The sequence below is a fragment of the Balaenoptera musculus genome, chromosome 9, assembly GCF_009873245.2.
Source record: "Balaenoptera musculus isolate JJ_BM4_2016_0621 chromosome 9, mBalMus1.pri.v3, whole genome shotgun sequence".
Classification (NCBI taxonomy): Eukaryota; Metazoa; Chordata; class Mammalia; order Artiodactyla; family Balaenopteridae; genus Balaenoptera; species Balaenoptera musculus.
In genome coordinates this window covers 6383428-6453411 of record NC_045793.1, presented here as the reverse complement: position 1 = coordinate 6453411, position 69984 = coordinate 6383428, and the positions used below count along the sequence as shown (strand labels likewise).

Here is a 69984-nt window from a genome sequence, read left to right as displayed (position 1 = left end):
GGGTTACACACCGTCCGTGACCAGACTGGGTGTAAACCCGTGTGTCCGGGTGCCAGGGGCCTTTCCACCAAATCTCTGGAATGTCTAAACCTCCAAGACTCGTTTTTGCAATTTGAACTCTACTTGGGACATGGTTGGCCCCTGAGGCTTGTACCAGCGGTCAGCAGAAGGAAGCAGTCATCGGCTTGCCCGCTCCAGCCCGCTTTGCCTGCGGCTACGATGGCTACAAATCCATTTGTTCACTGCGGCTGGCAGGTTAGGCTCCCTCGGTGTTCATTTCCTGCTCCGAGAGGCAGTGAGTCATCTCCCTCCCGCTTCTCCTCCTTTAACTATTGCTCTGAGACCAGAGTCTGCAGGAGGAGAGGTCACATGGAATCCTTTATTTAGTACAGAAGTTCTCTGCTTCGGGGCGGGGAGCACCCAGCAGGGGTAGGTAGAAACAGCCTCCTTAGTTCTGAGAACACACCCCGGCCAAAAAACTCGGTGCAGCTGGGAATTCCTGGAGTTCTCAGAGGTCCACTGACGTTCAGGACCCTGGAGCACTCATTTTGTTGCTGGCTAAAAGACGACTTGGGGTTGAGGTCAATTTAGCAAGCTGGGGTGCAGACCGTTGGGAAAAGCCAGACAGCCAAGGAAAGCATCCCGGCTTAAGCAGCTTAATGCTGTGCTTCTTTGAAAGGCGTGCTGTCTGCCATGTGTCCACCAGGTGGCGCAGCACACCTTAGCTGTCAGCTCCCACAGGCAGCCCGGTGTTCACTGCTAACCTAACCGAGACTGGAAATGCCCACAGGTACACCGCTAGAGCTTGACCAATAATGTGTTCATTTGGACTACCTAAGTTCAGCCAAATTTAACAGAAAAATAAAACGGTGGCTTTGGCAAGAAAGAAGCTATATTTGTTTCTATGTGAAAAGTGCCCTGGGCTGGTGTAGGAGCTCCACAAAGGTGTGTGTCCAGGAGGCAGCCTCCTTCCTCTTCAACACAGACCCCTAGGATATGGCCCTCAGCCTCCTACTCCAAAGTGGCTGCTAGAGCTCCAGCCATCACATCTGAGTACTATGCTGTAGGATAGCGGACGGGAGAGAAATGCATGGCCCCATGCTCTAAGGAGCTTTCCCAGAATTCAGAGACATCGTGTAGTTCTACTTACAATTCATTGGCCAGATAGGGAGGCTGGAGACTGGAATCTTTTACCTGAGCATCACTACCCCCAAATAATTTCAGGGTTCAGTTTGGAAAAAAGAATGTGAGAATGGAGAGCTGAAAGCAACTAGAAACCTCGGCCACGTATTAACATAGGACGCTGAAAATTCCTTTATGCCAACACAGCATACTTTCCAACCCCTGGAAACTGGGACACTGAGGCCTCCCTCACTGCCTGCCCTTTATTGATATGATTCACAAATGTGTGTCCCATGTCCAAATTCTTCTCCTAAACTCCAGGATCTGCATGTTTACCTAAATGTCCTACAGGAACCCACGCCAGCTCACCACCTTCCTATCCCGGTCCTGCTCTTCCTCCCGTGCTCCCAGCTCCAGGACCCCATGCTCAAGTCCCCCACCTAAGCCAAGAACTGGGAAGCCATCCTGGACACCCTGCCGTCCCTACACAAACACCGTCTCCATCGCTTTACCCTTAGACCTCATCTTCTTAACGATCCTGGACCACGCTACAGAGACGGGGTGCAGAGGCCGCCAGTCCGGATGCACCCGAGCGTAGTAGGAAACACCAATCCCTGAGGAAATAACTGGAAGTCGTGGTGGGACTGCAGAGAACCCCCTCCCGGGGGGCTGGGGTGCGGCAGGGGTGGAGAGGGTCTGGCAGAGACCGGGGTCTAACTGAGGCGCAGAGTGGCCCAGGCAGGGAGGGAAGGGCTCAGGCAGGGTGGCAGCTTGAGCCGAGGCCCAGAGAAGGGAATCGTCGTGCTCTGCGCTGGGAACTGCAAATTCCTCTGTGGCTGGAGCAGGAGAAGAAGGCGGGAGTTGCCACCTAAGGTTCCGAGGGCCCTTGGGATTTCCTTGGGGCTGATGGGCCCTCGGCAGTGCTCTCCGCAGGGCGGGGACGATGGATCTGTCGATCGTACAAGATGACAGCCAGGAGGGTGCATTCGAGAGGAGCAAACGTAGAGGCAGAGCAGACGATTTGCCACTCAAAGTATTCATGCCAGAGACAGAAGACACCAAATCAGGCGGGGGCGGGAGGGTTAGAAGGAGAGGCAGATTCCAGAACAATCCAGGAAGTTAAGCACGGGGCATGGTGATGGGAGGTAGAGAAGGAAGGAAAGGGAGCAGCGCGCGGGGCTTCCAGCCTGGCTGTGAAAATGTGCCAGCACCCCACAACCCCGCCAAGCGGGACCCCAGGGTCGGGGGAGGGCAGGGAGGAGGGGGGCCTGTCGTGGACGAATGGGGAAGAGGACGTCGGGCCAAGAGCACATGCAGAGCTGGACCCCTGGGTGGAGGAAGCCCAGCTGGGGAGGGCGGTGGGGAGGCGGACAGGCACGGGTGCAGGGGAGCTGAGAAGCAGCGGGAGCCTGGGGGAGAACTCATTCCAGAAGGTGGGGGCCGGGTGGCAGAGGAGGCTTGGAAAGGGGAGCCAAAGTTAGACACTGAGGCTGAGAAAATGAGAGACAGAAACAGAGAGAGACAGAGAGAGAGAGAGAAACCACAGAGAGACAGACAGACGCACGGAGAGACAGAGCCTCTCACTTCAGCTCGTCACGCCCACTCGTATCTGTCGTTCTGAACTACTCAGGACTTTTTTGGTTGCAAGTGATAAAAACCCAGCCTGAATAAGGTGGAGGAAAAAGAGACAGGCTTTGAAAAGCCATCCGGGTGGCGCTCCCAGCGAAGGCGGGTTAAAGGACCAGACCTTGGAGAAGGACAGATCCCCTCAGACCCGGGACCGGCCACCGCCAGAGGTCAACGTCCTCGCCTTGTGCCTGAGCCTCTGCAGGGACTCCGTCCTCCCAGGGGGAGCTCTCCACGTGCAGGGCTCTCGGCCCCCAGACTGACAGGGGGCGATGCTGTCCCCAGGGCCAGTTTACAAACTGCCCAGAAGGACATCTATTGGCCGGGATCCACGGACCATGAGGCGGTGGGCAGGATCTGTAAGGAATCTGCACCCACACTCAACTTTACAGTTGGGGTACAAAAGGGCAGTGCCCGGAAGAATGTGCCAGACACCAGGGACAAGAAAGGCAATGGCGGCCCTAAGTCAGATGGTCCCGAGCAGAAGCCCCCTCCTCAACCGATGCTCCTCTCTCCCCGTCTCTGCCTTCCTCCCCCATCCCTCTCCCTCTCCCTCTCTCTCTCTCTCACTGTCTTCCTCTCTTCTCCCCTCTCCTCCTCCCCCTCCCCTCCCTCCCTGCGCTGGGCTGGGAGCCCCTCTGCTTCTCCCAATCTGCCTTCACTCCCTGTCTGCTTTTCCAGCCCTGTTTTCCTCTAGACTTTGAGGCCCTCACACACTTACATTTTTGTTCCACCATGACATTTAAGATCCCCATGGTTACCTATGCCCAGAGCTAAACAAAACTCTAATCTAGACGGGGTCTGGCCAGTGCCAAGCATGGCAGGGCCATTACCTCCGGCTCCGGGCGCTGGATTTCTCCTGAGACAGCCAAAGACAGCACTAGCTTTCTTGGCCGACTTGCCACAGCTGAGTCACACTGAGTTGTTTGTTTCCATAAAACATGTTTTAAAGGTTATAAGAGTATTCGTGTGCTCATTGGAGAAAAATTTGAAAACACAGAAAAAAAAAAATCACCTATAATGCTTCATTTTGATACATTTCTCTTCAGTCTTCTACTTATGCAGATTTTAAAACAGTTTTAAACAAATGTTGACTTAGTTTGTGAAAGCTACAGCTTTCGCTTAACGTTTTATCAAGAGCCTTTTGCATATCATTCAAAATCCTGTGAAAAAACTTTAATATGTTACTGATAATTCCTTTCATGGTTGCTAATCCAATAGCTGACAGTTACTACTCTCTGTCAAATGCTTTTGCAGATTATTTTATTTAACAACCTACCAAGTAGCTTCCCCGGGAAGTAGGTACCCTTATTTTCCCTATTTTACAAATGAAGAAACTGAGGCTTAGAGAGGTTAAATAATTTGCCATGGTCACATAGCTAGCAAGTGGCCGGTTGCAATTTCAAACACAAGACAGCCTGATTCACAGTGTTCCCTCCACGCCACCTCCCATCTAGACACTGTGCCCCACAGGTGTGCCCAGATGATGTCTGTATGTAGTAGGAAGGTGTCATCATCTCCACCTGGGCCGAGCTGCGATGGAGGACAGGACAGCAATGGAGGATGCTTCCCATGAGTAGGGACATCCTATATGTGTTTGACATGTGACTTGGAAATCTTTAAATCATGAAGTTGCCATGTGGATCCAATGGCTGAAGTGTGGCTACACCACGTGGGCTGGGGGCACAGGGATGGACAGCCCTTCCCGGCACAGAGTCACAGAGTAATTCGGAAAACCAGAATTTGAATGAAACCACCTCAACTTTTAAAGGTTGTATATGAAAACTCCACAACAAACATCATACCTAACGGAGAAACTTTAGAAACATTCCCGTTAACATTGGCAACAAGATAAGGATGCCTGTTAGCACTGCTATTATGTAACAAAGAACCAGAGGTCCTGGCCAATGTTATAAAACAAGAAAAAGAAATAAAGGTGTAGGAGCTGGAAGGAAAGAGCTACAAGTGTTGTTATTTGTGATCAATATGATAATCTACGTAGAAATCTGAGCAAAGTATTAGAACTGAAAAGAGGGTTATTGGATGAAGGTAAGGTCAACTTACAAAGATCAATAACACTTTCTCTATACCACAATCACCACCTAGAATACATTACAAGATAGGGTACCATTCATAATAGCAACAAAAGCTATAAAATATCTTTAAATATGACAAAAAATACATCATTCTCAACAGAGGAAAATTTTACCTTCTATTAAATGAAATAAAAGATCTAAGTAAATGGGACAGGGACTTCCCTGGTGGCGCAGTGGTTAAGAATCCACCTGCCAACGCAGGAGACACAGGTTCGAGCCCTGGTCCGGGAAGATCCCACATGCCGCGGAGCAACTAAGCCCATGCGCCACAACTACTGAGCCTGTGCTCTAGAGCCCGTGAGCCACAACTACTGAGCCTGTGTGCCACAACTACTGAAGCCCACGTGCCTAGAGCCCATGCTCTGCAACAAGAGAAGCCACTGCAACGAGAAGCCCGCACACCTCAGAGAAGAGTTGCCCCCACTCACTGCAACTAGAGAAAGCCCACGCGCAGCAACGAAGACCCAATGCAACCAAAAATAAATATAATAAATAAATAAATAAATGGGACAATCCATGCTGTTGTATGGGACAACTTAATATAAAATTATCAATTCCAGCCAGGTATTATCACAGTCGTAATCCTAATCAGATTCCAACTGTACTTTTTTAGGAACTCAAAGTTATTCTAAAATTTATAAGAAAGAATAAAAGTTCCCAAATTACTAAGGTAATTTTAGAACAGAAGAGCAAAGAAGGCTTGATCTTATAAGATATGAAGATATACTCCAAGGCCATAGTAATAAAGGATAGTCTCTACTGTGCAATGAATATTACTCATCCTTAAGAAGGAAGGAAATTCTGTCACATGCTACAACACAGGTAAACCTTGAGGACATTATGCTAAGTGAAATAAGCCAGTCACAAAAAGACAAATACTAGAGGATTCCACTTACATGAGGTACGTACAGGAATCAAAATCATAAACACAGAAAGTATAAAGGTGGTTGCCAGGAACTGGGGGGAGAGGATAATGGGAAGTTATTGTTTAATAGGCAGAGTTACAGTTTTATAAGGTGCGAAGAGCTATGGGCCTGGATGGTGGTGATGGTTGCACAACGATGCGAATGTATTTAATTTGACTGAACAGTACACTTAAAATTGGTTAAGATGGTAAATTTCATGTTGTGTAGTCTACCACAATTTTTAAAAAGAAAAATATGCAAAAGAAAAATCTCCCTCTCCTCGTATCCAGGAGGAAATCAAGAAAGACTTGTTCTGCCAGGGACATCTGGGCGATTCTGTAGAAGTGGTGGGTTGGGGGATGACCTTTGTCCATTTGCCAATTACAATGTTTCCGTCACCTGTGAATGTATGGATTTTGAAAACCATCACTAAGAGAGACTGGTACCAAGGCCTAGGATATCCTGGTCCCACAAGACACTTCATGGAGTTATAACAAGTGAACAGAAGAGGGCATGAATCTTCTCTTTTTCGGCAGAAAATTTCAACTTTATTTGGCCAATGTGTCCAACTCCAATATTGTGGTAGAAAAGCCTGAAGACCTGTCAACATGTGATTTGGCTCAAGCATCCTTGGCCGTCTTCCAGCGTGGAAACGGAGGGTCCTGGTTCTGCCTGGTGCAGGTCTCAGGCCACCCTGGACATCACAGAGCAATGAGGACCCTGGCTTGGGGAAGGAGGGGCTGCCAAGCCTGCCCTGGGCCCAGCCGCACCCTCCAGTTTTGGGGGGACCCTGTGACAGAGGCCTGAAGTCTCCGTTTAACCAAAAGATGCAGGAGCCACGCTTGGCCACGGCAACAACGCACGAGGTGAGGGACCCGTCCAGCCCGGCGTGGTTCCGCCCCACACGGGGGACAGGAGTCTCCAGGGAGGCCAGGCCGAGGTGGAGCAGACACCCTGACATCCAAAAATGTCTAAAAATCCCCCAGATGGAATTTTTTTTAAGTGATGTTATACACCTAACAGGAATGAGACATTGCCAGCGTGAGATATGGAATCTTCCTTTGGTCTTTATGTCTTACACTGTTTCACTAGAAAACTTTGCATGCTAGCTACTTTACAATATCTCTGCGAGAGACCAGAGGAAGCCCACTTCTCAGTTCCCCTGCGAGGACAGGAATATTGAAATCCATTGTCATCACTGTCTATCAACTTGGGCAGAAAGAAGGGGTGCAGCTAGCCTCCCTGGAGAAAAGCAGTGATGTGTTTATACCCACTGAGTGTCCTGCAGCCTCACCTCTTTTTGCCTGCCTCTCCTAAGTGGGGAGAGTGGAGACAGGTGGGGTCCTGGGTGCTGTGCAGAGAGACCACTTCCACAGAGAGGCTGAATGCCACTGAGGGTGGGATCCAATTATTACTCAATGTGTGCTTTATTGGAAAATAAAGAGATTTGGTTACGAAAATCCATTCTGACTATTGTCTCTCTTAGAAAGTGGAACCTTTTACGGTTTTATAAACAGAACCCCAGTTGAGCCTAATTTGGGTCTACGAAGAAGGAAACCTTCCCTGAGAGTGGTTCCAGCAAGGTGAGATTTGGACTCTGGTAGTTTCCTAGGACTGCCTTAACAAAGGACCACACACTGGCTAGTTATACAACAGAATTTTCTTTTCTTACATTCTGGAGGCTAGAAGTCCGAGATCAAGTTGTTGTCAGAGTTGACTTCTGAGGCTTCTCCACTTGGCATATGGCCGGCCGTCTTCTCCCCATGTCCTCACATGACCTTCCCTCTGCGTGTGTCTGGGTCCTAATCTCCTCTTCTTATAAGGACACCCAGTTATATGGGATTAGGGCCCACCCATATGACCTCACTTTATCTTAATAACCTCTTTAAAGGCTCTATCTCCAAATACAGTCACATTCTGAGGTTCTAGGGGTTAGGCCTTCAGCGTACTCATTTGTGGGCGAGAGGTGGCATAATTCAGCCCATAATAAGAGCTTAAGAAATGCGGCAGAATCTTGAACAGCTCTTATGGAGCATTTGTTAGAGAAAAGGCAGTGATTAAACCACTCTGAGCAATGTCAGGCCCCACTGAAACTAGAGAGCTTAAGCATGTAGAAGGACAAATCAGCAGAATGACCTTGGAATGCAGGGATCACACAGCAGGAAGCAGTGTGGTCTGGAGGGCATGAGTGAGACCTAGGCACACTTGCAAAACCCTCAGAGCCAGCAATCCGCTTCCAGGGATTTCTTAGGAGACAATCAGAAAAGTTCCCAAAGATATTTACCCAAGACCTTTTACTACAGCCCTCTACAGAATATCAAAAGTTAGATACCAACTGAGGATTTGTTGGCTAAATTATAGTAGACCTAATTAAATAACAATATTTGAATATTAAAATAGCTAAAATTAATAATAGAGATCTATATTTAATCTGACAATAGTCAGAATGGATTTTCTAACCAAAATCACAGGAATGATGTCCACAACTGTCAAGTGAATACCAAGTTACAAAATGCAATCCCTTTTATGTAAAACTGTATTATCAACATGTGTATTACATAAATGGATATCTATGAGGGTATTCACTACTGTGCAAGCAATGGTTATCTCTGGGTGGTGGACTTTAGAGTGATTTTTTTCTTTATTCTTTATGATTTATGTTTCATCTGAATTTTCACAAAATATATGAGTTATATTTATGATCAGAAGGAAACCAAGAGGCATCCCCAGGGCGTGACCACCAAGGAGCATTGTAGATGCATCACCTTGTAAATTAACCATATTCTAGAGTCTTGTTGTCTGCTTTGCCAGCTTAGAAACTCCACTTAGAACCTGCACCAATGAAGACTATATTCTGCTGTAAATAGTAGAACGCCCAACCAACTGTGGCTTAAACAGATAGCAGCTTATTTTTCTAACAGTCTCTGGAGGAAAGCAATTCAGGGCCCATGCAGCTGCTCGTGGATGTCATCAAGGAACCAGAGGCCCCTCTATCTTCTTTCTCTGACATCCTTGGGTGTGACTTTTGTCCTTGTTGTCATAAAATGGCTGCTGTACTTCCAGACATCACAGCCATGTTCTAGTAGGTAAAAGTGGAAAGGGCAAAAACACTTTCTCCTAGTAAGGTTTTCCTTTCATTATCCAGAAAACGAACACACTCCGAGGGACTTCCATCTACGTTGCATTGGCCAGAACTGAGGCACATGGTTACCTTTAGCTGCAAGGGAATCAGGGGAAGTAAGAATTTTTAGGTGGACACATGGGATTCTATTAATAAGGAAGAATGGAAAATAGATAGGAAGGCAACTGTCCGTGGCGCACAGTACCCATGGGTGATGTGAGCAGGGAACATTTGATATTTCCCAACTTACAGTAGACTAAGATATTAACCAGACACCGATGTATTCATTCTCAGAGCAGGGGATCCCATTCCAGTGACCAGAATTCTCATGTTTGCCACCAGCACATTCTCCTTCCCAGTATCAGGGAACCAGGAAGTGAAACTATTAATCTAAACACTGCTTGATGAACATGGAATCGGATCAAAGGCAGGTGGCTATTACTGGAGGATGTTTCACCCAAGCAGACCGGCTCTCCCATGACCTGATTGCTTACAGCACTCAGATTCAACGTCCAGTCCCCCAACTGTACTGGACAGATGCTGTCAGCTTTCATCTCTCTGATTCCCCATTTTGCAAGAAAATCCCCTTTTCTCCTGTCATATTATTTCTATAGCTCTGTTAATGCCATCTCTTCGGTTTGTGTTTGACCCAGAAGCACTCTTACCATTGGTCTCTTACCATTTGTGTTGATTTTATTGATCAAGCCCTCAGAGTCTTGAGGGGCCCCCCTACTTCCTCCCCCCAGGGGTAACCCAAGGTTGAAGCTCTGTGGGCTAATGAGGTCAGTGACTTCGGGCCACTGGTGACGGCTGTGGTGCCATTTGCTGTCAGCATCTCAAAATTACACCCTATAAGGAGTTACGGAAGTATTGGGCGTTGTTTTGCCTGGAGAAGAAGAGGTTGAGGGGACTAAGGCATCTGCCTAATATATCTGAGTCATTGTCAGGGGGTTGGTGAAAGAACAACTAGAACCAATGAAACAAACAAACAAAAAACAAAAACAAAAAATTTTTTTTAATTTTTAATAAAATCTAGCCATCTTGCTATTTGTTAGCCGATGTGGTTAAAAATATTTGTTAGCGGGGCTTCCCTGTTGGCGCAGTGGTTGAGAATCTGCCTGCCAATGCAGGGGACATGGGTTCGAGCCCTGGTCTGGGAAGATCCCACATGCCACGGAGCGGCTGGGCCCGTGAGCCACAACTACTGAGCCTGCATGTCTGGAACCTGTGTTCCGCAACAAGAGAGGCCGCGATAGTGAGAGGGCCGCGCACCGCGATGAAGAGTGGCCCCCGCTTGCCGCAACTAGAGAAAGCCCTCGCACAGAAACGAAGACCCAACACAGCCATAAATAAATAAATAAATTTATTTTTAAAAATATATATATTTGTTAGCCACATCTCTATGTCTGAGAGTCCATTTCTGTTTTGCAGATAGGTTCATTTGTGCCATATTTTAGATTCCACATATAAGTGATATCATATGGTATTTGTCTTTCCCTTTCTGACTTATTTCACTTAGTATGATAGTCTCTAGTTGTATCCATGTGACTGCAAGTGGCATTATTTAGTTCTTTTTTATGGCTGAGTAGTATCCCATTGTATATATGCAGGGAACTATATTCAATATCCTGTGATAAACCATAATGGAAAAGAATATAAAAAAAGAATGTCTGCATGTGTATAACTGAGTCACTTTGCTGTACAGCAGAGACTGGCACAACATTGTAAATCGACTATACTTCAATAAAAAAAAAATAAAAATATTTGTTAGGAGTTAAAACAACACTTAATCAAAATAAAATTATATATCATACAAAGAAAAGAAAAGAAATAGAACCGATGGATGGAATTTGCAAGAAGACACGTTTAGCCTAATAATAGACATTGTCCAATGAAGGAGAACATGCTCCATTCTTGGTCAGAGGCCCATCCATCTGGGATACAGTGGAGGGGATTTTCATTTTGTATGGACATAATGGAATATTCCAAGAGTAAGGAATTTATATTTAGCACTAGCCCCGATTCTTTCCCACAGTTTTTCATTTCTATAACCTTTTTCTTATTTCCTTCATTTCTCTGATATATTTAGTTACCTCTTTTAGAAATGTCTTTCCTGCTGCAGCCTCAACACTACGTCCTCTAGGTGATCCCAGGTCCTCCCCCCAATCCTGGCCTGAGTCTGAAAGTGTGAGAACCCCCTTTCCTGATATTACAGCTGAGGCAATGTTGGGATGCACTACAGGGATTGTTATGAGATAATAATTCAAAGGAAAATGCAAAGGCAGAAAGTAGAGAACTGAGTTTACGGAGTAGAGAACTGAGATATTTGCTCAGATGTTGGTGCTCACCAAATATTCCTGTGCCGGTTCTTCAGTGTTTCTCTGGAGCTGGGCATGGACACTCAGCCTAGAGCCTGAGCTTCCTGTCTAGGCAACAATTTTATAAACAGCTGTTCTCTGTATTGAATCTCTTTCAGACTGAAATAGCTGGAGCTGCTCCTTTTGTCTGCAACTTAAGTCTGCCCAATACCCCTGTTAGAGAAAGGAATAGAGGGAAAGCAGACTAGATAGATCTAGTTCCCAGAGGAAGAGGAGAAATCAAAGGGAGGAAGACCAGAAGGGGAAGAAGAATGTGTTAAGATACACAGAAATGGAAATATACATGCAGTGACAGATACAAGTGCCCAAATGATCCAAAAGCACCATCCATTAGAGTCCCAAGAAGATGTTCCATATAAGAGTAAAAGGAAGTCCATACGGCATCTGGCCTTGGATTGCTAGGGACAATGACATGAGGTTGAGAGATGACTGGCTGATGACGTGGAATTGAGAGGCCGACTTGCTGTGAGGTTGATTCGAAGTTGGTAGGAGTTAGTAGAAAATGAATAGAAGACTGATGAGAATGGTGGGGGATAGTGAGGGACAGACTGGGTAATTATGAGATCTGGAGAATAAACAGCTAACTCTACCCGACCAGGCGACCTCAGGTCGCAAACATTCAATGTGTGATGTCCAGTAGAGTTAAAGCTCCTGGAAAAGCTCCTCAAATCCTTTCAAAATGATGCATAAAGGCAAAGGGCACATTAATCAGGCATAAGACCATGTCAACAAGCTAGGAGACTTCCTCCCATATTCATCGTGAAGCAGCTGCCAATGTTCTAAAGACATAGAACGCTGTCCAGAAATGATAGATGGGAATGGAGTTGTTGTTATTGTTATTAATGTTGTTAAAATAGACTGATGAGAGCTAGGCCTTGGGGTGAACAAAGGAGAGATGGTTATAACAATTCTATTTATAAGTCAGAAAAGTTCTTTGGGATATTTCTAGACTGCTGAGAATTTGGCAGACACCCCCATGCAAGAGCCAGGACACTTGTCTATGTACATCCAATTAATTAAATAACCAATGCATCCACCTGGATTGGTGGATGTGACTGATTTACTCTGAGCTGCCAAGTGAGTGCCTGTAGGCAGTGGAATAATGGCCCCAGACAGACAGAGAAAATTTATAGCTCTTGGCTCCTATTCTGACTCCTTGCTTCCTTCTCTGCATGTGTGAGGGTTTCAGGCTTTTAAAAAGAAGCTCAATTATAGGAATTCAATGGTCAGAATAGGGAGCACAGAACAGTTCTTTTTGGCTTCCCACCTACTGGATCCAGAGATAGAAGGCTTCTCGTTGACAGCTTTTCAGGTTACAGGCTTCCTAAAGGATGGCAGGGAATTAGGCCCCAGCCTTGTGCAAGGGCCACGTGATGATTAGCCCAGAGGAGACCTCCAAGGGCACAGTGGAAACTCAGGAGGAGCCCGGAGCTGACTGGAGGGCACTTGTCTCTGAGGCCCTGGCTGAGTCATAAGGCACATGCCTCTTGCTTGATGCGGAGATGGGAAGAGCTTACATCTTCAGACTCCCTTCTTTGGGAGACATATTTCTTTCTCTTTATCCAGGAAATCCTCCTATTATACGTTTATTTAGCCTAAGACCCTTGTACTGAGTTGAATAGTGTCTCCCAAAAGTACATGTCCACCCTGTACCTGGGAATGTGGCTTTATTAGAAATAGGGTCTTTGCAGAAGTAATCAAGGTAAAATGAGGTCATATTGGATGAGGTGGGCCCTAATCCAATGACTGGTGACTTCAGGAGAAGAGACACAGACACAGACAGAGAGAACATCGTGTGACGACAGAGGCAGAGATAGGAACTATGCAGCCACAAGCCAAAGACTGCTGGTAACCATCACAACTAGGAGAGGCAAGAATTCTTCCTTAGAACCTTCAGAGGACGTGTGGCCTGGAGAGGATATTTCTGACACACAGGATACAGTGATTGGTTAGCATTTCACTAACACCACCAGGTACATAGCTACATTTAAAATTTCCTAATAATTTCAATTAACAAAAAGGATAGGAGACGAATATTAACGGCCCGGATTTTTTTTAACATCCCCAAATCTCCACAGAAAAAGAGAACAGAACTGGAATAACAAAACCAAAACTTCACGGACAACATCTACAGTAAAAAAGGTGACAATTGTATTCCCACGAGCCCAAAAACTGAATGTTTAAAGGCAAACGGCTAATAGCTGCCGGAGCAGCGTGATATAAACAAGTGTTCAGGAGGATGACAAGGAAATATATTTATTTATATATATATATATATATATATATATATATATATATATATATAAAATATATATTTATTAATATATTTATATATTTTTTTATATCACGGTCCTGAGAATCATAAAAACACAACTTATCTGGTACTTTTCTAGGTACTTACTTCTGGTCAATCTGAGAAAAGCAGCCAAAATTAGGAGGGGGTTTCGAAAGCTGCAAGTCGTAGGTGAGAACAAGGGACCACCACCCCGTGCCAGAGAGACCTGGGCCCGTGAACTCGCAAAACTAACACCAGAGCTCCCTTCAAACCCAAACCCAGCACTGAGGGGGAAACTGCTAAGAAAAGAATCTGAATTGATCAGGTCAGGGCCCACAGGGGCAGAGGGAAGAGAAGGTCCAGTTAATAGTGTGGAACGGGTGAGAAGACAGATCTCAGAGCACAGGAGGCCATATTTTATGAACCTTGGTGAGAAGAACAGAAACAAGAGCTCTGGAGTCATGAAGTTCAAAACAGCTCTGTTGGTCCAACCTTCTCCTCCAGAAGTACAGAAAATTCACTTTACTTAAACATGAGCAGTGGAAGAGAATTTCTTTCAAGTATCACAGTAAGTTAATTTAAGAGAAAAGATGTGAGGGGTAATGAAATATCCTCACAGCCCACGAAGGCACAGCAGAATGACGTGGCCAGACGCAGAGGAAAACTGGTCACTTCAAAGGGACTTCCCTGGTGGTCCAGCGGTTAAGACTCTGCACTCCCAATGCAGGAGGCCCAGGTTCCATCCCTGGTCAGGGGACTAGATCCCGCGCACCACAACTAAAGATCCCGCATGCTGCAACTAAGACCCGGCACAGCCAAATAAATAAATAAATATTAAAAAAATAATAATAACTTGTCACTTCATATTGCAAAATGAGCTAAAATAAATAAAAGGAAAGGGGCTTCCCTGGTGGTGCAGTGGTTGAGAATCTGCCCGCCAATGCGGGGGACACGGGTTCGAGCCCTGGTCTGGGAAGATCCCACGTGCCGCGGAGCGGCTGGGCCCGTGAGCCATAATTGCTGAGCCTGCGCGTCTGGAGCCTGTGCTCCGCAACGAGAGAGGCCGCAATGGTGAGAGGCCCGCGCACCGCAATGAAGAGTGGCCCCCGCTTGCCGCAGCTAGAGAAAGCCCTCGCACAGAAACGAAGACCCAACACAGCCATAAATAAATAAATAAAAATTAAAAAAATAAAAAATGTATCTTAAATAAAAGGAAAGGAGTATGAAAGAACATCATGAATCAGAATTAGAAAAGCTCAGAAAGGAAGTGATTGAAGAAAAAGATAGTGTGAAAAAAAAGGGGGAGAGGGAGAATGAGATACGAAGTAAAATGACTTTACTAATGAAGACTAAGCCAGACTCACAAATGCACATAAACACAATGGATAATGTCTTAAGTGAAATAGATGAAAAAGGGAAGCGTTTCAGTCAAAAGGAATGAGTAAGAAGATGAAAAGATTTCAAGAGAAAGTGGCAGGAGATAGGCAAAAAATCAAATATTCATATAATAGGAAACCTCAAGAAGAAAACCAAAGCTATAAAACAGGATAGTACTCAAAATTAAAGTTTAGAGCATTTTTCCTGAAGTAAAAATACTTGAAACTGCACTTAATGTCCACCCAGGACAGTACACAGTTCGCTGAGACATATGCTAGTAGAATGATAGGACTTTCAGGAAGAAAAATATCTTTGGATGTTGGTTAAATAGCCCAAGTCACTTATAAAGAAAAAAGTATTGGAGTGCAGTTGACGTCTCAGCAGCCATCCCATATGCCAGAAAGCAGTGGAGTGAAATATTTGCTACTCAAGGAAAGAAAACGGGAGCCAAGCCAACCTTTAAGTGTCAAGACCATAGACAGACTGCTGTAAACAGTCAAGAATTCGGGGGCTGTTACTCTCATGAGCTCTTACTAAGGAATCCACAAGAGAGCAAACTTCAAACAACACTGACTGGAAAGACATCAGGGTGAAGCCGGGCAGCAAGCTTGGCACCAAGACTAAATGACAAGAATAAGGGGCAACATAGGGAAGGAAACGGCTGTGCTCTGACACGGTGGATATAATACAACTCTCACAAACAGGGGAGGGAGAGCGTGGGAAGGTACATAAGAAGGAGAATCAGGGACATCCCTGGTGGCGCAGTGGTTAAGAATCCGCCTGCCAATGTGGGGGACACGGGTTCGATCCCCGGGCCGGGAAGATCCCACATACCGCAGAACCACTAAGCCCATGCGCAACAACTACTGATCCTGCGCTCTAGGGCCCGCGAGCCACAACTACTAAAGCCCGCGTGCCTAGAGCCCGTGCTCCGCAACAAGAGAAGCCACCGCAATGAGAAGCCCGTGCACTGCAACGAAGAGTAGCCCCCGCTTGCCGCAACTAGAGAAAGCCCGCGCGCAGCAACGAAGACCCAATACAGCCAAAATAATAATAAATTTTTAAAAAATAACAAAATAACTCGGGAACCAGCCTGAATAAGTTCTCACTGGTCGAAGATGGAAACGTGAGCATCAATAAGAATAATAACTACAAAAGATTGAAACATTTTTTGCTATCCATGAGTTTATAATGCTCCTAAAGGCAACTCATTCTTTACTTTGGGGGCATACCAAGGAAACATATTTTGAAAAGCTGGTAACAAAGGGAAAGAATCAAGCATTGATGGTGCCTTTAATCTATGAACTGTAGCTCTGGGTAACCAAAGAGTTGCTAAGAGTGTTTCTCTAACGAAGAAAGTCCGGCTAATAAATAGAAAGGGAAGGTAGAAAGAGAACATCACCATTCTTCAACCCGTGCTGAATGAATGAATATAAGCAGTGGTCGTTAAAGGCTGTAATATCACAAAGAGAGAGGTAACAAGCTATTTATGTGCCTCCTGTTGGAATTAAAGCACCACCACTAAGGAAGAATCCTGCCAGAAAACTAAACCTGAGTCTGATAAAGGCTCTAGCTTTAACTACCAACTTATGAGAAATATAGATGACAGAAAAAAAAAAGTTGGGTGACCAACCTGATTTGCTAAGGACTTCCGGATTCAAGCACAGGGCAAACGGGGTTGATTGGTCACCCTAACGTTAAGCTACATCGCATGGACAAAATCAGCAAAACCCAGTTGTAGAAAACTCTAAAAGACAACCTAGAGCCTTCGATCAAAACCAAGAAAGCAAGGGAAAAATATGGAGGGAGACGCTGTATATTAAATGGTACTTAAGATTCCCATCAATTGCAATGTATGGACCTTATTTGGTTTCTGATTGAAATAATTTTTTTTCAAAAGTGTATAAAAATTGAAGAAGTTTGACCACTAACTTGGTGTTTTATTATATCAAGAAATTTTTATATTTTCAGTATGGTAACACCATTGTAGTTGTTTCTTGTTAAGAGTCCTCATCTTTTAGAAATACTGAAATGTTTTCAGATGAAATTATATTATACAGTCTCTGGGATTTGCATCAAAATAATCTGATGGCAGGAAAGCAAATGGTATGAAACAAGACTGGACATGAATTGATAATTGTTGAAGTTACATGATAGATACATAAAGGATTCCTATGCTATTCTTGGTGCTTTTGTATACGTTTAAATTTTTCAATAATAAAAATGAAATTTAATTCAAAAAAGAAAAATATCTCGGGGTGAGGCATCTGGAAAGTTGAGCTCTGTGAACGTCACTTTCCTTCACATGCCAATTATTTGTCCACTGGCCCTCAGACCCTCCCTCCCCTTCCCATGCTTGCCTCCAGGTCGCGAGGACTGAAAGTCTGAAAACTACGTATGTCAGCCATACCTCACCCACTGGCTTCCATTTACGGTTCATCTGTGGGAATCAGTGACAGGAGATTAGAGGAAGAAGAGGGAAGCCAGTCTGCTTCTGCTACAGCAGCAAGAGACAACTGTGACCCTTAGCAGAGCCGGTGTTCTCATGGTGGCCCCAGGAATGGTCCGTGTCCAGCAGCACCTCCAGCAGTGGCGGTCAGCCTGGGCTGGTGGGTTCTATCCCAGGGGCACTGGCAGCTTCCTAACCTAGTGGTACCACCCTTTCCTCCCTTCTGCTCTTCCAGCCCTTCCTCCACATTTGTAACCAATGTTGTCAATATCCCCTGCACTAAACCCCCCTTGGCTTGAAATACCCAGAGTAACGTCTGTTCTTGTGACGGGACACCGGCTGATACACCATGACACCACACGATGGGGCAGCAGTAGCAGGGGTGGGGCTGGTAAGGTTGGTATGGGATTGACAGGAGCAGAGCGAAGAGGGCGCTAGGGAAGGATGGCCACAGATGGGCTCTGGAATCCACCCCAAGTGCCCTGTGAATGCCAGTGGCCTGTAGAGGACCCACCTTTTCTCCACTCAGGGTGGAGGGAGGGCGTTGAAGAGGTCCATGGCTGGTCTTACACACCCCCTCTCCCCACCTCTCCTTGTCCACCTCTAGCTGTGGGACAGCAGACATGTGTTCTCTCCTGTGATTAATAAATCCAGAGATGGGCAGCCAGGGCTGGCGTGGACGCTCTTCCATTATTAGAGACCTAGGATCTTTTATCCTGTGGCCCTTCCATCTTTGGCTGAAGACCTCACACTTCAGTCAGCAGGAAGTAGGAGAGGTGAGAGGGGAATTCTCCTCTCCAAGTGCACCCCTCAAAAGTTACATATGACACTTTCACTCCTAACCCTAACCCTGACCCAAGCCACACAGGGGGCTGCTACATGGTCCTTATTCTGGAAAACCATGGGCTTAACTCAAAATCAGCGGTTCCATTGTTAAAGAGGAAAAGAATCATGAACACTGGGGCAGGCACCCAGCAGCCCCAGCCACAAAGGGCCATTATTATACATGTAAGGGGTGTGTCTGCTGCCTGGAAAGCCTCAGTCATACAACAGTGAGGTTGATCTGTCATTCCCCACTCCTCCCTGCAAACCCCTTTAAAAAGTCACCTTCACTAGTATATTTGGGGGCTGGGGGATTGACCCAACTGCTCTTGGTGGGAACATGCTGCAGCCACGGTCTTGTAGGGTCACCTGGGTCCTAACCACCTCTCTGCTCTGCCTCATCCCCTTTACAGCTGTGTCTTCCTGGAAACACCTGCCTCCTTCACTTCCCAAAGCACGTCCATCACACAGTGATGTGTGCGGCAGACTTTTACCAAAGGCTTGTGGAGCAACCGAGTAATTTTACCACAGGTAGGAAATAACCCAAGACTGAAGGTCAAACCTCCATCTTCCTAAAAATTCACTTCCTACCAAAAAAAATGACTTCTTACTGCCAGTGTGTCTTTATGGGCCCTGGATGTCTTCTAGATCCTTCCCCTCTCACCTCTGGGCCCCTCACCCTCTCTCCCGGAATGCGCATAGAAACTCAAAAGTTTTTTTTGTTATTCCATCTCTGCCTCGCTCTCACTGAGCCAGGCCATTCTCTCAGGAGCTCATCTTTAATAACCAAACAAGCCTCTCAAGGTATTTCCTAACAAAAGGAGCCATTCACTTTCCAACAGGAATGCTCTGACTTTTTCCCGGGACATTCAGCTCTAACTACAGGCCACTTTTAAAACATTTTTTCTGCTACATGTAGAAGATAGAAAGGCGGTCTCCACTTTCAGTGGGAAAACATCACACTGACTCGTAGGGAATCAAAATAGGTATAAGTGACCCGCCACTCTATGGAGGGAAGAAAGCGGCTATGAAGTCCCTCTTCCCGATAAATTGACAAAAGTGGGGCTAGAGCAGGATTTCACAGCCTCAACACTATTGATATTTTAGGCTGGATACTCTTTGTCAGTGGGAAGGCTCTCCTGTGCCTTGTAGGATATTGAGCAGCAACCCTGGCCTCTACCCACCAGATGCCAGTAACAACCCACCTACACCCTACCCCTGGTTGTGACAACCAAAAATGTATCCAGACATTATCAAAGACATTCTGGGGGGCAAAGTCATCCCCGATTGAGGACCATGGGCCAGAGGAAAGTCATACCATTCCAGACACAGGGCAGGGCAAGATAACCACGCTCTGTGCCTTCTGACCCGAGGTTCTCACAGCTCCCTTGATGTTTTCCTTTTTCTTTTTTTTTTTTTGGCTGCACCATGTGGCTTGTGGGATCTTAGTTCCCTGACCAGGGATTGAACCCTCGCCCTCGGCAGGGAAAGCCCAGAGTCCTAACAACTGGACCTCCAGGGAAGTCCCACAGCTCCCTTGATGTTAATCATGTGACCAGGACCAGGTGGCAGGGAGCCAGAAATGGAGAGTTGGGTAATGAAAGGGTCTGAGGGGCAGTAGAGAGAGGGAAAGTTGCTGATTATCCAGGTAGATATTGGTCCAAACAGGGTCCAAGGCCCCATCTCCTCAAAGATGGTGACATCTCTGGAAGGAGAGGGTGGGAGGGGCTGAATCCCACCCCTAATCCCAGAGAAGACCCCCAAGCACAGGCCATCCGACGAGAGTCTAGTGTGCTGTCTTCATGCCCAGTGAGTAGCCCGGGTTTTACAAGAGTGTGTTCCAAGAGTTGGAAGAGTCATGAGTTGGGCATCCAGAGGGGTAGGGAGGCCAGAAGCCCGCGTCCTGGACCTGCACTAATTCTCTGTCCAAGCTTGGACAAGCTGCATGTTCTCTCCGGGTCTCAGTTGATTGTCTCTGTCATGACTGGATGGAGACAAGTGCTCTCCAAGGAGTCTTCCAAGCTCTGACCTGCTAGCCCCATGCAGCCCAATATTTTCAATCAGCCACCAGCCTTCACTGACCCCAGCCTATGCCAGGCTCAGCGACAAGTGACAATGACAAAGATGCACAAAACGAAAACATCAGGTCTCTATCTCCTCTACTCAGGGGCAAGGGATGCAGGATTCAAGACACACAGCTGTGCCGTGGCCTTTCATGCCTCCTCTGCTGGGTGACTTTCTCAGATGACCCCTCACTTCATTTCAACTTCAGTCTCAGCCCCACCTTCAAAGAATTTGTAGTAGTGTTAGGAAGACAAGACTAACACGCATTTCTATTTTATTTTGCCGAAAGTGAAAATTGCCACCTTCTCCAAAACAGCAACCAGTAAGATGTATCCCCAGAATAACTTGGCTTATATCAGGTCTGTTTCATAATTTTTAACCCTTAACATGAGCTTTTAAATCCTACTTTAAACTAGACTCACAGACATAAAAAACAAATTTATAGTTACCAAAGGGTAAAGTGGCAGGGAGGGATAAATTAGGAGTTTGGGATTAACAGATACACACTACTACATATTAAATAGATAAACAGGGCTTCCCTGGTGACGCAGTGGTTGAGAATCTGCCTGCCAATGCAGGGGACATGGGTTCGAGCCCTGGTCTGGGAAGATCCCACATGCCGCGGAGCAACTAGGCCCGTGAGCCACAACTACTGAGCCTGCGCGTCTGGAGCCTGTGCTCCGCAACAAGAGAGGCCGCGATGGTGAGAGGCCTGCGCATCGCGATGAAGAGTGGCCCCCACTTGCCGCAACTAGAGAAAGCCCTCGCACAGAAACGAAGACCCAACACAGCCAAAAATAAATAAATAAATAAATTTATTAAAAATAAATAAATAAATAGATAGATAGATAAACAATAAGGACCTACTATATAGCACAGGGGACTATATTCAATATCTTGTAATAACATATAATGGGAAAGAATCTGAAAAAGAACATATATATATGTACATGTATATATACACACACACACACATATATGCGTGTGTGTGTGTGTATATAACTGAATCACTTTGCTGTACACCTGAAACTAACACAACATTGTAAATCAACTATGCTTCAATTTTTTTTAATTTACCAAAAACAAAAAAAAAGATTTACAAAAACAATACGAAAAGAACAAATCCATCATTTATAGATCACTCCCCGTACTCTTTGTTTTCCCTCTGGCCGAGGAGTAGGTGACTGGTCCACGTAAGGGTGTGCCAGTTGGTCTAACTGGACCCTCCTGCTATGGTTGGTCCATTCTGCTGTGAACTGAATGTTTGTGTCCCCAAAACTCATATATTGAAACCTAATCCCCAAGGTGATGGTATTAGGACGTGGGGCCTTTGGGAGGGGATTAGGTCATAAGGGTGGAGCCCTCATGAGTGGGGTTAGTGTCCTTGTGAAAGAGGCCCCCAAGAGCTCCCTCACGCCTTCAGCCATGTGAGGGCAGCCATCTATGAACCGGGAGGCAGACCTCTCCAGACAGAATCTGCCAGTGCCTTGATCTTGGATTTCTCAGTCTCCACAACTATGAGAAACCCATTTCTGCTGTGTACAAGCCACCCAGTCTGTGGTACTTCTGTTACAGCAGCCTGGACGGGCTAAGACTCCTCCAGCCCCTCGCAGACCTCCGGGTGCTGGCGTCCGAACTCCTGCTGTTCACGCATCTCATTCCCAGGTGCCCGCACAGAGCCTCCGGAGCTGCAGTTCTGGCGACCCCGCCCCACGCACAACTGTGCATCAGTGTGTGGCTTCAGCTGAATTCTCATCAGACTGGCCCCGTCTGAGGAGCCAGGGGACAAATGGGACCCAGGTTCAGATTCCAGTCTGTGGATTCCTCTTCTATGTGGGACAGTTTTGTGCCAGAAAGATTTCAGAAAGTAACGTAGTGTTGGTGTAACTACTGAAGCCCCTTTTCAAGCTCCCCTTTAGAGCAAAGAGAATGCAACATCAGTCCAGAAAGCCTCCCTCCCAGCTGGCTTTGCAGCAAGAAATGAAAGTCCCATCCTTTCAAGGTTTATCTGGGGCCACCGTCTGGGTGTGTGGGTGGCTAGTGAGATCAGAATCCCAGGTAACCAGGTAGCACATGGGTGGCTCTAAAAGGAAATTGCTTCTAACTTGAGTTTACCTCAGTCCCAGGCTATAATTCACACAGAACCCTGGTCCCACGTGGGGCAGCTTCCAACGATCTTTTGGGGAGAAAGGGTGGAGAGGACTTGGAACCAGAGACCTGACAGTTAGGGGAGCCTCTGCTACTGAAGAAAGGGGGAACCCTCTCCCCAAATGACCAGCTGTACTTGACCAGCACAGAGCTGGAGGAAGGACAAGGCATGGACACACTGTGTCCCCATGAGTCAGGGGGCACCCTGCATCCAGGGAGAAAATCAGGAATTGAGAAAACGGGAGAGGCCACACTGTGGAGAGGCTGAATGGGGGGACTACCAGGTGGGTCACAGCTCTTTGTCACCACCCCCTAGACAGCGGGCCTCCCCAACCCCAACCGTGAAGACCCCACAGGGACGCCCCCCCCCTCACCATGTAGCAAGTCCAAAAGGATGTGCGGGCTTCCCTGGTGGTGCAGTGGTTGAGAATCTGCCTGCCAATGCAGGGGACACGGGTTCGAGCCCTGGTCCGGGAAGATCCCACATGCCGCGGAGCAACTAAGCCCGTGTGCCACAACTACTGAAGCCCGTACGCCTAAAGCCCGTGCTCCGCAACAAGAGAAGCCACCACAATGAGAAGCCCATGCACCGCAAGGAAGAGTAGCCCCCGCTCGCCGCAGCTAGAGAAAGCCCGTGCGCAGCAACGAAGACCCAACGCAGCCAAAAATAAATAAATAAATTTATTAAAAATAAATAAATAAATAAAGTGTATGATTCGATGTTTTTAAAAAAAGTAGAGGGACGTGCCTGTTTTCAGGCAAAAATTCGGGGAGTGGACAGGTCATCATGGAGGAGAGCATCTCCACCCACACTAAAGAGGCGTCCCCCTAAATCCCAGCTCTGCGTGACCGGCACACACAGCTCTTACAGCTAAGAGTCGTCACCGGATGGCGCAGCATCGCGTGTCACAGGAACGCCATGGACAAGTCTTCATGGAGAAGGCCAACTGCGAGGGGAGGCTTGGAGAGAGAGAAGGACTCGAGAAGGAATACAAGAAGCTCTGTTGGGCCCTCAGAAGGGGGACCTTCACTATCTTCTTCCATTTCCCTCCCGTGTTTCCAGCTGAACTACAAGATACTGAAGGCCCTGGCTGGGTCTCATACAACCGCTGTTGTGATCAACCCAGCGCCCCGCCTGCAGCGGGCTGGGGGTCAGGAAGCCATGTTGCCCTTAACTCTCCAGCCTCTGGCAACTCTTCCACTGAAAACTGAAGGGGACACACTCTGGGTTTTAAGGGCCTTTCTTGACTTTCTACCATTCTGGGTGGCGCTCAAGAAAAATATTTCACTTGAAAATTACCCTGCTCTTGGTTGAGGTCAAGCTGGGGGAGGCTGGGGGAGGCTGGGGTCGTGAAAACCCCGGACAGTTGAGTTTGCTCTGCTTGGAGTCTAGGCCAACGGGCCAGGACCCTCAGCCGCGCTGCCCAGGCGCCCAGGGGGCTAAGCAGGGTCCAGAGCCAGAGGGACGTCAGCCAAGGAGGACGGAGAGTGGAGAGAGAAGTGCTGGTCCCGTCGGCGTCCGTTCCTTCCCCCTTGTCCAGCATTTAGTCCAAGGAGCTGACCCTTTTCCAAGGTCGCTTGCAGCTCTTCCGCATTTTATTCATTTCCAAACCACGAATTGGACAGTTACTCAGAATATTCAGTGTTGGCCAGTCAGTTGGCAAAAAGTTAGCAGGAAACCATGAGGACTGTGTCCTCAGCAAGCAGCCCTTTGCCCCCAACCCTTCCTCAGGGCCGTGTCTGATGTGACGTGGGTCTCTAGTAAGCAGTGGCTCCTACTATCCCTTCCTGAACCCACCCCTTCCAAACGCCTGAGGTCCCGCGAGTCTGTGCCTCTGCGAGAGGGAAGCCAATTGGCTCGTGAAGAGAATTTCCTGAGACCTGAACAGCTCAGACCCAAACCAAGCATTGACTCCACGCCCTTCAGGATGCCTGTGTGGAGGGGCAGTGACAGAAACTGCTGGACAGAGCCAAGCGGTCCTCAGATCTGCCCCTTCTTGGCTCCTCGCCTCCCACTCTGCTGTTCACTTTGCATTTTCCTCACCTCCTCTGTAACCCCCCATCTCTGCCCCTAGATGCCCTCATTATGCATCACTAATTATTATTGCAGGGAAACTGCTTGCTAATCAAAAAGAAGGAAGGAAGGAAGGAAGGAAGGAGGGAGGGAGGGAGGGAGGGAAGGAGGGAAGGAAAGAAGGAAGGAAGGAAGGAAGGAGGGATGGAGGGAGGGAGGGAGGAAGGGAAGGAGGGAAGGGAGGAAGGAAGGAAGGAAGGAAGGAGGGAGGGAGGGAGGGAAGGAAGGAAGGAAGGAAAGAAGGAAGGAAGGAAGGAAGGAGGGAGGGAGGGAGGGAGGGAAGGAGGGAAGGAAGGAAGGAAAGAGGGAGGGAGGGAGGGAGGGAAGGAAGGAAGGAAGGAAGGAAGGAAAAGAAAGGAAGGAAGGAAGGGAGGGAGGAGGAAGGAAGGGGGACTTCCCTGGTGGCGCAGTGGTTAAGACTCCACGCTCCCAATGCAGGGGGCCAGGGTTCGATCCCTGGTCTGGGAACTAGATCCCACATGCATGCCACAACCAAGAGTTCTCATGCCACAACTAAGGAGCCCACAAGCCGCAAATAAGGAGCCGGCGAGTCGCAACTAAGGAGCACACCTGCAACAACTAAGACCCCGTGCAACCAAATAAATATTAAAAAAAAAAAAAAGGAAGGAAGGAAGGGGGAATTCCCTGGTGGTCCAGTGGTTAGGACGTTGTGCTTTCACTGCTGAGGGCAAGGGTTCAATCTCTGGTTGGGAACTAAGATCCCGCAAGCCACGTGGCATGGCCAAAAAAAAACAAGAAAAGAAAAGAAGGAAGGAAGGGAAAAGAAAGCCAGCTTTACTGCAGCCCCCTCTCCCCGCTAGGGGCACGGGTAGCTCACTCTGGGTCTCTCGGGTGCGTGTCTGGATAGCATCCCGAGAGTCTGGAAGAGCCTCGGAAGAAGGGTGGCGCCCCGGGCAAGGTCAGCTAAGAGCAGCCTGGAGACACTTGAACGGATCTGCCCAAGGTAGTGAGGGTCAATGTGGGGCAGGCCAGGGAGGTGGGAAAAAGAAGAGGCAGAGAAGCGTCTTCAGAAAATGGGAACTGACCAAGAGGGTCTTGGAAGGACTAGGAAGGAGGTCAGCCAATGAGAAAGTCACCAACAAGGAAGCAGCCAAGAATTTAGGACTGGAATGTCTGAGATCATCTTTTAGGTTGTTTTCTGGGCTGTACAGTGAGATGACTTCCCCAGCGTTCACAATGACCTCCAAGATCTTTATTAATCATCCACTACGTGCAACACCTTTAATTAGTGGTGCTTTGGGATAATGAAGAGGAGGGGTGTCCACCTTAAGTCAGAGTGTCCTGGAAAAGAGGTGGCAGCAGGCACAGGAACTACCACACACTTAGGGGACAGGTGTCTCACAGGTCATGGGGCAGTTAGCCTAGAACAGAAGCCTCACCCCCAGGGCATCCCTGGAGACCCAGGGAGGCACGAGACACACCCTACTCTCCCCTGGATGGGGCACCAGCCACTTCTCAGCACCCTAAGGGAAGGGCCCTGGGCGCTGGAGGACGCAGGGCCGCTGGGTCATGGCACAATCGCTGTTTAACCTCGTTCCCCCCATGCTCCTTTCACCAGCCCTGAGAATAATGCTTCTTTATGGCCACTCAGAGCCTCACATCGAGCCCAACTTCCCTGCGGGACAGTCACAATTCCGGGGGCCTGGGGAAGATTGACTTTAAATAAAGCTCTCTACTCTCATTTTCCCATCTGCTAAGGGTTTCATTCCACTTAGGCCTCTTGAGACCATGAGATCAGCTTCACTTGACCTTCCTGGTGTCCCTGACCAATGCGTTCCCTCTGATTCCCCAGCTGTCATCACCTGGCAGAGCAGAAAGAGGAAGTCAAGCCGTTACCCTCTCCAGGCTGTTTCCCTAATGACTGATTTTCTTGCCAGTTAGCACCTAAGCCTTTTGCAGCCAGACCTTATGCTATTGCTAATTTTAAAATAATGGTAAGACAGCTGAGCTAAATTCTTCTGCTCTGGTTTCTAAGCGATGGCTCTTGCCAACTTCCAACTCACTTATAAGGTGTGATTAGAAATAATGAAGCTGATTATTTAAACAAATGCCTCAGAACACATTCTTTTTTTTTTTTTTTGAAAGACAAAAGTCAGCCAAAAAGAAAGCAAAAGGGCTTGACCTGTACTTAGACTTTTAGAAAATAAAGTATCAAGAATCACTTTATTTTAAATGCTACTACACTAAGATGATCAAGATAAACTGAGTCGGGCTTCCCTGGTGGCGCAGTGGTTGAGAATCTGCCTGCCAATGCAGGGGACACGGGTTCGAGCCCTGGTCTGGGAAGATCCCACATGCCGCGGAGCAACTAGGCCCGTGAGCCACAACTACTGAGCCTGCGCGTCTGGAGCCTGTGCTCCGCAACAAGAGAGGCCGCGATAGTGAGAGGCCCGCGCACCGCGATGAAGAGTGGCCCCCGCTTGCCGCAACTAGAGAAAGCCCTAGCACAGAAACGAAGACCCAACATAGTAATCAATCAATCAATAAATCTTTAAAAAAAAAAAAAGATAAACTGAGTCTTTATAGGGTTTAATATCATGCACCTATGCGGCTTAAAAAAACCTGTTACTATTCAGTCTTTTACTAAATCTTATTGATTTTTACACCAACCACTCTTTTATGATATACAATTATCTGAAAGTGTTTGCAAATAGTCACCTTGAAAGGCCCTATGATTCAAATTTGTTTCGACATTTTTGAGCACTTTAGACTAGACCCGCTACTTGTGCGCTTTTGATGGTCCCTGTGTGGTCGGACCACCGTGTGAGCCCTGTAGGTCCCCCTGAGCTGCCAGGCTGAGCACCCACTGGACTGGCCACCACTGGGGAGAAAGGGGGATCCCTCAGACCTGAGGTTGAAACAGAAAAGCCCTACGAGAAATCGCTCTCAGCCTTGACCATCAAAGGACAAATGAGCAGCCACACAGAGGACAGTGGGCAGGAGCCCTCCACGCAGAGGCCGCTGGGAAGTGGAGATGAAGCAAGACACACCGGCACAGTGCCTGCCGTCTCCCCGGCCCCACGACAGAGGCCTCCAAGGGAGATGAGAAGATGACCAATACTCAGCCAGTCCTCTTTCAGATGACAGACAGGAGAACAGGCAGGGTGTGTGGAGGCGCTGACAAAGGCCTGAGTCCAGTGCAATGGGAGGTTTAGATCCACTGAGACACCTAGAGAGGACCTCCTGGAGGAGGTGACGTGTGAGCTAGGACTTGAAGGATCGAAGAGTTTCTCCAGGCCGGGAAGGACAGAGTCTGTTTACAAGAAGAGGGAAAGACAGGCAAATGCAGGGAGAACTCAAGCATAGTTAACAGGACGTGATCTCATGTGGCTAGAGTATTGGGCACATGGCAGCAGGAGGTACGAAGGCAGGTGAGCCTGGAAAGGAAGACGAGAACCCTCTGTGCCAGGCTGACGTGGAGGGCTTTGTCCTGCAGGCAAAGAGGAAGGAGCCATCTGTCACGTCAGGGCCTGGGCACGCTTCAGTCCATCTGTTCCTGTGACGTGGGCAGGTGGGTTGCAGGAAGGGCCTGGCACAAGACCTCCTGCCCTGCACTGTGGCAGAACAGAGCCTGGAAAAGTCAGAGGCCTGCAGGGGCTGCCCCCGGAGGTATGTCCAGGCCAGGGACCGGGCATCTGAGAGGGCGATGAACTTGCTGTGATGGGAAGCAAAGGCAGAGGCTCCCCAAAGCTCAGGTGAGCAATGGCCATCACGGGATATCCAGCTGTGCCCCTAGATGCCCACCAGGAAGGATTCCAGGTGGCACCAGAGAAGTTCCCTGATCGTAACTCAGAGCAAGGACCAAACCCCAGGCGCTGAGCTGAGCCAACAGAGTGCGGTAGAAAACGTAAACCCTGTGGGCCCTTAGGGGCCATCCCTGGGGTACGAGACCTCACGTCTGCCTATCAGCGGAGGAGGCTCAGGGAGTGCCAGCTACCCCAGAGCCCCCTCCTCAGCCCTCGCACCCCAAGCCTGGCTGCACAGGAAGTCACAGCCCCCAAAGTCAAGCACACCGGCCCTTTGGATATTAAGGATTTTACTGCTAATCACTCCCCAAATCCAGAAGTGTTCATTTAGTAAACCGTTGCGTGCTCGCTCTGGGGGAGCCACTGCGCGTGGTGCTGGGGGACAGACAGGGATGGTGTAGCGCAGAGATGACGAGCCCCCGGATTTGGCAGTCCAGGGTAGGGAAGGCGGGGCGGGGAGAGCAGAGGGTGCTGCAAGAGCACAAAGGGGGCCCCAGCCCGAGGGAGGGGACGCACCAAGCATCCCCTAGAAGAGCCACCCAAAGACCAGCAGGAGTTCACCAAACAAAGGGCACTCCAGGCAAAGGAACAGAAGGTACAAAAGTCTGCAGGGGAGAGAAGGTCCTAGAAATCCCAGACACTTGCAAAGGTCTCCTAGTCACTGCCTTGTCTAAGGGAGATGGTGTGTCCCCGGCTCAGGCCAGCCCGGGGGACTCAGACTGCCCGGGTTCATGCTTCAGCTCCTCCCTCAGGAGCCGCGGACGCTGGCAGGTTCCATGAGCCTCTGGGCCTTGGGTTTCAGGCAGTCAGAATAATGCTCACCACAAAAGATGGGCTCCATGAGTATCGATGACTCTTACTTGTCACTGAAACGTGAGAGCTGCCACTGCCCGGGCTGAGAGGAGCGGGGGTCCAGGTGAGGACAGGGCGGGGCGAGCTTGCACCTGGACCCCGGGCAGTGGCTGAGTCACGAGGCCGGGAGGCACCGCCAGCACCTCACTCCACTCCTGGACCTTTAGGTGCAGAGGTGGAGGTGGGGGAAGGCAGGTGGAGGTGGGGGAAGGCAGGTCAGGCCTGCCCCTCGGTTCCTGTCCCTCGCCCCTGACCAGACTCCGGCTCCAGGCTCTGCCACCTGCCTTCCTGCGCATCGGCAGCCGCGTGGACCTTTCCTCACCCGCCACGGCCCCTCCAGTTCCCGCCCCACCCCTCTGGCCCTCTTGGTTTGGGAGAACCCTCCGCTCTGCACAACAGCCCACCCCCCGCCGTTGGTGGCTGGCCCTGCAGGAGAGGAGGGGATTGCACCCTTGCCCTGCCCCCCATCACCAGAGTCCTGTGGCTCCGGGAGCCCAGGTGACGGGGGAGGCCAGGGATGAGGTCTGGGGCAGCGGGCAGTTGCCACAGAGCTGGGCAGCGCAGGCCCGAGGACAGGAATGGAGTAGAGCACGGTGACCCGCGGGTCCAGGGTGAAGGGCCAGAGCCCTGCGCAGAGGCCCCGCTTCTGCTCTGCCAGCCGCAGGAGGACTTCCCCAGCCCTGCCGGCCGAGCCCAGGGTTCTCCATCCCGGGGAGAAGGGTGGCGCTTCCTTCGGTCATTCAGGAAACATTGAGTACATCCCAGTGCCCGGCACTGCTCGGGGCCCTGCAGAGTCAAACTAGCCCCACCCGCATGGAGCTGATAGTCCAGAGCTTATTGCCTTCAGGCCAGCAGGGGAAGCGCCCTTCATTTGACCATGGAACCTGTCCTAGGGTGCAGAGTGGCGGCACAGTGGTCCCCACACCTCCTTCTTTCCTCTCTTCCTGAGCCCCAGGAACGAGATGCCCCTTAGGCAGCCCTTCTCCCAGCCTCACAGGCTACTGGCTTCTGATGGTCCTTCGTCTTCCTTCCAAAGCATTTTTACTGATTTCTATTAAAAAAAAAAAAAAAAAATGAGGTTGGACCTTAAAAGAGTGGGCAATGCATCAATGCATGGTGAACAAAGGTGGTCCCTGGAGGAAAACAGCCTGCTGTACCCCCAGCCAGCCCCCAGAATTACCACCCACCCCTCCCAACACACCTGAGAGCCCGCCCGGTCCCAGGGACGCAGCAGGACCCCATGAGGGCTGGGGCCCCCCTGTGGGTTCTAGGCAGCCTTCAGCCTTGAGCAGACCCTGCCCAAGAACTTGATCCCGCCCAACAGAGAGCGCCCGGGTCACAGGCACAGCTGTGTTTTATGGCACCATTCACGTGTTGGGTGGAGCACGGTCCCAGACTGGCAGGAGGGGGTGCGCTGCCACCTGGCCAGGCGAGGGGAGGGTGGAGCAGGCTGGGAAGGGAGGCAGGCAGTCTCCTTGCTGCGCTCCACACTGGACTGCACCCCCGCCGGCCTCTCAGGTCCCCCAAGGCCCAGGTCCGAGCCCACACCCTGCTGCCGGCGAGCGTTGGCCCCAGTGCTGTGCCCCGAGGGCCACCGCGGCCCCTCCAGTGAAGCCCGGAGCTGCGCACTGCCACCTACCCGCAGCACTCACACTGCTCAGTCACCGACCATCCTGAGCCGGACTCCCCTCACGTGGACCAGCGACACCCACCTCTGCGGGTTGTTAGCGGTTAAGTGACACAGCCGGGCAGGTGGAACCATCGTAAATGGAGCCACTGTGACCGTTGTCCTCCGCCCACTCTCAGATCTCAGGGGTGGCTCCTGGTAGGGACCTGGCACTGGTGTCTCGGCCACGCCGGAAGCTCCTTCAACCGGACTGAGCAGACCAGCCCCTGGGCACCCATGTGCTTCCATCGAGGACAAGCACGGAGAGGTTTCCCCTCTGCTGGGCCAGCCCCCACCCTGAGCACAGATGTGTGCGTGTACACACACACACACGCACACACACACTCACTCATCCCTGGAAGCGCACACATCAGGCCTCCAGGCCCAGGCAGGGCACTCCCCTGGAGGCGGGCAGCTGACTGTGGACGCCGGCATGTGCCCCAGAGAATAACCAGTGTCCAACGTGATACAAAGCCTAGGGAGTGCGGGCCAAGGTTTCACCTCCTCTCCTCCCCACGCCCAGCAGCACGGGGCCCTGACTCGCTGCGCCGGCCCTCAGCCCCTCCCGCAGGCTCTCCCAGGCTCCCCCAGCCCTCACCGCCACACCTGGACAGAGTGCTGAGAATCGGGGCTGAGCTCCCAGATGAAGATGCTCTAAGGACAGGACAGTTGGTAAGAAGGATGGAGAGAGTGCCAGATGGAGAGATGGGGAGCGGGGACTTGGCCCAGCACCTCGGCCCCCGCATGCCAAGTGCAGCGAGCTTCGTCTGTCATTTTATTTCTCACCATCAACCTCACGGGGGCCTCTGCCAGTGTCCGGGGCTGAGATCCTGACGGTGTCCGCTTGTGCCCGGAATCCGTGAGCTGACACTGAATCTAGGGCATCCCCCCAGCTAGAACCCCACCCCACGCCCACACACATCAATCCACCAGGGAGGCCTGCGTGTGCGCTCCCAAACCACGAAGAGATGCATGCTCACACGCACGTGTACACCCGCGTACACATGTGCCAGATCCTGTCGCACAGAGCTGCCCTTTCTGCCTGGCCCACCTCTCTGTGTCACCCCTCCCCACCACCCGGGGTCTCATCCTTCTCCCCACCTCTACTCCCCGTGCCCATCTTCCACGCCCTGTCCCCCAGGGCACACTGAACTCACAGGGACCCCTCCCTGGTCACACCCCCTGGCAGGGGAGCCAAGGCCCCGGTGCAGAACCACCAGGAACTTCTCTGCTACCCGCTCTGGGAAGAGGGCACCCTCCAGGTGGCTCAGAGACCAGGGTCTCCCCCCAACACCCTCCCCATCCCGGGCACGGGTGGTAATGGGCTCCGGTCAAAGCAAGGTTAACACACCCACCTCAGAGGGTCAGGGATTATAGGATTAAGCGACCCTGGAGGCCTTGGGCAGCACAGTTGCCCATCGGCTCCTCCTGCTGGCTGGCAGCTGCCCTACCACGACCACTGCACAGCAGCTCCTCTGAAAGGCTGGGTGTTCGCGCAAGACCGGCAGGGCACGTGCACACGCGCACACGCGCACACCCACGAGCACACGGACACACACGGCCACCACCCTTCACTGGCCCCAGGACATCTGTTCCGACTTGCTCCTCCGATAATGGGAATGAGCCGCCCTGAAACTTCCACCCTCTTCAGGCAGCTCCTCTGGTCGAGGATCACAGGTGACCAAGTGATGGAGGTGATGGAGGTGAGGCCCGTCTGGAGCCAGACACCAGGGGGCGGGGGCTCTGGTCAGGGTTGAGAAAACCAGCGTGCCCAGAGTTGGTTTGCTGTGGGGGGGCCAATTATATAGGATCCGTGTGAGTCTGAGTCAAGGTCAAGATAAGGCCAAGTTGGGGGCTTGGCCAAATACAGCCCCAGGTTAAAGTCAGTACGGGCCGGGCTCATGAGCTGTGTGAGGGAAGAGTACAGCGCATCTGTACTCTGACAGCAGTCAGCCTGGGGACAGCTTTGGGGGCCAGTGTGCCACCCAGGAAGCCACCAAGACCCTGAGGGGCGGGACCCCAGGCCTGGCATCCCATTAGGACAACCTCTATATGTAAAAGAGTCCAGGTGGCTCTCTGCCCTCCTGAATCCAGGACCACATGGAAGCAGGGCCCTCCGGAGGCAAGAGGTCCTGGAGGTGACTTGTGTCAGCCCCGAGGGAGCACCCCAACTGCACAGACTCCACACCCAGACGTCGGAGCTGCCCCTGCAGGCCCTGTGCACACAGACAGATCGGCCTGGATTCCCTCAGAGAGGCCAGTGCGCCGGACGCTATCAACGTGAACGTGGGACACGGCGTGCCGATGGTTGCACCCTCCGAGCACCCCTGGAGTCTCCTCAGGATAATTATTTATTATTCATAGTCGTCATCAGCATCTTCATTAATTATTCATATGATCCTTAATTATTATCCTTAACAATAAGAGCAGTAAATAGCAGAAAAGTCCTTGAGGTGCCTGAGGCCCAGGGCCGGGTGCCGCCGGGCAGTTAGACCAGCTACTGCCCCCAGGGCAGTGAGGGGACCACAGACCCCCATCCACTGCCCGGCCCTGTCCCTGCCCCTGCGCCCCGCCCCCCACCAACGGGGCCCAGGGGACCGCAGGAGGAGATGGTCCCAAGGGCTGGAGGAGGGGCTGTGCCTTCCTATTCCTCTCCCGTCAGCGGCCAGGGCCTCCCGGGCAGGTCCTCCACAGGAGGGGCCCAGGCAGTGCACTGAACCCTGGGTGAGCCATGTGTCCACACTGGGCAGCCCCACTAACTTCCCGGGTCCGAGCCGTGTCTGTGCAGGGGCTGGGAGGTGAGGGCCCCCAGCTGGCCCGGCAGGGAGAGGCGTCGAGCAGGGCCGTCTTGGGGTAGCTCCTCGCACGCCACGAACTGGGAAACCTGCAAAGAAACCGGAGTGTGAGAAGCTAGAAGCCAAGGGGCAGGGGAGGGTCAGAGGATAGAGAGGGTCAGGAGACCCTGGTGACAGACAGACAGAAGAGGCCTGGAGGGCACAGGAGAAGGACCAAGGCAGACAGAGCAGGACCCCAACCTGCCCTGGGAGAAACGCGCTCCGGGTGGGCAAGAGCCAGACCAGGCATCTGGGGGCCTTGGGAGCTTCTGCCTGACGCGGGGAGAGCCTGAGGCCACAGCCGCTTCCCTCCCCAGGGAACATGGCCGCTGGATTCAAACCCAATCCAGAATAAGGGGCCCTGAGCTGGCATAGAAGCTGTACAGAAAGAGAGACAGGGTTCTTTCCTCCAATCTAGAAAGAACTCGAGGACCTAGAAACAGAGGCAGGCGGGCGGCCAGGCCTCGGAAGGCCAGGGAGAGTGCCAGGGCAGGCAGGAGGGGCTTTGTGGGTGCAGACGAGTCTGCTGTGAGATCTCTGCGGAGGAGGCTGTGAAGGGAGACTGGCACATTTGCTGACGTGGGCCCTGGTGTCTGCAAACAGGAGCAGGTGGCAGATGGGAGGGGGGAGCAGACGCCAGAGGGAGGGGGGAGCAGATCCCAGGCCACCTCTTGTCGCCAGAGGAGCCCATTCTTGAGACCCAGACACAGCTGTCCTGTCAGGAGGCCAGGAACACACGTGTCCTCTTAGGAGAGGACAAAGAGCAACAGAGGCCCATCTCTGGCAGGAGGGGAGAGATGCGGGCCGGAAGTGCTAACCTGGGGCTTAGCCAGAGCCTTCAGGACAACCCTGCAAAGCGCTGAGCATGACAGTCAACGGTTGGCAGTAGAACCAGACCCAGGGGGTATCAGTCGCAGTAGGGGCTTGGGACCCTATCCCAAGGGCATGCTGGCACCCAGCACCCACCGCCAGACCCCTGGCTCAACAGTCCCTCCACCCACAGCCATGACACAGGCACCCTGAGTAGATCTGGCCATTCAGGTGACACTAGGGGAGCGAATGCCACTCGGCCTCCTGGCTTCCTGGGCCCAGCTGTCTGGGGGCTTTGTTGGGGGCTCTCCTGCCTTGCTCCGTGCTTGCAGCTCCTAGGGCAGCCCTCCTCCAGCAGTACAGCCTGGGAGGAGGGTAGGAACAGGGTGGGAGGAGGCTGGGGCCCAAGGCCAAGCAGAAAGGGCAGCAAAGCAGGTCTGGGGTGGAATTGGTGCAGAAGAGGCAGGGCTGGGGTGCTTGGAACTTACCTGAGAAAGCGAGTCCAGGGTGAGGGTAGGGATGGGGCTGACGGGCAGCAGAGGGGAGGTGGAGGTGGGGCCGGGCCCCGGGGTGGTCACAGCACTGTAGGCGGGCGGGACCAGCGTCATCTGCCTCTGCAGCAGCTGCAGGACGGTGGCCATGTCTGCACTCAGCCGGGTCTCCAGCCTGGGGCAAGAAGGAGGAGGATGTTCTGGGTCTCAGGGAAGTGGAGACGCCAGTGACTGTGGCTTCAGGACTACCCTATGGACAGCCAGCTGGTCAACCCCAGGTCCACTCTTCATTCTAGGTGTGGCAGCCCCTGGCTCGGCTCTGAATGCAAGGAGAGGGTCAAGCTGCTGGACACGTGGACAGGCCTAGACAGAGCAGACACCCACTTCACCCTACAACACTGCCCGAAACCCACAGACCACACTGCAATACGCCCGTGCCCCGCCCCTACTAGCCCGCCCCCCCAGACACACACCGCTGGGCCTAGGCTGATCCCAGGGACCACCCTCACCTGCTGAGCTGCCTCTGGAGGGCGTCCAGCCTGCTCTCCACATCGCCCCGGGGCCGTCGGCCAGGGCTGGAAAGAGGGATGTTGAGGAGGCTGGGGGCGGGGGCGGGGCAGCGAGGCAGCTCCTGGTACTGGCGGCCCCGGCTGTCCCCCCAGAAGCTGAAGATGTTGGACACTCCTGAGAAGGCGCCTGGAGCCAGAGAGCTGGGTTGAGGCCGGGACAGAGGCCACGCCCCCCCCCCGCCCGCCCAGGGGGCCCTCGCCCTACCTGACAGTGGGTTACAAGTGTCGCTGCTCTTCTCGCCATCCTCAGTCAGGGGGTCCCCACCCGGCGGCTCTCCGGGGGGCCTGGGGCTGGAGAAGGGCACCAGGCGGAGGGGGCTGGAGCTGCGGCCTGGGCCCTCATCCTCACTGCTCTCAGGGCTGGAGGGGCCGCTGGACAGGCTCTCCCCCCACGGCCCCCCCTGCCGGCCCCGGCCACTCGGCCCTGCCCCCGCCCGGCTCGGCCCCAAGGCCGACACCTCCCCTGGCTGTTCCGGGTCTGTGGGAAACAGAGAAGGGGCCTCAGAGCAGGCAGGAGGCACGGAGGGGAGGGGAGGGGAAGGGAGGGGAGAGGAGGGGACTGGAGCAGGTCTGGGAGACGACTGTGGCTGGACGCCCTGGTTTGTCCCCAGTTGTTTCTTCCGCTCTCTTTCCCCCACTTTCAAGGGGACTGAGAACTCCGAGGGCGGGACCAGGTCGTCTGTGACCGCTGGCTGCCCAAGCACGGGCAGTGGCACTGCTGAGAGGGGCTCTCACTGCTGGGACCCCGGGCCCTCAGCCCCCGTGCTGGCCTCCTTGCCCTCCTTTGTCCTGTCTTTCCTCCCCTCATCAGTTCAAAGCAGTGCCCACCAGGACGCCAGCCGTGTGAGGACCAAAGAAACTTAGGCACGCCCCTGTCTTGGAGTGTGGAAGAGGGCTTCCTGGAGGAGGCGACATTTCAAGTGGGCCTGAAAGGATGCGGTGATGGGGGGGGGGGGACACTGAAGGTAGGGCCGGATGGTCTGTGTAGCCTGGGGGGAGCAGACCCGCCGGACCCCGCGCTCCGCCCTCCGCCCCGCCTCCTCTAGACCCCGCCCCCCGCCCGCCTCCCGGCTCACCTGGACCCCGCCCCCTCCCCGCCCCCCGCCTCACCCCTGTCAGTGCGCCTGCGGAAGGACAGCTTGCGTTTGCGTTGCCGGTGGAAGCCGCCCTCCAGCTCCGCGCTGCCGGGAGAGCCGGGGATCATGTTGGTCTGGAACCGAGAACGGTGTCAGGGCCCTTCCGCGCCCACCCGCCATGCCCGGTCCCGGCCAGACCCCCTCCCGAGCAGAGAAGGTGGGGCTGGGAGGCCGGCTCTGGGGGTGTGAGCTCTGCCCCAGGACCGGGGCTGAGGCTGGGGCGTTCACAACCTGGTCTGACCCAGATACCATCTGACAGACAGGGAAACAAGCCCAGAGAGAAGGTCACCCAGCGTGCAGCCAGCCGCGCGGCCCACTCACATCCCGCAGGTTGAAGGTGATCTCCAGGCTGGACCAGAAGTGGTCAGAGAACTCGGGGTACATGTCCAGCACCTCCAGCAGGTCATCCCGGTGGATCTTGTGCAGGTCACAGTAGGTGAGGGCCCGCACGTCCCCGTTGGACTTCCCAGGGCGCGCATACAGGTTCAGAGGCTCTCCGAAGATGTCATTCTTCCCTGGAGGCCACCGAGAGGGGGGCTCAGCCCCTGGGGCGGCAGCAGAGGCAGCAGGCACCTGTCTTCCAGGCATTCTCACCCTGGCCGGCGCCTCCCCTCATTCTGGTCACGGGCTGCGGGGCCCCAGCCCCCAGCGCCAGGGAAGCATCAACCAGCCCATCCTCCCCCAGCTCGCAAAGGCAGGACGCGTGCAGTGCAGTGCCCTGAGGGTAAAGGGCCAGGAACCTTGTGCCCCCCAGCTCCTGGGCCAGCCAGCAGCTCCAGCCCGGATGCCCAGCTCTGCCCGTGGCCCTGGCTTCCTCCTTGGGTTCTAACTCCTCTGGTACCCCCCAAAGCCCATGTCCCAAACACCCTCCTGGCCAAACACTGCACCCCCATAAACAATGTTCTTCAAGCTACAGATCAAACACAGTAGTGAATCAAGACCAGCATTTTGTTTACTGAAAGAAAACAGGATAGCATAGCTTAGCACAGCATAGAACAGAAAACACCAGAATGTAGTTAAGGCGACTGTTGTTTAGCAAAACTTTGGTTTCACTTGTGTTTGGGGTGTTTGTGGCATGAGCATGTGTTTATGCCAAACTGAGAAATAAAAATCTATAAAGAACCCCCCGTGGCACATCTGCCCTGAGGTGTCCAGGGCCAAAGGAAGGACAGGCAGAGAGAGGGCAGGAAGTCCCAGTGCCCAGGTACACCTGCCCACGTGCACAGGTAGGGCAGAGAAGAAGGAGTGTGAGGGGAAGAGGGGCAGGACTCCCTTTGCTTTGGAGGCGAAGGCTTGGTTGTACTGCCTGAGGCTGCAGGGAACCACGCGGCCCTTAGTAAAATCAGCTGCACAACCTCCCTCCACTGTCTACCTTGGAGTATCTGGATTTGGTCCTGTTTTAAGGAACAAGAGTGTCACTGCCCGTGAGGAGACCCTGAAGGGAAGCAGAATCTGGAAACCCCCAGAGTCCTTTTCACCGACCCCTTGGAAGGCCTGAGCTTGGGTGAGTTAAAGGAGCCCAAGGTCCCTGTGGGTAGTCCCGGGGCCACAGCCCCTAGGGCTGTGTCCTTAACGGGCTGGGACCTCTCCAGGCCTCGGCAGGCACCTCGGGCCCAGCTCCCGGTCCCTGCCGTACCCAGGATGGCCACGACAATGTCGCCCCGCAGGATCTCAATGGAGCCCCGGGAGATGAAGTAGAGGGCGGTGAGCAGGTCCCCAGCGTGCACCAGCGTGTCCCCTGGCGGCGCGTGCGTTGTCTTGAACTTCATGGCCAGGGCCCGCAGGCAGCCCTTGGTGGCCCCTCGGAAGGGCTTGCAGTGCTGCAGCAGCGAGCGATTCAGGTGCAGGCAGATGTCGGCCTGCAGGCACTCGGGGAAGCCCTTCAGCACCTGGAGACAGGGGGCAGCTCAGCATGCCCTCTCCCGGAACCCCACGCCCACCCCCACCCGGAGATCCAGCGGGGAGCACCAGGGCGTCCGGTATCAGGGGAAGGACCTGGGTGCCCACTCCAGCTCCACCCCTTCCAGCCGTGCACCCTTGGGGACGACGCCTCACTGCTCTAACCTCCACGTTCTCACGTGTGAGGCTCGGAGACCAGCTCCTGCCTGGGGCTGTCATAAGGATTAAACACGATCACCCAGAGCCTGGTCTAGCGCCTGCCGCAGAGTGACCGCTCACCCAGTAAACGAGCTCCATGGGCAAAAGGAAGGTAACGCTCCTCTCAGGGTCCTGCCTGGCACTAACTGGGACCACCTGAACCACGGAGGGTGACTCTGGCGGTCTGAGACGCGCCCGCTACGTCAGGAGAAGTCCCCACCATCACGCTGCTCCCTCCAGCCCACCATCAGCCGGAGGCCAAGCCCAGTGGCCTCACCGCATTCATGTCGATGCCATTGGTGTAGGACCAGGCGTGCTGGAAATACTCCTCGAGGCGCTGGCGCAGCGGGTTGGGGATCTGGTGGAAGCGGATGAACTCACGCACCCGGAGCATCTGCGTGTGGTAGCGGGCCGTGCCCGAGTACAGCCGCTGGATGATGGCCGACACGTTGCCGAAGATGCTGGCATACATGAGGGCTGGGGGCGGGGTGAGTGGGGCCGTCAGCATCTGAGGGACCCCGCCCGCCCCTGTACTGGCTCAGCAACACATGCAGTCACGTCTCATGGTAAGCGCACACGCGAGACGCACAAACACAAGCGCCCAGACACACACCCCCCTCGGCTCTGCCCTGCGCCTCTACCCTGGTGTCCCAGCCCCAAACATGCCACGATGCAGGCCCCTGGGGTCTCTAAGTCCCAGGGCCCCACTCTGGCTCCTCTAGCACCCTCCCTCTCCTCTGTCTCGGGCTCTTCCCAGACCCCGGGCCCCCGGCTAGCCCCCCGCGCCCGCCCCGGGGGTGCACTCACAGCCGATGAGCATGACACAGATGGAGAAGATCTTCTCCGAGTTGGTGTTGGGTGAGACGTTGCCGAAGCCCACGCTGGTGAGGCTGCTGAAGGTGAAGTAGAGGGCGGTGACGTACTTGTCCTTGATGGAGGGGCCGCCCAGGCCGCTGCTGTTGTAGGGCTTGCCGATCTGATCGCCCAGGTTGTGGAGCCAGCCGATGCGGGAGTCCATGTGCGGCTGCTCCATGTTGCCGATGGCGTACCAGATGCAGGCCAGCCAGTGCGCGATGAGCGCGAACGTGCACATGAGCAGGAAGAGCACGGCCGCCCCGTACTCCGAGTAGCGGTCCAGCTTCCGTGCCACGCGCACCAGCCGCAGCAGCCGCGCCGTCTTCAGCAGCCCGATCAGCTACGGGGGTCGGCGGATGTTCAGTGGGGGAGAGGGGCAAACGAGGAGCGGGGGCACTGCAGCTCTCGGGGGGCATCGGAGGTGAGATCCCCGAGGAGCTCTCCCCATAACCTCCTCAAAATAGAAGCGCCTCCCACTCACTGGGCCCAGCACGGAGCCCATTCACCTTCGTGCCAGCTCTGTGACAAAGGGCTCGCGGTTCCCAGGGCCAGAATGAGGAAACTGGGGCTCGGAAAGGTGCACCCACCCTCAGGCGCCCGGCCAGAGCTCCCACTAGCTTCCAGGGCACTTTCATGTGAACTAAAAGACAGTGGCCACTTTGGACAGACACACTGGGAAAAGGTGAGCCCTCTGGACCGCTACAGCCGGGGAGTGGCTCGTATGGAAAGGGGAGCAGGTGCGGGTTAGCTGGGGCTCTGCCATGCGTCTGCCACCCTCCTTCTGTCGCCACCCACCCCTTCACCCCGCCCCCTGCTGCCCTCCCCTTGCCCCTGCCTCCTTGCCAACCCACCTCTTCGGAGCCAGAGCCGAAGATGAGCAAGTCAAAGGGGATGGCGGCCACCATGTCGATGAGGAACCAGCCCTTGAAGTAGTGGACGGCGATGCGGCCAGGGTGGCTGACCACCTCCTCGTTGGCGTTGACGTAGGTGGTGCGGAAGTTGATGAGGATGTCCACGATGAACATGATGTCCACGATGAGGTCCACCACGGCCAGCGGCTGGCAGGCGTAGCCACAGTCGGGGGCCGGGGGGCCCTCCTCCGTCTCCTTCAGCAGGAAGGCAGCCGAGTAGGGCGTGAAGACCGCCGTGTAGATGACCAGCAGCAGGATGAGCCAGTCCCACACGGCCTTGAAGGGGCTGTAGTGCAGGATGGTCCAGCGGTGAATGCGTGGTGCCTGCAGCTTGTACTCCGGCAGCACGTCGGCCCCCAGGGACAGGACCTGAGCCGGCGGGGAAGGTGGAGGTAAGGGTATGGTGTCCAGCCAGGGTCTGGGCAGGGAGGACAGACCATGGGGCCCTCCAGGGTAGGAGCAGGTACCATCTCTGCTGGGCCCTCCAGAGAAGAGGCCAAGCAGAGTAAGCGGGGAAGCCCATGCTCAGACAAGTGGACACGGCCACTCACCAGAGTTCCCCATGTGGCACGGGACCTCCTGGCTGGCTATCTGAGTCCAGGGCACCAAGCAGTAACACCCACAAGTACTGCTCCCCACCAGCAATACAGACCGATAACTATGGATATAACTCCCACCACGCGATCTTGCCCACACCCCCAAATACCACAAACACACACACACACACACACACACACACACACACACACACGTCCCACATATGCTACAGTCTGTGTCCAGAAAATGCTCCAAGGACTACAGCTTCCGGCCTTGGCGACGTAAATGGTGGTGGTCACTGCAGTTCCTTACAAGTCCCATTGCTGGTGGCCCAGGGACTGAGGGCCTAAATGTCCTTTCATGCCTCTGGCCCAAGGATACCAGCCACCCAGCCTCAGGCCCTTTGGCATCCAGGAAAGAGAGACCATGACACTCGCTCCCCCTCCCTACTCACCCTGGCCCAGGGCAGCCATTCAGAAGTGACCACCCAGCCCAGCACCGGCTCACCTCATGTCCTGCCCCTTCATCACCCAGGCAGAGGCAGGCTCGCCATCCAGACCAGGTGGCAGCAGTCACACCACTCTTTCTCCCCAAGCCAAACTAGGAAGAGCTGAGACCACCTTTCTCGCGCTGCCCCAGGAGCCTCTGTCCGTCCCCCTGCGGCCTCCCCCTGCCCCTCAGAATCCCCAAACTCTCCCAGCTTGGCCCTGCCATCCCTGGGCAGCCAAACCCAAGGCCTCACCCACCCCCTTGAGAGCCAAGGTTGCCAGCCCTGCGGGAGCAGTACTAAGTGCCAGGGCCCCGCATCCTCAGGCCTCTGTGCTGGGGAGGGCCGTGGTGGGTGGAGCCGCAAAGACTCCCATTCATATTCAAGCTGGGGACCCCCTGGAACCACCCTCACCAGATGGACCGTGTGGAGAGCCTCTCCTTAGTGGAAGTAACTGGAAGTTAAGATGGGCCATAGTTAGGGGTTTGGCCACAGGGGCTCCAGAGGCACATGATGGGTGGGGTGGGCAGCTGGGGCCTGGGGCAGGGGAAGGGGCACGTGGCTCCTAGGCCCCCGCTTCCGCCCTGCCTTCAGCCCGAGCCCCTTGCTCCTTAAGGCAGAAAACATGGGCGGTGACCTCTCAGGGGTCAAGTGGGGACTGAGAAGGGCCCTCACAGACGAGGAGGCAGAAGAAGGTTCCTGGATGGGGTTCCTCACCACACCTGAGAGGCCAGGCCCCCCGAGGCTGTGCCGAACCACACCTGACGAATGGGGTCCTGCCCCCTACCTGCGTCGGCCCACAGCAGGACCACCACCGCCGAGTCCACAAGCACACGTGCCGGGGGCAAGCCCGGGGCACGAGACCCGGAGCCGCAGACCTCCTCTTACAGGGGCCACCGGGCTCAGCTCTGCAACCTCTCGCCGCACGGCCTTGGGCCGGTATATAACCTCCCCTGTTACATAACCTGTTGTCACACAGAATCCTAAAGCTCATTTAAGCCAAACCCCGGGTCCTCACCTGTGGCTGGGAAGAATCCCGCCCCCCCATCCCTGTCCCCCAGCTGGGCGGAGCACAAGAGCCAAGGCAGAGAGTTTAGGTGCTGGTGGTGGCGACAGGGGTGGGATTCGCAGACCCACCCGGGAGCCGCCTCCAACTCCCCCTGCCATCCTGCCTGAGCTGCTCCTGGCTCTCTGACAGAAGCCCCCCGGGGGGTGCAGAGGTGGCTCCCAGGAGGCGCCTATAGAGTCAGCAGCCTGGGGGACCACAGCATAGCCACCAGCACCTCAGGCTGCCCCAGAAGAGGTGGACCAGGCGCCCGGCTCAGCCCGCCCTCACCACTCATCCAGTGGCCTCTGACCCCAGCCCCCCAACCTGGACCCCTGAAGCAGCCCACGCCTCCCTCGCCCGCCGCAGGGTCCACTCACAACACACAGAGTGCTGGAGCTGGGGAGCCCCAGCGCCTCTGTGCCAGGCCCGGCTGCGGCCCGCTCGCTGGGGGAGGTGGGGTGGGAGTGGGAGCGGCTCCTCTCCTCCCCCGTCTCCCCGCCATCCTCTCCGGGCGCCCACTTCGCTCCTGTTCTGCCCTCTCCTCCTTCTGTGTTTCAAGCTAGAAGGCTGGGCCACGGAAGCCCAAGGAGAAGGGAAGCCCTGGCAAGAAAAACACCGTCCACCTAGGCCCAGCGGGTCTGGAGAAGCGCGAGCAAGCTGGAGCCAAGAGTGGGATGAGCGGGGCCACAGCCCCAGGGCTCCCCAACCCATCCTGCATCTCAGAAGCGCTCCCCCGGCCTGGAGCCAGAGCCCTCTGGGCCGCACCCATCTCGGTGCCCCCGCCCCGGAGGGAGGGGGAGGGGCTGGGGGGATCACCTACCTCCTGGGCCACCAGGCTGGAGATGCGCACGGCCCGCCTCACCCGGCCTTTCTGGGCCCTGGGCTGCAGAGCCCCTGTCCTGCTCGCCTTCCCCGCTGGGGCCGCCATGGAGGACTTGGCTCCCCCCAGCTTGCCTGCCCGGGGCCCCGAGGGCCCAGCCAGCGCCTCACCTGCAGCTCAACAGCAGCCTCAGCCCGGGCTGCGCCCCAGGCGCTGGCGGCTTGGCTCCCAGGGCAGCCTCTGGCACGAAGCCAGGGTCACTGGGGCTGGGCCTCGGGGCTGGGGTCACCCTGGCAGTGAGCGTGGACAGCAGCCCGCCCGGCTCAGGCTGCCCATGGCCCCGTGGTGCGGGCCCCGCTGCCAGGGTGCCGCGCTCTGCCCGCTGCCAGCCCAGCAGCGGCCCGGGCACCGCGGTAGGAGCCTCGGCTCCTCCAGCCGGCCCCTCCTCCTCCCAGGTCCCCACCCCGGCCCCGACACCGGGCTCCCTCGCCCCGCCCGCCGGCCAGAGGCCCCCTCCCCCTCGGCCCGCTCCGGGCTCCTGCTGCAGCCACTCCCGCAGCCCGTGCCCCTCCCCCTCCCCGGCAGCCCGGCCTGTCACCGCAGATTAATGGTCTCCCCGACACCCCCGCCCCGCCGGTCCAGTGCCCAGCCAGCCAGAGTCACACAGACACCCAGAGACGGAGCGACCGCCCGGTGACCAAAGAGCCAGGAGCACACGCTCACGCTGGCACGCACAGACCACAACACGACAGCACACGCTGTGGGCACAGGGGCAGGGCAGCCGGCAGGGCTCCAGGTGAGGACAAGAGAGAGGCAGGGGTGGGAGGGGCTGAGGGCTAGGCAGCCAAATATGGGGCCTAGGGTGGGGGGAACGTTCTGGAGTCAAGGCCAAGGGGCCGGAGACCTGGCAGGGACCCAGAGAGCCAAGGCGGCCGCGGGAGCGGGGCCAGGAGGAGGGCTGAGGAGGCCCACGGCAGCCCACGGACAGCTCCCTCACTCGGGCCGACTCAGGGAGCCCGAAGGAGCGGGAGGGGGCGATGCGACTGAGGCGAGACAGGTGTGGCACGGGAGCCCCCTCTGTCCCTGGCTTCTCAGTCCTGACCTTCCCCCACCCCACCGCCAGGCCAGGACGGGAAGGAGCTGGGATGGACTGGGCAGTGGGGGTGGTGCAGACGATCCTGCTGCCAAGAGGGGGCAGGAGACCAGGCTGGCCCTGCCACTGGGCAGTGTTGGGCAATGCCCCCCAGGGCTGGCAATCTTCTCTGGTCTGAGATTCAGGGACTTTACCCGTCTGTTGTCTGTGCCCCCAAATCCATATCCTCCCCTCCCGACTTGGGAAGGAAACTCTCCTCTCCCGTGGTTTGGGGACAGGGGTGGGCACCTCTAGGCCACCCTGGCCCTAGCACTGGGTCCCCACCCTCTGCCTGGCTCATCACATTGGCCTAGAAGAATCAGGACCCCCAACCTTGACCTCTGTGGCCCCTTCTAACGTGAAACCTCCCGTTGGTTTGCCCCCAGGACTCTGTTGTGCCCCGTGGCCACCTTCTCCCACCCACCCTCACCCTGCCAGGTGCCCGGCCTCAGCTGCCCTCTCCTCCCTGAGCCCCGCCCACCTGTCCTCTGTATCTGCCCCTCCCATGGGCACCCCCTCTCCAGTCTCCCTTGCTCCAGGATCTCTCTCGTCCCAGCTCTGAAACGCCACCCTTGCCCCCAGCCGGCACGTCCGCCACCTTCAGGAGGCCCTCACTGACTGCACCCCGCCACCCCCCCTTTTGACTACAGTCCACTCCCACTCCACTCCCTCCAAGCTCCTCCCACGTGAGCGGAGAGCCAGGGAGCTGGACACCTACCTGGGTGACCTTCTCAGTGACATTATGGGTCCGCTCCTTTATCTTGGGGGCTATGATCTCCCGGTCGCTGGTGGGCGAAGCCAGGAAGGGGTCGCCCTTGAGGTCCACAAAGTTGAGGGTGATTTGGGGAATCTTGCTAATGGTGCGGTAGCGCACGAGGTCCGAATCTGATGTGGAGTTAAGCAGGCCGCTGCGCAGGGGGTGCATGGCCCCTGGGGTGGAGGGGAAAGGGGGTCAGGGTGGCAGGCAGGCAGGGGCAAAGGCCGTCAGGTCGACGACACAGAGCTGAGGTGGAGACGGGCCCTGCAGGAGCCAGGCCGTGGGGTTCAGTGAGGCCAGCTCAGGAAACAGGGGTGGAGTCCCTGAGAAACAAGTGAGGGCAGACCGCTCCCCACCGTAAGGAAGCGCGCCTGATGCAGCTATGAGATGAGGAAGGAGAAAGAGCCTCCAGACGGTCTGTGCAGCAGGCACTGGGAACCTGCCCGAGGCCCAGGTGGTGGCAGGGACCCAGACGCCTCTCCCGCCTTCCCGACTCCCCGTGGGCATCCCCGCTCCAGGCCAGCCTGGGAGAGCCAGCTCCTCGGGCCAGCACCGGCTCTGAGAGTGGAAGAATGCAATGGGATGAATGCACGTTTAATGGAATAAAAGGCTACTTAATGGGATTAAGTAAGCGCTTAATAGGATTTCCATCTCCCAGGCACACAGGACAGGGCGGAGAGGGAGGAAGCTGAGGTCCTGGAATGGACAGGCCCGCGGGTGAGGACGCGGCCGGGCAGTTCCTGCAGGGGTGGGGCCGACCCTCACCGGTGCTGGCGTGGCGCGGCGGCGGGGGCAGCGGCCCAGCGCGCATGGCCTCGATGTCGTCGGCCGACGAGGCGCGGCGCACGCTGGCGCAGCTCTCTCGGGAGCGCGTCCGGGGCAGGCTGCAGCTGGAGCCCGAGGCGTCGGGGTTGAGGCTGTGCGCCCGGGGCGACGGGTGCGGGCCGGGCGCGCAGGCAGGCGGCGAGCTGGGGCCCACCAGCGCGCGTCGCTCCTCCGCCGGCCCGAGCCCCGCCACGTGGTTGTCCATGGCCGTCACCTCGTCCAGGGCCAGCGACTCGCTGCTGGGCGCCGCGGGCGTCAGGTCCACGTCCACCACCACGGCCCCCGGGGCACCGGCGCCGCCCGCGCTACCCGGCCGCACCGACGAATCCCGGGCGGTCAAGGCCAGCAGCGCGGGCAGCTTCAAGCGGAAGGCCTTGGCGCGGCCTGCGGGGACAGGGGAGGTGCATGGGCCCCAGCAGCCCGGGAGAGGGCCAGGCCTAGCAGCTGGAGTCCAGTCACCAAGGGGAGGAAGGAGGGAAAGTGGGAGCCCCGACAGCCGCCGGCACCCCTCCACCCCCACTCTTACTGCACAGAACTCAAGTCTCCAGAAAAGTCTAGAATGCAATCATATCTAAGACTCCGCCAATAATAAACCACCATTTCTTGAGCCTCACATCACCGGTGGTCTCTACATAAACCACCTGTGGCTCTCACAACTGCCCCCAGTGGGTATCATTATCTCCATTTTAGACTTGAGGAAATTTAGGCGTCAGTGAGTTATGTGATTTGCTGGAGGTCGCACAGTAAATGGCAGGGCCTGCATCCAAATGGAGGAGTGATGCCACGGGTTCCTGCCGTACCCTGCCACCTTGCAGGTGGCACCCATGGAATAGGTAGGGCGTTACTAATGCTGCCATTTTAGAGCTTGAGAAACCAAGAGGTTGTTTCTTTTGCCATGACTCTGAGGGAACATTTAAAATTAAACCCAAAAAGGCCATGCAGGGGGAGGAGGAGGTGTCTGAGCCTTTGAGTCATGGGAGGATGAGGTGAGGCCTGCACGTCTCCAGCCACAGGCAGCAGTCCCCTCACATCCTCTTCTCACGTAGCCAAGGCCACAGCAGGGAGCTGGCCAGTCCGGGAACAAGGACCCGAGAGAGAAATTTCACAGAGTTGAGTCCACGAGAGACGGAGCCTTGTCATGAGCAGAGGGAGCTGCCCCGAAGTGGCCAGGGCCATCAGGGAAGGGCGAATCCCCCACCCCTGCGGCTGGAGAGAGGACCACTCCCAGGGGATGCTGTGGGGGGACCCCAAGCGGGTAAGGCTATGAAACCAGCCATGATCCTGCCCCAGGGACCTGTGAATCTGGGCTCAGTCCCTCCACCGCATCTGTCCATGCTGAGCTAGAGGGGACCGGCCGTGTCCTCCATGTTCTCTCCCCCACCTCTGAAAGGATCCCCTCCGCATCCCTTCCTACAGAGCATTGCCCTTGGGCAGCCTCACGGCCCCAGGGAAGGGAAACCATGTATTCCTGCACCAGCCCAAGAGCACAGCTGCACTTACCGGAGGCCAGCCAGCTGGTGAGAGGGGCACGGTGATTGGTGTCACGGGCTGGGGACCCCACCATGTCCTTCTCCATCACCACCTCAAAGTTGAGGATGAACATGATGACAGCCCCATCTTCGTTCTTCACGGGTACCACATCCACCAGGCACAGGAAGCAGCTCCCTGCAGAGCGGAGACACGGCCACTGTGGCACCAGGCGGAATGGGCCCCCGAAACCTGAAGGGGCCTGTCCACCTCTGCCTCCCCCACGGCTCCCACACACAGTCCTGCCCCTTCTCGCCATTGCCTCCTGCCCCACCCCCTCCTCCTGCCACATGCCGGCCAGAGCTGCTTCCCTAATCTGGCACTCCAGCTTTCCGCTCTCAAAGCTCTCCCTTTCTCTCTCTGCTTGCCTTGGTTCTCCAGCCCTCTCTCCCCATGTGCATTCTCCTCACACTGGCTTCTGCTCCTTTCTTCCTGGGTTGTTTCACCTTTTTCCCTATCCTCTCATACTCTGTCTTGGCTTTTCCTCATGCAAGGCAGTGCAGCCTGGAGGTTAAGCCCACAGACTTTAAGCCCAGGATCTCAGGGTTCAGATCCCAGCTCTGCTGCCTTGTCATTGATGCATTTTTCTTACGTTTTTAACCTCCCTGTGCCTCATTTTCCTCATCTATAAAATGGGAACGATAATAATTCGTTCCTGGGCTTCCCTGGTGGTGCAGTGGTTGAGAATCTGCCTGCCAATGCAGGGGACACGGGTTCGAGCCCTGGGCTGGGAAGATCCCACATGCCACGGAGCAACTAGGCCCGTGAGCCACAACTACTGAGCCTGCGCATCTGGAGCCTGTGCTCCGCAAGAAGAGAGGCCACGACAGTGAGAGGTCCGCGCACCGCAATGAAGAGTGGCCCCCACTCGCCGCAACTGGAGAAAGCCCTCGCACAGAAACGAAGACCCAACACAGCCAAAAATAATTAATTAATTTAAAAAAAAAAGAACAGACTTGTTTAAAAAAATAAAATAAAATAAAAAATAATTCGTTCCTCATGAGTTGTAAAGATTAAATAAGTCAACACGTGCCAGCTGCCTAGGGCAGTGCCTGGCATGGGCCAAACACTAGAGACAGGTTAGCGATCACCCTCTGTCTCTCTGTCTGTCTTTGCTCCTCTTCGTTAGTACCCAACTGTTGTGTCATCCACAGAAGATAAGTTCGGAAGTTGAGAGCAAGAGCTTCAAAACCTTTAGAGCAATTTGGCATTGCCACAATATCCAAGCATGTGATTTTTGTATTTCACACAAGTATTGGTCTGTGACACGTTAGAAACAAAACTGATCCTTCACCAGAGTTGAGAAGCGCTGCTTCTAGATCTTTCATCTCTGTCTCTCGTCTTTTTCTCTGCTCTTGATTTTTTTTTTTCCCTCCCAATGTCTCTCTCTGGCCACCAGGCCCCCTATTCCAGCTGATGTCAGTTCACCAGGCCAATGTACCTGTTCCGCCTCTGCCTCTGACCAGCGCACGGCCCCCACACCCTCCTCTCTGCTGATTTCTGAAAGAGACCCCGGTGTGCTCTCAGGCTCTGCCTAAGGCCCAGCTCAGAACCCCCGCCTCCAGGAAGCCCTCCTTGATGCAACAAGAAGGCGCGTTAACATCCTGTTTCTCCTACTCCATGGACCTGGTGGGGACCAAGCATGTTCCTCATCTTCTCTTCCCGGGGCAGAGACTTCTTTCCTGGTGCTCATCTGTCTTCTCTGAACTGCCAGGTCCTAACTCACCAGTGTCTGTGTCCCCTCTGAAGGGCCTAGCGCCCAGAACAATGCACTAGGGAGCAGGCGCTGGCCAGTGGTGTTGGTGATGGGGTGGGACTAACGGCGGGGGAGGGGTCGAGGATCAGGACTGGTGGAGAGGACGTGGCTGGGGTGAACTGAGTCAAGGCCAACAAGCTGGAGGGGCCGACGGCCAATGAGCCCTGTGGGCTAGCCCTGGGAAGTGCAGCCACAGCTTCTCCACAGACCTGAGAAGGCCAGGCGTAAAGGGTCTGATTCCTAGGAGATGCTGGCCGGGCTCCGGGACGATTGCTAGGGACAGGGCTGAGAGGGAGCTGAGGAGCAATTCTGACTGCTGTGGGATTAATCTTGTGGACGGACATCCTCTGAAACCAAGGGAAACAGGATGGCACCGGGATGAGGGGAGCTGGGCCAGGGCAGGGGCTGGCCGAGAATTCTCTGCCCTACCCCAAAGCCCTTCCACTCACCGCATCCCAGGCCCTCATGGCTTGGCCCACGGGACCTGAGCTGGGGGGACTCTTTCAGGGTCTCCTTCCAGTAGCTGCTGCTGTCCCCTGACCTCCAGCCTCTGACATGGCCCGGCTGAAACACTGCCGTGGTGTTGGGAGCTGCAGGAGGCCGGGCCCAGCTGGAGACCGTTTGGCACCTAGACAGCCCGCCTAGCGTTTATGCCCTAATATGGTGCTGGCCGGCAGCAGCCTGAACAGGGACTGGCCCTCACAGGGACTAAGGAGAGGCCAGAGACCAGGAAACCTTAGCCCTGGAGACCCCCCCAACACCCACCCCCTGGGAGCCCAGCCATCCAGGCCCCTGGTCTTGGTTCCTCGCTGGGAAACTCATCTCACGTAAGTCCAGAGTCTGGAGCCCTGATGAGCCCAACCCTTCAGGATGGCCTGGGGATCCTGCCCCCAGGGCACGGCCTCAGGATTCTGAACTTGAGGCCTCAACACCCCGTGCCCACTTCAGTTCCAGCTTCTCAGCAAGAGAGGCCAGAACTGCATTCTGCAGCCCGGACAGCCCAGGACCCTGACATCCCAAATTGCGCCCCCCTTCACGCCAGGCCGCAGAAACTCCAGATATAAGCCCCCTTACAGCACAGGCCCCCTCCCGGCCCTTGGACACAGACACACACTCACACACGGAGCCCCCTTGGTCCTCTCCCTTTGTCGACATTCAAGGAATTTTTCCTTTCAAATAACCCTGTAAAAGCCCTTGTTATTCTGAAAATGTGAACTGGAGTCCTGCCTGATGGCTGGGGGGAAGGGGGGTGTTGGGCTCCAGCTACCATTTTCGAGGGGACACGGAAGGAAGGAAAGCGGGTAGCCCCAGGTCAGCCAGGGCTCCGGGAGGCTCTGCCTCCCACCCATCCTGCCTGGCTGGTTGGGTCTTCCGTGAGCTGCCGTATCACCCACCCCTAGCTCTTCAGCCAGACCTGCCAGGGGACCCCATCCCATCGCTGGCTGGAATTCTGGCGGGTGGGGTCCCTGAGGGCAGCTGAAGGTCAGCAGGCCAGGGGTGGGGCACAGGGACAGCCAGAACTGGGCAGCGGCACAAAGCACATCGCAGCCTGCAGGCGGCGGGGCTGTGACCTTCACACAACTTCTCAGCAGAGAAGAAATGCTCAGAGTCAGCGTCTGGGCCGCCTCCCCGGAGCCCTGGGCTGGCACCGCACGCCGGGACCAGTGCCTCGCTCTCCATGAGCCCTGCTCCTACCTACCCCAGGACCCTGCTCATCTCTTTGTTCCTCTTCTCCCTCCGACCCGCCCCACCCCGCAGAGCAGCTCCGCGGAGCAGAGGCTGACCTCAGCCCAGAGCTGGGGGAGGCTGCAGTTCCGCCGAGAGCCGCTCTGTGGCAGGAGCGGCCCGCGCTCCCGAGACAGCCAGAGCCTGGAGCGCCCGGGGAAGGAGGGAACGGACTGGAGGGGATCGAACCGGAGGGGAGCGGAGGACCCCTGCCCTGCCCACAGAACGGCTGTGGGGCTCCCGGGCGCGAAAGGGCGGGGCACAGGCTATGGAGTTAAGTGGCCTTCGCTCATTGCATCAGAGTGACTTCGGGCAAGTCACCTGCCCTCCTCCAGCCCCAGGGAGCTCACCTGCACTACAGGGCGACGACCTTGCCCCAGTGGGCTAGAGGGATGAATGACAGAACATTGTGAAGCAGGAGAGCCCAAGGGAGGTTTGTTTGTTTGTTTTTGCTTTTGTTTGTTTGTGGGGTTTTTTTTTTTTTGCCACGCTGCCCGCTGCCCACCTTGCGGGATCTTAGTTGCCCCGACCAGGGACTGAACCTGCGCTCCCTGCAGTGGAAGCGCGGAGTCTTAACCACTGGACCGCCAGGGAAGCCCCCCAAGGGAGATCTTGGTAACTGGAGAAGGAGGAGAGGGAGAAGGCCCCCTGGGCCAGCCTGGCTCACGTGGCTGATGCTGAAGAAACCCGACTCACACCCCCCACCCCCCGACCCCAGCCCCAGCTGAAGGCATCCGGGCACCCAGCCTCTGCCTGCCTCCTGGGCTTGGGGCACCCGGGCCCTGTGAGAATGAAGGCCAGGAGAGGAGAGGCAGTCATGGATTGACAGCCCCATACAAGGACAGGATCCTCTGCGCCTCGGAGTCTAAGGGCCGCAGAGGTCATGCAGCTCACCACAGGCCACTGAGGAAGGGGCGGGGGGGGGGGGGCAGGGGGAGGGCCCCAGGGGACCAGGTCTGGCTACCTTCCAGGTGCAGCAGGTCCAGTTCCTCCCGACCCCGGGGAAGGGCGCCATCTTCATCAGAACGCAACGCTGGCTCGCTTTCACCTGGTGCCAACCCACACCCGACAGTGTACCTGGGGCATCGTCCCTGCCCTGCATCCCAACCCATGCAGGGGCCCCACCCCCGGTCCCAAACCCGACTGCCCACCTCTGGGAACCCCTGGCTGGTCCCCAGGCAGGAGCCGCCGTCGGCTTTCGCGGGGGCAGGCCTTATCTCTTGGGGCAGCACCGGGCAGGTGGGGAAAGGGAGGCCTGCGGGTGACCTGAGTGTCCTTGGACAAGCTCCCCAGGTCAGAATCTCTAGTGGCTCGTCTGCAAACTAGGTGTCATCACAGCTCCTTCGCAGGTGGCTCTTCATCCCCCTCGAGTACTCACTGAGCACACGCACGTGAAGCGTTCAGGGCCTCATGAACAAGACAGGCGTGCCACCCACCCTCACTGAGCCGGGGAGTCAACAGGAACCCCCGTTTGGAGTCCGGGATGAGTTGGCAGAGAGAGGGGTCCTGGGGAGCTGAGCCGAGCTGATCTGCCCCGACCCTCAGGAGACCTGGGCAATCGCTGTGTGACTGTGGGCAGGTCAGCCACCTCTCTGAGCTGCAGACTCCCTGTGGGTACTGCAGGGACAAGGGACTCGTACCCTGGGTGCCAGATGAGACGATAGATGGCCTTGTGGAAGCATTCAGAGCTGTAACGAGGCAGGGTGCCGGGTCCTTGCAGGGAAGGTGACCTCGGGGAAGCAGCCATCCTCGCCCCGGTCGCCGTCCTGCCCTGCTGGGGCAGGAGGAGCTGGGCCCAAAGTCATGCTGAGGGCAGGAGGCTGGGGCTCCAGTCGGGCTGTCCGCCCCCAGCAGAGGCTGTCTCCGACGGCGGCCCAGGGCTGTGCAGTGTCAGGTTATATTTAGCCTGGTGGCGGCGACAGGAAGATGCAGCTGGAGCTGCTCCTGGCCAGGGGCCACCGTGTCGCTAACGTCGCTCTCTTGGGCAGTGGGGGCCTAAGGAAGGCCAGGGACACTGCAGGCCCAGGGGACAGAGCGGGGAAGCCTGAGAGGCCAGCCAGTGAATGAGTGTGCACGTGTGTGTTCGTGTGTGTGTGAGAGAGAAAGAGAGGCCAATCCTATCCCCATGGCTCCAGGAGCTGAGTGGGACAGACTTCCCCAGGACTACTCACTTCAGGGCCGGGGCTGGGGAGCCACAATCCAGACCCCACTCACCCGGAAGGAGCATCTCCAGACAGACCCTCCCCTAGCCCCTCCAGCCTAACACCTTCCCAGAGATTTATAGGGCCACACAGAGGGCCTCAGGGCCTCTGTGAGTCATCCAGATGCCCATCCAAGCCCACTGCATGTGGCCTGTCTGTGCTACCTTTCCCAGGGGCCACAGTGACGGCCTCAGGAGAAGAGCTCCTTCTAGAAAAGCTCTGGGGCTCAGCCCTACTCGACCTCCATGGGGGATGCAGCCTCACAGTCTGTAAACTGGGAGTCACAGCCCTGCCCTGTTCCGAAGAAGCCCCGGCAAGGTGAAACCCGGCCATGTTTATTCGGGGAAAGCTTCTCTTTCCGGCACCATCCCATTCCCCGCCTCCCTGAGGCCTCCACGCTTAACCTCCCTCCTCTTGCTTCCTGGAGCCTGTCCCTCCTCAGAGTCCTTCAGAACCCCCTGTTCCCAGCCATGTCACATCCTTCAGGTGCCCTCCCAGCCGGGCCTCCCGTCCCTGGACACGCAGGCTGGCCCCGGTGCCCCCTCCAGTGTGCCCCAGCTTCACAGACCCTCCCACTCCCCACGGCCCCACTCCGCTTCCCTCCAACTCCTCCCGCCCCTCTAGGCCCCCGAAGGACCCCCCTCTACAAAGATTTTCTTGACAGCTCCATCTGGCCACAGGGATGTCTCTCACTGAAAACTCCTCTAACACTACGTTCCTAATGAGAGAGGTAACTGTACGCTGGCTTCTGGGGGAGCTTCCTCCCTCTGCCCAGAGCCGGAGGCCTGAGGCCAGCGTTGGGCTGGCTTCACGGGACAAACTGGGTGAACAGGTGTCCAGTCGATCACGGACTGGGGCGGGGACCTGCACGGATGGCAGATGGGGACAGGGCCATCTCCCCACGCTTTAAGCTCCCTTTCAGATCCAGGGGCACTGACTGACTATGCTTTCAGGACAGGATTTGCCCATTTCAAACCCACCCTGAGTCTGGACAGCAGTCAGAACCCTCACAGGAATTAGGTGGCGTCTTTTGCTGAAGCACTATTCAATCTGGTCAACAGCACGGAACACGGAGGCTGACGGCCCAGGAATCCGGGCAAGGCGGCTGGGGTATCTCTGAGCCTCAGACCCCTACCAGCCCTCTTCTCTGTGACCCACACACAGCAGGCCACGGGCAGCAAGGGCACACAGAGCCGAGGTCCACTAGGAGACAGTGGGGGTCCCCGCCCTCCTCCAGGGCCCCGCAAGCTTCTAGAGCTCTGCTCCCGCCTTGGCTCCCGGCATACCCCAGAGGGCCTGTCCCATCAGTCACCCAGTCGGCCGCAGCTTCTCAATCATTAATCCGAAACTTGCAATCCCTCCCTGACTCACCCACCTCACAGGACTCCAACAAATAGATACAAGTGCCTGTGAAAGTCTGCTGAAAAAGGCAGATGGAACGTTCCAACGTCAACACATATGGCAATGACCCAAACGTACACAGAGAAAACCAGCGTTATTCACAGATGATAGGATCATCTCCCTAGAGAACCAATAAAATCAACAGATAAACAATTAGAACTAGCTAATGAGAGACTTCATCCAGTGAGGCTACCAAATACAAGATCAGCCCCCCCTCCACCAGCAGAAGGCTATTAGAGTAGGTAGTCAAAAATAAGATCTCTTTCATAATAGCAACAAAAACTATGAAGTGGGGACTTCCCTGGTGGTCCAGTGGTTAAGACTCCATACTCCCAATGCAGGGGGCACAGGTTCAGTCCCTGGTCGGGGAACTAAGATCCCACATGCTGCATAGCATGGCCAAAAAAAACACAAAACTATGAAGTGTCTAGGAAGTGACCAAGAATGCACAAGGTCTCTATGGGGGAGGAAAAAAAAAACCTTAAACTAATAAAGGATGCAGAAACAATCTGATAAATGGAGAGACACTACAGACTCTCAGATGGGACAAATATTAGAAAGACGTCCATTCTCCCCAAATTAACCCATAAAACCAATCTAATTCCAGCCAAGATTCTAGTGGGGTTTTTCTTCCCAGGAACTTGATAAACCTTCTCTAGAGTTTGCAAAGGAGAAGAGAGGTCCACAAATATGTATGTCAACCTTTCAAAAGAAGAACAGAGAGGGAAAATTTGCCTTTCCAGATACTAAGACATACTAACTGCTGTATTTTTTTAATATGGTGTTGATGCAAGAACAGACAAATAAATACTTGGACAGAACAGAGAGCTCAAAAACAGACGCATGGATATATGGGAAATTAGCCAGTGGTAAAGGTAGCCCCACAAGCCAACCAAAAAGAATAGGCTGTTTACTAGATGTGTTGGGAAAATTGGCTCAGTACACGGAAAAAAATACAACTTGATCCCTATTTGACACCACAGACAGAGGTAGGGTCAGGATGGATTAAAGACCCAACTGAGAAAGGTAAAACAATTAAGGTAACAGAAGAAAATGTAGACCTTTGCAACCTCAGGACAGTGAAGGATTTCTTAAACAAAACTTCAAAAGCATGAAGAAAGCTAAAAATCCATGAATTTGCTTGTATCAAAATCAAGAATTTTTGTTGGATAAATTTGACAGAGGACTGAATGGGAGCAGATATTTACAAAATCTTGATTCAACGGGGATTAATATCCAGAATACACATTGGATATTTAACTGTATGCATTTGTATTTCTAGAATCAATAAGCAACTCTTGCAAATCAATAAGAACGAAAGACAGCAGCTTCATGGAAAAGTGAGCAAAGGATATGAGCAGGGAATTCATGGGAAAGAAACCTGAACGGCTGCCTACAAGATGTTCGGACTCGCATGAAATCAAAGAAATGCAAATTAAAGCAGAAAGATATCACTTCCACCTATTAAACTTGCAAAAATTAGAAAGGTGGGTAATGCCACGTGTGGCAGGGTTGCAGGGGAATCCCATGCTCTGCTTAGGAGGGTGGCAATAGATGCAGCCCCCTCATGCACAGCCTGAGAGTGCTTCGTTGACTTAAGTGTCCACATACCCTGTGATCCAGCAATTCCACTCCTGGGGAGAAATCCCAAAGGCATCCTCACATGAGTCCAAAAGGGGCCACGCATGAGGATGTTCACTGCAGCATCATTTATAGAGACCACCTGGCGGGCCCTCCCCAGGAGAGTGGACAGGGTAAAACGAGGGGGCAGCACACCAGAGAACATGGAGCTGTAGGCTCAATATCAAGGAACAAGCTGGCTGGACTTAAAGGCGGACTCCTGTGCAACAAAAGTGAACACCAGAATACAATATATAGCACATATCATTTACATAAATTAAACCTATATGCAGTCAGACAAAACACACATTTTGCAAGAACATATGCAAGCAGCACATTCACAGGAAGTACATTTGAATGGCTGCCTAAGGGGAGGGTAATGGGACTGGGGAGTGAGAAAAAAGGAAAAGGAGAAAAACCAATGAAAGAGAGAGAAGAAACCCATTAACACAAATATCCTGGTTTCTATGATTTGTGGAAGAAGCAGGAGCTGGACCAACAGAAGCCCGTGGAGAGAGGCAGAGAGGCAGGCCGGGGTGGAGCAGGGCATAGGGTGATGGCCGTAGGGAACAGGGATACTGAGATCCTTGGTCAGCTCACTTCCTTGGTTGACTAGAACCTGCGGCCACATGGGTGACGCCCTGCCTAATGGCAAGTAGAATGCCAAGAGCCTTGGCACTCGACACTGCTTTGCACCTATCCTCTTATCTGCTGAACCTCTCCCAGCAGTACGCGGGAGGACAGGTGTTTTGATCCCACTTAGCGAATGAGGAACTGCAGCTCTGGGAACCCCAGCTAAAGCCCAAATTTCCTGGGGCTCTGAGCCCATCATGACCCCAAAGGGCCCTCTGGGGCAAGACAGCCTGTGCAGTGGTGTTCCGTGTTGGGCAGGACTCGAGTGGAAAGAGGAAAACTGGACTGGAGTTCCCACTCAGGTACCTGCCAGCTGGCTAAGACCCCTTAGCCTTTCTAAGTGAGTTTGGTGCCTGTAAAATGATGGCGAGGAGGCCCCATCTAAGGACCACCTGCCACAAAGCATGCGTCCCAGCTTGCAAACTATAAGTGCAGTCACAGGGACTTCCCTGGTGGTGCAGTGGTTAAGAATCCGCCTGCCAGTGCAGGGGACACGGGTTCAAGCCCTGGTCCGGGAAGATCCCACGTGCTGCAGAGCAACTAAGCCCATGCATCACAACTACTGAGCCTGCGCTCTAGAGCCCGTGAGCCACAACTACTGAGCCCTCATGCCGCAAATACCGAGCCCACACGCTACAATTACTGAAGCCCGAGCACCTGGAGCCCGAGCTCCACAACAAAGAGAAGCCACCACAATGAGAAGCCCGCGCAAAGCAAAAAAGACCCAACGCAGCCAAAAAAAAAAAAAGTGCAGTCACAACAGCGAGGGTGCCAATGAGTGCAGCTGCCACCGCCCCCTCCTCCAGCTCTGCTCCCCCATCCAGGCCTCCCCCGTCCATCTCTGAGGCGGGAAGGCTGAGAATCCCCAGATGCCTTCCCTGTACCCCACAATGCCCCCCACACGGCAGGGGCGGAGGACTTGCAGCCCGCTCAGTGGTCACCTCAGGCCACCTCTCCCTGGCCCACCTTCCTCTGGCCCCAATAGCCTCCCCATCCTCTAAGACCCCTCCCAGCCCTGGCATTCTATTATTCAAAGGCTTTTCACAGAGGGAGAGACCAAGGCCCAGAGATGGGAAGTGATTTGCCCAAGGTCACAGAGCAAGACTATAACTAAACCAGAAATTGCTCCCAAGGCTCTGACTCCTGGTATAGGGTTTCTGCAACACAGCACACTGCCCACCACATTCATTCAATCCTTCATTCAGTGGGAGCATGAACCGAGCTCCCACTATGCAGCAGACACATAGATACAACAGAGAACAAAACAGGCCGCTGTCTGCCCTCCCAGAGCTTCCAATCTAGTGGGGGAGTCGGACATGGCAGCCTTGCCCAGAGCTGTAAGTGAGGGAGACGGTGGCTTAAGGAGAAGACACTGCCCGGCCCTCAAGGTGCTTTTAGTCCAGTAGACACGCGACCAAAACGGAGAGAAGTCCGTTCGAGGCCAACCACAGTTCACAGCGTGGAGATCTTTATGGGCCTCTGGACTAAGGACAGGAAGGGACTTTAGGGGGACAGCGGTTCATCCAGAGCCTCTCCCATACTCATCACCTGTCCCAGGTGTCCCTCTGTGCCCCCTCTTCTGGCCCTGACCCCATGGGCCCCTCCCCATGTCAAGGAGGAATGATTCTGTGAAACTCCTTCACACTGAGGGCCAGCTATTTCCACACTCCTCCCTGCTTACAGGGGAGGGGTGATGAGAAGAAAATGTCGTTTTAAAGAAAAAGGTTCGTTCTCCACCCAAGCGAAAAGTTCCCACATAGAGGCATTTCAAGCACCCTCGGGGAAGATGTTTAATTGTGAAAGGACTTTCTTGGACCCCTTGAAGTCCCACCACCCTGGAAGCCACCACTGGGCAGAAAAGAGGCTGAGGCTCACCCGGTCTCACACCCCCATGCTGGCCCTCCTGCTGCCCACGGCCCGCCTCCCCAGAGCCCGAGAACACCGTCAAAATCTGCTCCCATCCCAGATGCCTCTGCACAAATATTTACATAGCTCCTCTCAGGGGCTACAGCAGACACAACACAGAGGAGCCGCCCGCCCGACACTCTCCAGACCCCAGAGAAGGCCAGGAGTGGCCCACACCCTCGGTCATGGCAGGCCCGCCCGGCCCCCAGGTTGGGGCTGGGACAGGAAGCCCCCATGCAGGCCAGGGCACCCTGCTCCGGCTCAGCTCCGCTCCCTGGAGCCACGGAGGGAAAGCGCTGCTGGGCTCTGACGCAGCCCCCGAGCCCTGCTCCCGGCCACCATCGTGCAGGTGTGCGCACCTGCCGGACTCCAAGCTGCCCCAGGTCCTGACCAGCAGGCCCAAGGTGGGGGGGCCCCCGATGGCTTCCCCACCCCCCCTAAGCAAAGTGCTACCTGCGTCTAACCTCATCCCTCCGGGGCTCACCCGGCCTGCTCCATCTCAAGGACACAGAACACACCCAGGTACCAGCCTCCATTTGACCTGCCTGCCAGCCTCAAAATACCCAAGGGCTCCTTCACCAGCCACCCTGACTCATGGGGGTGTGGGGACCTGAGGATCACGGCTTGGAGGGGACAGGGCTGGGAGGGGAGAAGTGGGTGTCTGAGCTTGGGGCCATGATGGAGAAGGGGGTGGTGTGGGAGGGTCACAGTGAGGAGTCAGATTTCAGGGACCAGGGAGGAGATAGCGAAATGGCCTGAGGTCCGTGGAGAGTCACGGGAGGCCCCAAGGAGTGTCACTGGTGCCAGGAGTACCCGCGCAAGCACCTGGGAGGCTGAGGTCTGAGTCTGGGGACCACAGACCAGTGGGTGTGGGGTCACCTCTGGGGCTCTGGCTCCCCGCGGGCTCTGGGGGCACTGGGGAGCACGCTGGCCCTCTGTCCCCACCCCTCCCCCAGCCCACAGCTCAGCTGTTGCAGCGGGGGGCCCTCTGACCCTGTTACCATGACAACCGGCCTGCAGCTGGAGTGGAGAAGCCAACAAACTCTTCTCTAGAGACACCCCCGTCCCCGCCCACGCACAGGCTCCCAGGGACACAGGGACACGGAGACCGGGCCAGGCCAGGCAGAGGTACGCGGGGCCAGACAGAGACTTGGAGATGGAGCCCAGAGAGGCGGGGGCCACCGGGGCAGAGGGAGAGAGGCAGGGAGGAAGGCGCAGGGGTACGGAAGGTGGGGGAAGAAGAGAGACAGCTGCAGGGAGAGGGAGATAAAGACCACAGGGGACAGAGCCGGCAGGGAGGCCTGAGTGGTGGGGAGAGAAGCAGAGACCATGGGCACAGGCGGCCGCTGAGCATGGCAGGGGCGGGGCAGAGAGGCGGGAACAAAGAGCAGAGAGAACGCGAGGGACAGAGCCCAGGGGACCTCCCCGAGGCCTGGGAGAGGAGGGGAGCGTGAGGAGGAGCCATGGTGGAAGGCGCCCGAAGCCTCCCCAGGGCAATGTGGGAATGCAGGTGTACACCAGCATCACTTGCTGCCGAGGCGCGGCCCAGAGCCCCAAGGGGATGCCGCCACCTGCCAGCCCCACGCTGCTGGGCCCTGATCCCAGCTGCACCTTAATCCCAGGCCTGACCTGAAGGAGCATGGACACAGGGCCAGTGAGGGCCTGGCACCTCGTGTCTCTCCCTCCAGCCCACACCCCCCAGTCTGGCCTCCCCACCTCCCAGCAGTCCCAGCAGCTAAATAATGGGGCTGTCTGGCTCCAGGCCCTGAGACTGCACAGAGCTAGGCTAGAGGCACCGACACAGTACAGCTGTCCACGGTGGCGCCTGCCAGCAAAAGGCCCCGCCTCCTTCCCAGCCACCCGCCTCCCTGGGGCTAAAGCCCAGGGACCTGCTCTGCCATGGCCGGCCCAGGCAAAGACCCTGAGAAAGGCCTGGACAGAAACAAGAGGTGGCATTGGCCTTCCTCACATCTACCTCCCTCCTCTGTCCACGCACGAGGCTGTGAGCCTGTGAGCTCATGCGCACACACACACACACAGACACACACACACACCCCGTCCAGGTCAGGCACAGAGATCTGCCCAAGGGACTGAGCAGAGGGAGAGGGCGGGAGGCAGAGGAAATCTGTCTGCACCCGAGGCCTCAGGTGCCCGGACAAGCAGCGGCCCACATAACCTGAGGGCCAAGGCCAGCCTGTTGGCCACCAGGAGATACCTGATCCCCATGGAAACTAGGTGAGAGCGGAGAAGGGGGCAGGCCAAGATGGCTGGCATAGGACTTTCTGGGTCACAGTGCCATTTGGAGTAGTAACCGGGGGTGGGGAAAGAGCTTGAACTTGGCTGGGAGGCCTGGGTTCTAATCCCATTCCCTCCACTGATTCGCTGGTAACTTGACCTCTGCTTCTCAGTTTTTCCATCTGTAACTTGAGTGGGCTGGATTAAGTGATCCTCGAGGTCACCAAGATTCCATGATAGCACCTCTGCAGAAGGGGTCCCATGGCCATCCTCTCCCAAAGGAGCCAGCCTGGGGCAGGAAGGAGGGAGGGCGGCTCCTCACACACACTACAGGGAAGGCAGAAGCACTCAGGCCCCTGCCGCCGAGGGGTCCGGCGGGCACACTGTCCCAGAAGCAGAAACGGGCTCAAGGCACTAACCAACTTGATCCATATCACAGAATCTCTGGTGTTAGACCTGAACCCAGGACGTGTGTATTCACATTCTTCTCATGACACCAATTGTTTGCAAACTTTCAAAATAAAAGTGTGCATAAAGTAACGTGCAGTATAGAGATATACCTGTAACTATTTTGCCTCCTTTTTAATACATGACAGCAGAGCAGAGTGGACAGGGCTGTGATCGGACAGACACGGGTCCATTCCCAGCTCTGCACTCTCTAGGGAAGTTTCTCAATTTTCCTGAACTTCAGTTTCCTCATCCACAAAATGGAGAAAAAATAGTATCTACCTCCCAGGGTTGTTGTGAAGATTCCATGAGACGATGCAAGTGAAACATTATCGGCCCAGTGTCCAGCGCATAGAAGGCACCCACTGATATTAGCTAGTACTAGGTAGCCAGGCAGATATAAAAGCAGATCTGCTCTGATGAAGGTTCTGGGGGGATATCAGTGAAGAACCAGAAAGGAGGCCCTGCCTTCAGAGTTTGCATCTAAGCTCCCAGCCAGAGGCCCATTTGCTGCGAGCAAACCCTCTTCCACAGGTCCCCAGTGACTGTGCCCCACTCTGATTCTGTCCAGGGATCTCACAGCTGGGCACCCCTGCAAAAGCAGGGTCTTCAGGGCATGTAATCCTTTGCAGGGCAGCCTCAGCCAACCCTGAGCATAGCGTACAGGGGAGGTTCCAAGGGACAGGGACAGAGGCATACGGGGGCTGCTGGCTCACTGCCCCCAGGAAGAGACAGAGAGTGCTGTCTACAGCAGGTAAGCTCGCTGTGGGCAGGAACCTCTTCTGTCTTGTACACTGCTCCATCTCCAAGACCTTGCTGCACCTGGCTCACAGGGGTTCAGTAAATGCTCATCAGATACACACTGGTGAGCGGCAGGGTTTGGGCACCGGTGGGCAGTCCTGCGGCACCTTCCAGAGCCCCCTCCCCAGCCCTCTGATACCTGCAGGTCCCCCCAAGCCCTGCGGCACTGCCCTCCCTGAGCAAAGCCCACCCCGCCAGGGCAGGGGCGGTGTGGGAGCAGCCCCGCCCAGGGCTCTGTTTATCCGCTCTCCGGAAGCTCAGCGCAGCTGGGCGGGGAGCCGGTGGCCGAGCAGAGACACCTGGCGCAGGAAGGGGTGGCGGGCGGGGCGCTCAAAAGATGGGACAAAGGGAACTGAGGTTGTGGGGAGAGGTACACACCTCCCGCCAGGTGCAGCTGAAGGGCAGAAGAGAGAGGGGGCAGGAGAGGGGCGGTAGAGAGCCAGCCAGAGTCCTGCAGCCCTTCCCCGCCTCGCCCTCAGCGACAACTCCCCAGACCAGTCAGTCACCTGGCAGGGGCGAGGGTAGCTAGAGGCCTGTGGGCGGAGGTCGGCGCCCAGCCACCGGCCTGGACCTCCATTACCCCCATCCATGCACGCACCTGCCATCCCGGTGCTGCCGTCAAACTCCAACCCACCTAGCTCAACGTGTCCACATCTGCCCAGGGAGGAAGGAACCAGAGGCTCCAGACCACAGCCAAGCAGCCCCTTGGGCACCCCGTAAACCATCCCACCAGAGTGCTTGGGGTAAAGAGACCCGGACCGCCGTACAGCCCCAATATCCAGCCCGCGCCTCCCACCTGGCGCACCCCAAAGGTCCCTGCTGAGGTCACGCCCCCCTGCAACAGGCCGGAGCTCCGGCCAATCGCCGGCCGCCCCCACCCCACAGACCCCGCCCCCCACTCCGGCCTTTCGGCCCCGCCCCGCCCCGCCCCGCCCCAGCCCGCGCCTACCATCTTTCCGGTAGAAGGCGATCTCCACTTTGCGCTCCTCCGCGCCCAGCAGGGCCTGCGCGATCTGCGCGGCGGCACGGCGCTGCGTGCGCGGCCCGTGCAGGAAGTCGCAGGTGCACGGTCGCTGCATCACCTCGGCCCGCGAGTAGCCGCACAGCTCGCAGAAGCCGTCGTTGCAGTAGATGACAGCGCAGTTCTCCACCCGAGCGTTGGCGATGATGAACTTGCGGCCTGGGGGGCGGGGATAAGCGGGCACGTGAGCAGGGACCCCTGCCCCCAGGGTTCCCAGCCCTTCCCCGCCTTCTCTTGTCCTACACAGTTGCCCGCCCGGGGACTCCCCGCCCCAGGAAGCACAGCGGGCCTGGGGTGCCCAGCAGGGGACGAACGCAGCTGTGCCCCGACACAGGTGCCTCGGCCGGCCCGGCCCGGCAGCGCGCCCCCTCCCCCGCCCGGCCCGCGGGCTGGCTCCGTGGCTTCCCCCGGGCGGACTGCCAGCGGCCCGCCGCCCCCTCCGCGCCCGGGGCCGAGGCCAGCCTTGGGCGGGTGTCAGCAACGCGTGTCAGCAGCCGCGGCGGAGGGATAAACACTGGGCCTGGAGAGGGAGCCTGAGAAGGGCCAGAGATGGCGGCCAGCATTCCCTTTGCACCGCTCCAGCTTCTCTTCCTGACCCCCGCTCTCTAGACTGGGTGGCGCTCCCTGGGCACTCCTTACCCCGGGGACCCCTAGGAAATCACTCCCCCAAGTATCTGCGGACCCTGCCAGGTCAGTACTTCCTGAGACTTCTGCGACCCCTCCAAGGGCAGTCAGGAGCTGGAGAGTGGGCGCGCCAAAGAGGATGAGGGAAGAAGTACCACGTGAGCACCTACGATCCTTTCTCTCATTTAATACTCTGACAACCCCATCGTTATCCTCGTTTTGTAGATGAAGAAACTGAGACTCAAAAGAAGTTCTTGCCCTCATCTTGCAGCTTGTAAAAGATAGAGCCCGCTTTCGAACGTAGGTCTGGCAGAAGGGGAGGAATAAGCGGAGGGTCACGGGCGGTTCGCCCAAGGTCATAGGGAGCAAGGAAAGGGACCTGCAGCTCCAAACCCTGGAAACACCCGGAGCCCAGGCTGGCCTGAGAGAGCGGCCCACTTGTAAACAGACAGACCCACGAAAGCGGCTCTCCAGGGATGTGAGGCCTTCCTCAGTTCGGCCCCATCAAGGGGAGGCCCCAATGGACCCACTGCAGCTAGACTTGGCTCATTCCCTTCACACGTGCCCCAAGAGCCAGGCTGGTGGGTGAGCAGCAGGCGGGTGGCAGCCCCAGCTCGTGCCAGGAGAGATGCTCCGAGGATACGAGCTTTTTATAAACACAGAAGTTTCCGGCCACTTTGGCCTTTAATGCTGGGGCTTTGGGTAGCAGTCGGAACTCTGCCCCCCCTCCTAGTGGGCATAGCCCTCAGGCTGCAGCCCTGGGCAATCACATGCGCAAGGCCCAGGCTGCTGCATCAGGAGCTGGTCTCCTCCTGCCTCCTCCCCCTCCCTTACCCTGGCCTCCAGGAAGTTACTTTTTTGAAGTTGGGTCAATCTTTAGGTCAGTTCCCCAGGCCCCCCAAAACTCTCAGGCAGCCATCAGCGCCAGAAGGCAGGGCTCCCTGTCACAGGAAAAGACTCCTGACTCGGCCTCCATCTCCACCTGAGCCCGAGGCAGTCCCGAGTAGCAGCCACGTACGCACCATCTTCAGAGAGGAAAAACCACCTGGGCCCCGCTCCCAGGCCTGGAGAGGAGAGCGAGTTTCTTCGAAGGCAGGTCCCACCCCCCCACACACACACACCCCCCCCCCCGCCTCCTTCCCTGAGCTCCTAGAATAAGCGACACAGAGGGGACCTGAAAGGCCCCTATGGCCGCCCCCTCCTTCCTAGATGCGGAAGAGAGTCACTCAAGGTCACGCAGCAGTCAGTGGCAAGGTGGGGCCAGAAGGCAGGCCCCCAGCTTCCAGCCTACAGGGGCTCCCGGAGCCTGTGGGAGTGAAAGCCCCGGCCTCACTGCCCTCCACCACTGCAGTCTCCTCCCCCTCAGGATCATCCAGTTCCTCTGCTTCAGACAATGCTGCCCGGCACACTGACCCCTCCCTTCCCCCACCACGGTCACAAGCACACGTTGTCCTGTGCTCACAGGGTCATGGGCAAGGAATGTCACCCCCTCCCAGGGCCCTTGGCAGTCACACCCACCAGGGCACATGCAGCCTTCGGGACAGACACACGCATGCCAGGAGGGTGCAAATACCCACACACAGAACATTCACCTAGCCTGGGACACTTCTGGAAGGCTCCCCTACCAGGCCAGCATTAGGGCTGCTGTAGTCCCCATAAAGGGGCTCAGGACAGGAAAAGCAACAACGTAGGGTCATCACATGGAGCCTGTTAGGCCCCCAAAGGCCAGCTTCAGCCCTGGCTCCCTCTCACCCCAGGGCCCACAGTTCCCAGCCTTGTCAAAGATACCTCCCCACCGCCCATGCAGGGTCAAACGCATGGGTGACACACAGACACCCCACACACACCCAAGAGCGTGTTAGGCACTGACCCTACACGCTTGCCTTTCAGTCTCCGGCAACACAGTCTGGACGGGCACATGCACGGTACTCTTAGGGGCCCACAGTTTGGGCCGTATACATTCTCCCGTTCTTGCAACCACACAGCCCCACTCACATCCAGGCACCCAGAGTTAATAAGGATACCTGCACACTCCCATCCCACCTCCCTTCCCTGCACACTCAGGTTGTCACATACACACACTCCCCGATCCCGGAAACCTAAGCTGAGCTTCCTGCCGCGCTCCCCAACACCAGGCCCCTTGGCCCCAAGCCCACGGCCCCCAGCACCAAGCCTTGCCCCCGCGACCCCTGGCCAGTGCCTTGGGGTCACGAGCCCCCATAGACTCACTGGCAGGACGCACACGGCCTGGGCACGCCCCCCCATTCACACTCTGGAGAGCTCGGCCCGCCCCCTCCCCCACTCACTCTGGCCCTCAAACTTGCGGATGATGGTGTCCAGGAAGGTGTTCTGCGGCGCGACGTGGCCCCTCCGCACCGGCATCCTGAGCCCATGGGCGGGCCGGGCGGACCCCCACCCACCCCGGCCCGGCCCGGCCCAACACAGGCTTCGGGTGGCCCGACCCGGCCGTGGTCCCCGCACCCCGCGGCCAGGCAGAGCACGGGCGGGGCCCGGACTGGGGTGCGGGCGCGGGGTCTCCGCTCGGCGCCGGCTCCGGACCGCGGGCCCGGCCTGGAGCTGCCTGAGCTCGGGCCGCCCGGCCGCCCGCACACCTGTCTGCCGGCCCCAGCCGAGCCGCGGGCCCCGCTCCGCCGCGTCTCCGCGCTGCGCTCCGCCTGCTCGAGCGCCGGGCTCCCGGCTCCCGCCCGCTGCGCCGACAGCCGCTCCGGCGCCCGCGGCTCGGGCTGCGCCTGCTGCTCGGCCCGGCCGCGGAAGGGTTAACGCGGCGCGCGCCCCTCGGGCTCCGGCCCCCGCCTCCCGGCTCCCTCCCGCCCGCCGCGCGCCCGCAGCGCCGCCCTCTCCCCCCACACACCCCGCGCGCCCGCCCTTCCCATTGGCTGAGCCGAGCCGAGGGCTCCCCCCACCCCAGCCCCTCGCTCAGCCCAGGAGCCCCCGGGACTCGCGCGCCCCAAGAGGGGGAAGGGACCCGTAGGTAGGGGAACCGTGAGGACAGGTGCGACGGGCGGCCCTGAGGCGGCCAAGGAGGAGCCTGGGGATTCCGCCCCCGCCCCGCCTCCCCCCTCTCCCCGCTGGAAGGACCGAGGGGACCTGACTTGAAGGGAGAGGGCCGGTCCCTTATGCCCTGGTCCCCCACCACGCCGAGCACGGGCTCCTACATACAGCTTGCGCTCAGTGCCCGCTGTAGGTGCCACGGGCGAGGCCTGGGCCCTGGGAAGACGAGCCCAGGGTCAGGGGAGACCCGAGAAAAGTGAAGGGCAAGACAATCTGGAGGCCTAAGGCCACCGAGATTTGAGATAAGGGTGGGTGAGATTTAGGAGGGGCACGCACCCAGAGCAGGGGCGCCCGCCACCCAACGCACACACACACACACACACACACACACACACACACACACACCCCTGGGGTTATTCCAGGCCCTCCTGCCCAGAGCGGGACATTCTGACAGGAGTTTCGGCCTCCTAGACTCGGGATCAAAGAGAGGCCTCTGAACGCGAGGTTCCAGCCTGGGGATCCCCTTGTGCGAACAGCCCGCCCTCCCTCTGCTGCGCGGGGCCAGCGGTGCAGGCCCAATCGGCGGGCTCGGGGCCCTGCGGCGCTGCGGCGGCCCAGCCCCTCGGAAAACCCTGGCCTAGCCGCAGGCCCCTCCCCGCGGCCAGCTGGCTCACTCCAGCTACAGCTCCCTTATTTAGGCAAGGAGGCCTGAGGATGCTCAAGGGCAGGCAGGGTGTCTGCCTGCCGCCTGCCCACCGCCTGCCTGGGTCTGACTGAGGGTCTCCGGGGCGCAGTGTCCCCGGCCTGAGCAGCCAGGCGGGGCCTCAGGACGGCCAGGGCCGGCAGGCGAGTGTTGACAGCTGAGCTGGCCGGTGGGGAGGAGTCGGCAACGGAGCTGCCCTCCGCGGGTCCCCTCCCCTGCAGCCCAGATCAGAGACCGGCGAGATGGATGGGGCCATGTGGGGGCCCCTGAGGGTTTGCAGCTGCCTCTGTCCTTGGAGCAAGGGGGTGGGTCTTGTCACCAGGGAGAACCATCCTGGGATGCGGGGGGGAGGGGAGGAACAAAGGGCAGAGAAGGAAGCAGAGTCTGGCAAGAGAAAGGCCCAGGGGAACAGGTCTTGGTGAGACCACCCTACCCAGACTTTCACCTTCCACCCAGGAGCAAAAAGAGGCAAACCCTGGGGCCAGATGGGGCCATTGGCCAGCAGATGACACCCCTTTTTAATTTGCTGGTGGGTGGGCAGTGACTCAGGGAGGCAGCCAGTGGGAGAGAAGGGGGTGGCTCCACCAGCTGATGCTAAAAAAGACCAGAGGCTCTTATCTGTACAGTCATCCCCGAGGCCCTCTCCACCTCCGGCAGCTTCCTCACTCACACTTCAAGATGCCCAAGGCCTTCTGTGGCACAGACTCCCCTTCCTCTGTGACCTGGCATCAGGCACATCAACCCATCTGCGTACTGGGAGGAACCTAGCTGATGACTGGTCCAGCTCCTCCCCCACCCCGGGACCACCCCCTGGACGCTGCTTTGCCTGCACTAAGTCCAGCGTGATTAACCTACGATTGGGGTGTCTTCCCTTCCAGGTCAAGGGATTGAGAGCGTGAGAAGGGGCCTGCAGTGAGAATGGGCATGGGAAGAGAGGCAGTGGAGAGGGGCATCTCATCTAGCCTGGCCAGCTGTCCGCACTGAGGTTCCCGTGTTCCCAGGACAGGCCTCTGCTCTTATCCCTCGGGAGGATGAAGGAATCAGAGGGACCACTGATCCTCCCAATAGAGAGGAGACTGGACACAGTGTAGCCCTCATCCTGTGTATTCCCTCTCTCTCTCTCTCTCTCTCTCTCTCTCTCACACACACACACACACACACACACACACACACACACACACACCTCAGAAGTCAGAGCTGAATGCAGATTTCTGCCTTCCTGGAGGCTGAGGAGAGAGCCTGAAGGCAGCCCCGCGGAGCCGCTCCCACAGCCGAGACCGGGACAAGGAAGAGAGACTGTGAGACGGGGATGAGGTCCCCCAAAGGCATCCTTCGTGGGGCCACAGGTACCAGCCCCCAAGAGGTAAGGGGCAGCAGAGGAGCTTATAGAGAAGCCTCCCTGCCACCACCTCCCCACCTCCACTAACCTCAGATCCCTCAGAGAGAGGAAAGTGCTCAACCTTAATACCCGAGCCACCAGAACCCGCCCCACCCCCACTGGGGCTCAGTGAGCCATTTGCAGGGATCAGTCCTCGAAAGAGCTGTCCCCCACCCAGCCTGTGACGTGACTGTGCTGGAGGGAGCGGGAGGCTGTACCAACTGGGAGACACAGAGGCACTTCCCAGCTCCCAGAAAGAGACAGTTTAGGGAGAAAAGTCTTTGGAAAACATCCTGCCCACCCCACTCTCCGCCCCTGCTCAGTCTGAGGTATCCTGTCCTGGGAGGTAAAAAGGGATTGAAGCCTGCCCCTGCCGGGGTACCGCCAAGGGACGGGCCAGGCAAGATGCAGTCAGAATGGGGCCCAAGAGAGCAAGCGACAATCGCAGGGGACCAGGAAGCAGTTCCAGTCAGGGGGGCGCAGGAAACACAGCTCATGGAATGGCTCCTCAGAGACCCCATGGGGAAGGACACGGAACAGTCCCTCGCTGTGCCAGGGGAGGCTTAGACGGCACGGCGGGGCCCGTTTTTCTGTGTGACTGGGTCCCGAGAAGGAAGATGTCCTCAGAAGTGAACTGGGGTCGGAGGAGAGGAAGATCAAAGAAACAGCATGTTTCCCCTCCAGAAGTGGGTGCTCAGGGCTTGCTGAGAGCACGAAGACAAGGAAGAGAGGGAGGGACCCACCACAAAGCCCTGGCCAGGAGCCAGAGCTCTGTCCATTCACGGCCACCTGCAGCTCCACGTGCAGTGATCCTGTCAACTCCCAGCCATAACCAAGGTCCTCTCCCACCCACCTGATACCCTCCATTGATGGGGCTTTTCCCCTGCCGTGGTAATATCCAAAGAAGCAAGTAAGGCACTGGAGAACACCTAACTTTCAATTCT

At 56.1% G+C, this 69984-nt stretch overlaps 1 protein-coding gene across 4 annotated transcripts; it reads right to left on the bottom strand.

Annotated features, from left to right (window-relative positions):
* Nucleotides 1-26997: 26997 nt before the first annotated feature.
* Nucleotides 26998-66704, bottom strand: KCNH2 (potassium voltage-gated channel subfamily H member 2). Of its 4 annotated transcripts, XM_036864205.1 has the most exons (16): nt 66254-66674; nt 63252-63482; nt 47552-47716; nt 45992-46435; nt 45188-45399; nt 40386-40814; nt 39487-39874; nt 38957-39156; nt 38219-38471; nt 36904-37097; nt 36557-36656; nt 35652-35924; nt 35387-35573; nt 34875-35052; nt 33507-33626; nt 26998-30127 (listed from the first exon to the last, which is right to left on the bottom strand). In XM_036864205.1, exons 1-16 carry the CDS (start codon nt 66327-66329, stop codon nt 30068-30070), a joined length of 3510 nt encoding a protein of 1169 aa, XP_036720100.1. In that variant the 5' UTR covers nt 66330-66674; the 3' UTR covers nt 26998-30067. The 4 variants fall into 4 exon arrangements, with proteins under 4 accessions (XP_036720100.1, XP_036720101.1, XP_036720104.1 ...); XM_036864206.1 differs by lacking the exon at nt 26998-30127 and having other exon boundaries at nt 33076-33626; nt 66254-66704; XM_036864207.1 differs by lacking the exons at nt 26998-30127; nt 33507-33626; nt 34875-35052 and having other exon boundaries at nt 35483-35573; nt 35652-35737.
* Nucleotides 66705-69984: the final 3280 nt, after the last annotated feature.

Coding starts and splice junctions, on each gene's coding strand:
- KCNH2 (XM_036864205.1), bottom strand. CDS start 66,329: ATGCCGGTGCGGAGGGGCCACGTCGCGCCGCAGAACACCTTCCTGGAC. Junction 35,574..35,651: donor CACTTGTAACCCACTGTCAG/GTAGGGCGAGGG, acceptor CTCTGGCTCCAG/GCGCCTTCTCAGGAGTGTCC. Junction 33,627..34,874: donor CCCTGGACTCGCTTTCTCAG/GTAAGTTCCAAG, acceptor GTTTCTTTGCAG/GTTTCCCAGTTCGTGGCGTG.